Here is a 72089-nt window from a genome sequence, read left to right as displayed (position 1 = left end):
GTGTGTGGTGTGTGTGTGGTGTGTGTGTGTGTGTGTGTGTGTGTGTGTGTGTGTGTGTGTGTGTGTGTGGTGTGTGTGTGTGGTGTGTGTGTGTGTGGTGTGTGTGTGTGGTGTGTGTGTGTGGTGTGTGTGTGTGTGGTGTGTGTGTGTGGTGTGTGTGTGTGGTGTGTGTGTGTGGTGTGTGTGTGTGTGTGTGTGTGTGTGTGTGTGTGTGTGTGTGTGTGTGTGTGTGTGTGTGTGTGTGTGTGTGTGTGTGGTGGTGTGTGTGGTGGTGTGTGTGGTGGTGTGTGTGGTGGTGTGTGTGGTGGTGTGTGTGGTGGTGTGTGTGGTGGTGTGTGGTGGTGTGTGTGGTGGTGTGGTGGTGTGTGTGGTGGTGTGTGTGGTGGTGTGTGTGGTGGTGTGTGTGGTGGTGTGTGTGGTGGTGTGTGTGGTGGTGTGTGTGGTGGTGTGTGTGGTGGTGTGTGTGGTGGTGTGTGTGGTGGTGTGTGTGGTGGTGTGTGTGGTGGTGTGTGTGGTGTGTGTGGTGGTGTGTGTGGTGGTGTGGTGGTGTGTGGTGGTGTGTGTGGTGGTGTGTGTGGTGGTGTGTGTGGTGGTGTGTGTGTGTGGTGGTGTGTGTGGTGGTGTGTGTGGTGGTGTGTGTGTGTGGTGGTGTGTGGTGGTGTGTGTGGTGGTGTGTGTGGTGGTGTGTGTGGTGGTGTGTGTGGTGGTGTGTGTGGTGGTGTGTGTGGTGGTGTGTGTGGTGGTGTGTGTGGTGGTGTGTGTGGTGGTGTGTGTGGTGGTGTGTGTGGTGGTGTGTGGTGGTGTGTGTGGTGGTGTGTGTGGTGGTGTGTGTGGTGATGCGTGGTATATGTATATATGTGTATATGTATATACATACAAACCAGTGGGTTTGTATATGTATGAGTGTATGTGTATGTATTTATGGATATGTGTATGTATATGTATGGATATGTGTATGCATATGTATTTATGGATATGTGTATGTATATGTATGGATATGTGTATATATATGTATGTATGGATATGTGTATATATATGTATGTATGGATATGTGTATATATATGTATGGATATGTGTATGTATATATCGTGCCAAATAGGTAAATGTGGTCTATTAGAAAGAACTAATTTAAAATAATGTCCTTTCTAACATTTTCATTTATACATTTAACCCTTTGAGGGTTTTCGTCGTACTAGTACGTCTTACGCGTAGGGGTTTTTGACGTACTAGTACTCATAAATTCTAGCGACCTCAAATCTAGTGGGAGAAAGCTGGTAGGCCTTCATATGAAAGAATGGGTCTATGTGGTCAGTGTGCACAGTCTAAAAAAAATCCTGCAGCACACGGTGCATAATGAGAAAAAAAAAACTTTTTCCATTTTTTTTTAATAAATCAGCGACTTTGCAGTGTATTTTCGTATAGTATTTATTGTTGTATTCTAGTTTTCTTGGTCTCATTTTATAGAATGGAAGACATATTACTGAAATTGAGATGATTTTGACTGGTTTTACAATGAAAGGTGCCTTGAAATTGAGCTCAAAGTAGCAGATTATTATTATTATAATCAAAAAGAAGCGCTAAGCCACAAGGGCTATACAGCATCAAAGTAGCAGAAATGTTCGATTTTTACCAAACTTCAAAAGTAAACAAATCGTGCCAAGCGTGCAATACACGTCAACTGGTGAGTCTAATATTCTTTCACAAGTGCACCAATAATATTTATACCATTTTTTACACTAATGCAGTAGTCTGCATAACAGTAAATCTTATATTTTTTGTGAGAATAAAAATTCAAAGTGGAAAGCAAAAGAATATAAGAGGGGCCTTGAGACGTGACTAATGACTAGAGGAAATGTCATTTTAGTGCCAGGAATGTCTTTCTTGTTTATTCTGGACCCTATTCCGAAATTGGCATCTTTTGAAATTTGTGTGAAATTGGCAAAATTGCTAAATTCTGACCACTGTACTGGATAGTTGAATTTATAAATGGGTGGTTTCTTGCACCCATTCGATAGAAAAAATGGAGTTCTAGCGAAATATTCATGTTTTTTGTCGACTAGTACAGTGAAATTGGCCGAAAATGGGGCTCAAAGTGGGCAAAATCGCCGATCCGTAAACATCGCCGAGACCGCTAACTTTGCGAGAGCATAATTCCGTAAGTTTTCTATCAAATTTCAAACTTTTGGTGTCGTTATGATCGGGAAAAGATTCTCTATCTTTTCATAAGAGAAAATAATTTTTTTTTTTTTAAATTTGGCCGACCCTGAGAACGAGTTTCGGAGAGGGCCTGTCGACCCTCAAAGGGTTAAGGATATATTTTTTCATTTATGTTAATATAAAAATTAATGATTTTATACCAAAAGAGCCTTAGAAAACTTACCTAACCTTATAACAAGCTCAATTTAATTTAGCCTAATCCAACTACATAAATGTATTTTAGATAAGTTTATAATAGTTTAATAAAACAAACAAATATATTTTTTCTTTAGGTTCAGAATGATTTTTGCAAAATTACTGCATACACAAACTTTCACTTGCCTTATTCGACAAGAAGAGTGTTGCTATTTAAGCCAAAATCACAAGTTTTACCTATTTGGCACAATATTTTATATATACATGTATATCTTTTTTTTTAACTTAACAACATCTCACTCAAAGCAGGTTGATGTAGGGTTGCCAAGGTATAATTCTAGAGATGAGGAGGATGGACAAATGAACAGGATGGAGAGGGATATTTTGGCAGATTATTACATTAATAAGGGGAGTAATTAAGCAGTTGGAGTTATTCAGCACCTGGGGGAATTATTATAATTAAAAAAAGTTTTAAACATAAAATTGTCATACAGAGCAGCAGATAGTGCAGGATTATACTGTAGCAAGGGTGAAGTGGACAACAGATGGAGAGTTAGAAAGGGCTGTGAAGAGTGCTAGAAGAATATCATCAATGGTTCTGTAGTAAATTGGTTGAACTCAAAAAGTCAATGAGGGAGTCTGAGTCAAAGGTGGGTCCATCGGCTAGGAGGGAAGATAAAGTAAGGGCATTAGAGCGATGACGACATGGGAGGTAAATTCTGTGTGCTTGTTGACAGACTGGACAGTCCAACAGAATATGGCTAACCGAAACTGGAACCTGACAATTCTCACAGAGTGGAACAGGGTGCCTCTCCATGAGATACCCATGAGTAAGAAGCGTGTGCCTGAAGCAAAAATGGAAGAGTGCAGTCTCCCAACCTCAGCGCTGATGACAAAAAGATGGCCATAAACCTAAACTTGGTTTCATAGAATGTAATTTATGTATCATATCAGACCAACGTTTTTGGCCAATGGTTACGAAGGTGGTTAGAAAGTACAGCAAAATAGTCCATGAATGGAACATCTCTATATGAAAATGAGAGGACATGTACTGCTGACTATGAAGCAGTGTCTGCCTGTTCATTGCCCTGTACGTTAATATGACCAGGGACCCAAAAGTAAACAATATCTTTGCAAATTTTTTGTATAGCTTGCAAAGCCCTAAATGGTGACACAGGCATAGATGCAATATGGATAATTGCTACGAGAATTGCATACAATTCAGCTGTAAAAATGCTAGCCGAGTCTAATGAATGCCCTTGCACTACTCTGTCCAGAAACACTGCTGCAAACCCAGTGTACACTGCGCAGGCAAGACAATGAGACCTTAAGTGATTAAGAAAAAGAGAGCAAGAAGCAACTGTAGGTATTTGGGCTTTCATGCATGGCAGTGGGGAAGAACAGACACAAGCTGTCAGAACTTCCCAAGGGGGAAAGGAAAGGTTAGACGCTACATGAACATATAAAGGGGGCAAGTGAAGAGAAAACAAGAGCAAATGTAGACAAAGAAAAAAGGGATGGAGTAAACAGGCGGCAAACAAAGGACTTCTACTAATGTCCATAATTGTCCTATATATGGAAGGATTGCAAAGGTCATGAGAACAAACAAAATAGAGTAGGCAATGAGCATCATGGTGATTGCTCAAGGATGGAATATTCGCCTCTGCATGTGGGCTTTCAGCAGGTGAAGAGCAAAAAGCTCCTAGGCATAAACGTAATCCCTGGTGATGGATGGGATCAAGTTTAGAAAAAGATGTAGGAGAGGCCTCTGAATATATCTGGTCGCCATAACCTAGTTTTGATTAAATTAAGGCTGAAAGCAGTCGAAGGAGAGTTCAGCGATCAGCCCTCCATGAAAGATGAATTAGGAGGTTTTAAGGAAGTTCAGCCAGCCATGACAAGTTGCCTTCAAGGAGGTAATGTGAGGTTTCCAGGATGACCAATGGTAAAACGGCAGAAAAACCTAACAGTATCACATTCAGGGATATGTAAGCCATACAGATACAATAGATTATCAGAGATGATAGAACATCTAGTGAAAGTCATTTGGTGTGTTTTAGTAATAGAAAATTTAAACCCATGAGTAGTGGCCCAACTGGAAACACGGTTGACAACATTCTGGAAAGAAACTGCAATGAGGCAGCAGTCAGTGCCTGCACAAGCTATAGCAAAGTCATCAATATAGAGTGATGACCAAATATTAGATGGAAGAATAGTTGCCAGATCATTTATAACAAGAAGAAAAAGCATGGTGCTAAGGACAAACCTCTGGGGGACACCTTCAGCTTGGACAAAGTCTGGGGAAAGCATATTATTAACCAGAAAACAGAAATGTCACTCCTAGGTAGTAGGTTGGTAGACAGCAACTGCCCAGGGAGGTACTACTGTCCTGCCAACTGAGTGTAAAGCAAAAATCTGTAATTGATTTACATGATGGTAGGATTGCTGGTGTCTTTTTTCTGTCTCAAAAACATGCAAAATTTCAGACATGTCTTGCTACTTCTACTTACATTTCAGTCACACTACACATGCATGTTCAAGCATATATATACACACACACACCGCTCTAGGTTTTCTTCTCTTTTCCTACTAGTACAGTGGACCCCTGCCGTTCGGTGGCCGTGACTTTCGTGAAATCTGACTTTCGGTATGCTTTTTTGGCAAAATTTAGCTTTGCAGTTCATGATTGGACTTGTGATTTGGCGACCATCCGGTACGCGTCCACCCGTCAGTGCGCACACAAAGTCAGTCTCCCACACTATTCACACTCAGAGTGCTATTGTTTACCAGAGCATGACCATCACCCCACGAGCTCATACATTTCATAATAATCCAATGTTTTTTGTGCTTGCAACTGCTAAATAAGTCACCATGTGCCAGCTCTTTGGGCCAGTTGCCAGCCCTTTGGCAAAGAAAGTGAGGAACACGATCAAATTCAAGAAGGAAATCACTGAAAAATATGAGAGCAGAGTGCGTGTTACAGAACTTGCCTGGATGTATGGCAAACCCCATTCAACCATCATTTCGATCATGGCGAAGGGAAAGGAAATAAAGTGCGCTGTTCTTGCAGCACACTTCTGTCAGATATGCTGACAAAAAAGAGAGTGCAAACCCTTGAAGAAGTGGAATGGTTATTGTTGGTGTGGATTACCCAAAAACAGTTAGCAGGAGATAGTGTTATGCAGTCGATAATATGTGAAAATGCAAGGCAGTTACATGACGATCTCTTAAAGAAAATGCCTGCAACGAGCAGTGATGCTTGTGATTTTAAGACCAGCAAAGGTTGGTTTGAGAGATTTAAGAGGCATACACAGTGTGGTAAGGCATGGTGAGGCTGCCAGCTGACCAAAAAAGCGGCTGAGAAGTTTGTACAGGAGTTTAAGGAGCATGTAGACACTGAATAATTCAAACCCCAACAAGTGTTTAATTGTGACGAAACAGGCCTCTTTTGGAAGAAAATGCCAAAGAGGACCTACATCGAGCAGGAGGAAATGGCACTCCCAGGACACAAGCCTATGAAAGACAGGCTAACTCTCATGTTTTGTAGTAATGCTAGTGGGGATTGCAAAGTGAAGTCTTTACTGGTGTATCACTCTGAAAATCCCAGTGTGTTCAAGAAAAACAGTGTCGCCAAGAGTAATTTTTGTATGATGTGGAAGGCTAACACTAAGGTATGGGTCACAAGGGAAATTTTTGTTGTCTGGTTTAATGAAGTGTTTGACCCCAGTGTGAAGAAATACCTCCTGGAAAATAAATTGCAACTGAAGTGCCTCCTGGTAATGGACAATGCTCCTGCTCATCCTCCAGACTTGGAAGAGCAAATGGTGGGGGAGTTTAGTTTCATCACGGTGAAGTTCTTGCCCCCTAATACAACTCCTCTCCTCCAGCCCATGGACCAGCAGGTCATTTCAAACTTCAAAAAACTGTACACCAAAGCAGTGTTTCAAAAGTGCTTTGAAGTGACCTCAGACACTGAACTGACCCTAAGAGAGTTCTGGAACGATCACTTCAATATCCTCACCTGCATAAACCTTATAGGTAAGGCTTGGGAGGGAGTGACTTGCAGAACTTTGAATTCTGCTTGGAGAAAACTGTGGCCACAATGTGTACAAGAGAGGGATTTTGAAGGGTTTGGGGCTGACCCTAAGGAGCCTATGCCAGTTGTGGAAAGTATTGTGTCACTGGGGAATTCCGTGAGGTTGGATGCGAGTTTCGAGGATGTGGAAGAGTTGGTGGAGGACCATGATGAAGAGCTAACCACTGCAGAGCTGCAAGCACTTCATCTGCAACAGCAAGAGACCACAGCTCAGGAAATTGCTGCTGAGGAGGAGGAAGAGAGATGGAAAGAAGTGCTTTCTTCAAAGATTAAGGACATTTGTGCAAAGTGGGCTGAAGTGCAATTATTTATGAACTTCACCCTAACAAAGCTGTTGCAGGCTGTGTTGGCAACATGTACAACAACAGTGTTGTGTCCCACTTCAGACAAATCTTAAAGAAACACCAGAAACAGAGCTCTCTGGACAGACATTTTGTGCGACAGGGGTCCAGTGACTCGAAGTTGTTCCCAGTGTCATTAAAAAACAAAGAAGGGAAGTAACCCCCAGATAAGGACTTGGTACCTGAAGTCTTTATGGAAGGGGATTCCCCTTCCAAACAGTAGTGTACACCTTCCTCCTATCCCCTCCTCCCATCTTCCATCCACCCACAAGTCTTCAGTAAAGGTAAGTGTAATGCTATTATTTTTATATATGTATGTACCTAGGTAGTAGTTTGGTAGACAGCAACCGCCCAGGGAGGTACTACCGTCCAGCCAAGTGAGTGCAAAATGGAAACCTGTAATTGTTTTACATGATGGTAGGATTGCTGGTGTCTTTTTTTTCTGTCTCATAAACATGCAAGATTTCAGGTACATCTTGCTACTTCTACTTACACTTAGGTCACACTACACATACATGTACAAGCATATATATATATACACACACTCCTCTGGGTTTTCTTCTATTTTCTTTCTAGTTCTTGTTCTTGTTTATTTCCTCTTATCTCCATGGGGAAGTGGAACAGAATTCTTCCTCTGTAAGCTATGCGTGTTGTAAGAGGCGACTAAAATGCCGGAAGCAAGGGGCTAGTAACCCCTTCTGTATATATTACTAAATTTAAAACGAGAAACTTCTGTTTTTCTTTTTGGGCCACCCCACCTCAGTGGGATATGGCTGGTGCGTTGAAAGAAAGAGATGTATGTACAGTGGACCCCCGCTTTACGATCACCTCCCAATGCGACCAATTATGTAAGTGTATTTATGTAAGTGTGTTTGTACGTGTAGGTTTGGAGGTCTGAAATGGACTAATCTAATTCACAATATTCCTTATGGGAACAAATTCGTTCAGTACTGGCACCTGAACATACTTCTGGAATGAAATAATATCGTAAACCGGGGGGGGTCCACTGTACTTGATTTCTCGTCGTTTTCTGTATGTAAATCTTTATTTAATTTAAAAAAAATATTTTTTTGTGTATTTGGAACCGATTAATTTTATTTCCATTATTCCTTATGGGGAAAATGGTTTTGCCATTCGACAATTTCATCGTTCAGCAGACTCTCTGGAACGGATTAATCACGAAACTCGGGGGTTCACTGTATATTTGCTCTTGTTTATTTCCTCTTATCTCCATGGGGAAGTGGAACAGAATTCTTCCTCCGTAAGCCATGCGTGTCATAAGAGGCGACTAAAATGCCGGGAGCAAGGGGCTAGTAACCCCCTTCTCCTGTATACATTACTAAATTTATAATGAGAAACTTTTGGTATTCTTTTTGAGCCACCCTGCTTCGGTGGGATACGGCTGGCGTGTTGAAAGAAAGAAGAAACGTCTCTCAGATAAGTTCTAAAGAAAGAATAGTAGATTCCCTTGGAGGCATAAGGAGTGAACCTGGGCCAAAATGTTATATCTCCAAGTTGTGTCATATGCCTTCACAAGATAAAAAAAAAAGATGGCAATAAGTGAGTGGTTACTGGCAAAGGCATTACAAACATATTTATCTATAAGGAGTAAAGGCTCTTACAAAAGCCATATTGACGTGGAGAGACTATTGTCTCTCTAAATACATCAAACATTTATTCACCAGACATTCCATCACCTTGCAAACTGCACTGGTAAGAGCAATGGGATGATAGTGGGAGGCATCACATCCCAAGTACGAAAAGGAGTAACAATGGCAGATTTCCACAACTGGGGAAGAACTCGTTGTGACCAAATAAGAGTAAATAGTCATAAGAAAACAGCAAGGGCTGACGGATGTAAATGCTGGAGCACGACAGAAGCATAATCCCGTCAACAAGTGCATTTATCTTCACAGATGACACGGTGGGTAACCGCTCTCGCCTATTTAAAATCATGGAGTCACTCTGTGGTCCTATTGTAACAATATCTGCCCATGAAGCGCATTTCGAATGTACTGCACGAGCACAAGCAGAAGACCACAAAGGCACGCACTTCTGAGAGTGCCTGCACATGGTTTGGGATACAAAATGCAAAGCTGCTGTTAAAACTGAGGTCATCAATAGGTGTAACAGCTCATCAACAGAGGATGAAGAAGGGTCCTCACTAAAAGCAGTTTGATACAAGTACAGGTCCCAATTCGCTCAATCAAACTGCCAACGTGGGCTTCGAGGAGGTGGAGAATACGAATGGGAAGTAAGGAGTATTGGAAAATGATTGCTGTCATGTAAGTCTGGGAGTAGAGACCAGATAAAGTCTAGTGTGGTTGATGAATAGCAAACAGAGATCGATGCAAAAGAGAGATTGAGTACGAGGGTCAAAATGGGTGGAAGCATCTGTATTTAAAACATGGAGGGGAAAAGAACTGAGAAGCGCCTCTAACTGAATGCCGCGAGTCACATTGATACCCCTCAGAAGAAATGGTGAGCATTAAAACTGCCTAATAACATGAGTGGTGGTGGTAATGAAGAAACCAGAAATGCAATATCTGGGATAGATAATGCCCAAGGAGAGAGATACAAGGAACAGATTGGATACCACTTATTCAAGTGAATGCGGGATGCAGTGTAATGCAGCAGAGTATGAACAAAGATCTGATGGTATGGTATACTGACGCATACAAGAAGTGCACTTTCATTAAAGGTTCCATCAGGAAAAGGATCCGATAAATATAATAAAACAGCCCAAGACGGGATGGATAACAGCAAAGTGTAATTTGAGTTCTTGTAAACAGACACAAACAGGGTAAAACAGAGTGCAATACCTGAAGCTCACCCCAGTTTCCCCTGAGGCCTCAGATATTCCATTGTAAATAAGCCATGATTTGCGAAGAGAAGGATACAGGAAATATGAAATACAGTGGAAGCTCGGTCACTTTTTTCTTGAGTTCCGAACAGTACCTTGAGTTTTGCCCGCCGTACCAGACCTGTCAGCCTGCCCACGCCCACACAAAGCATCCCAAGCAAGTGTTGAGAGTCAGTCTGGCTTTGTTTCTCCTCGAGTGAACACTACCCTGCGCGCTCATCCAAATATTTCACAATAATCCATTGTTTTATGTGCTTGTTGATTGAGTGCGACTGCTACATAATTAATCATGGACCCAAAAAACCAGGTACCTAAAGTCTTTATGGAAGGGGATTCCCTTCCAAACAATAATAAGTCCTCCCTCTCTCCTTCAATAAAGGTATGTAAATGTGATTTTAAATGTTTACTGAAATGTTTATTTATCTATTTCATTAGCCACTTAAGTACTACAGTGGAACTTCTACTTATGAGTTTAATCCATTCCAAGACCTTGCTCGCATCTGGATTTGCTCGTTTGCAGAGTGAACTTTCCTCATTTAAATTAACTGAAATGGAACTAATTTGTTCCAGTGGAATTCCAGGCATGAGAAAATACTTAAATAATTTCCCTAATATCAACTCTATGGCTTATTTATCTATCACAATTCATGTAATATGACATAATAAACAATATAACACAGAAACATGATATAAGTATACTCTAGAATGAATAAAATACATGTCATTACGTATGTGGCTGGTGGTGGTGACAGCAGCCATTGTTGTTGTTGGGGTTTATAAGGCCACCACAGCACCTATTCCTGCTCCTGACTACATGTGTAGACAACCTAGGATAACCCAAAAAAGTCAGACAGAGTGGCTTATAATTGCTACACTTTGCCACTGGTGCTTCATGTTGTCTGCCACTACTACCTCATGATGTCTGCAACTGCTGCTTCATGATGTCTGCCACTGCTGCTTCATGTTGTCTGCCACTGCTGCTTCATGTTGTCTGCCACTGCTGCTTCATGTTGTCTGCCACTGCTGCTTCATGTTGTCTGCCACTGCTACCTCATGATGTCTGCTCTCACTTTTATTGAGGAGCTTTCCAATATGTAAAGGTTGAGGGGCAGTGCCAATCAGACAGGTATTGGACGGTGACGTCATTTGTTTACTCCTAAACATCGCCGAAGAATCTAACATTTCTGCTACTTTGAGCTCAATTTCAAGGTACTTTTTGTTGTGAAACCAATTTATTTATGTAGTATATCTTCCATTCTATCAAACAAGACCAAAAGGACGAGAATACAACCATAAAAACCATACAAAAATATACCGCTAAGGGAAGGCTATTGACTAAGTAAACTCTGTTATTTATGGTCTGATTTCTTTCATTTTTGGTGTATGCCAAGAAGCATCTTTCCATCATATATTGCCCAAGTTTCAATAAGATAGTCCAACAAACAACTGAGATTTAATTCCCTAGATTAAGAGCCAGAGCCTCTCACCAGCATCAAGGAACCTACCTCGAGGCCTGCTCACATCTGGAAATTTCGCTCGCATCTAGAAGCAAAAAAATCGACTGAGCGGCTGCTCGTATCTGGAAAAACTCGCACATGGATGCACTCGTAAGTAGAGGTTCCACTGTATATGTATTTATAATTGTTTTGTGTTTGTAAAACTATAGTTATTCTATAAAAAATGCAGTTTTTTTTATATATATTTCTAGGTGTCTGGAATTGATTAATTGTACATACTTACATATTTCTTATGGGAAATATTGCTTCGACTTTCGAACAATTTGAATTCTAACCGAGCTTCTGGAACGGATTACAGCCGAAACTCAAGGTTCCACTGTACTAGGTATTTACGGACTAGAAGGGTTAGTAAAGCCCACATGTGGAGGCAGTGGAAAATGAGTAAGCAGCTAAGGACTGGAACTCTGCGAAAAAGAGAGTTATACAGATGGAGTAGAAGAATGCAGAGTAGCGATGGAAGGTGGATCAGTGTCCATCAATGGTTTAGTCTCCAATATATTCAGAGATATTTTCAAGTGTTTCAGAGGACAAGAATGTTGTATGTGGGAAGACAGTGGAGGTAGAAGGGGAAGGGTAAGTAAAGATCAGGGTGGGAATGGAAGTTACTAGAGTGGGGGGGAACGAAAAGTTAGAGTTAACCTGGGAAGAAGCTTGGGAGGCGACAGGAGAGGAAGAAACCCGGGTGGGGACAGAAGAGGAAGAAACTTGGGAGGGAGCAGGAGAGGAAGGGACTGTACGAGGGGGAGGATGACCCTCCACACTCCTAACAGACAATAAGAAGTAAAGAACTAGGTACAGAGACTTGAATGGAAAGAGATTTACTCTTTGGGGATTTTTTTGAACTTTGAAGAAGTAGAGGGGCGAGGGGAAGGACCTGTTGTGCGAGGTCTTGTAGACATAGAAACTTGCAAGTGAGAAGATGAGGATTTGAGAACAGCATGAGGTGATGAGGTAGGGACCTCAGAGTCCAGGACTGCAAAAAGAGTTAGATACAGAGGTGACTGTGGAAGGTGTGCCCACACAGTAGACTGCAGGAGTTGGGACTCCAGAGGTTGAGGGTCTCTTATTAACTCAAGAATAAGAAATACGGGGAAGTCTCCCCTGGAGCCACAGATGAGAGACTGCCATGACGTGAAGCTTGTCTCTTTGGGACAATGAATTTCTCGTTCATTTAAGCAAACCTGGCAATGACGAGAATAAGATGGGTGAGCTTCATTACAATTAAGGCAAGAGAGAGGTAGACTACAATATGTACTGGTATGGTCATCAGCACCACAGACTGGGCACTCAGCCATGGACCTGCAATATTCCACTGGATGGCCAAAACGCCAGCAATTTCTACACTGTTGTGGTGTAGAGAAAACCTTTCAGACTCGTAAACAGTGTCTTGCAATATAAACGGAGGATGGAAGCTCACAGCAGTCAAAAGTTAAGCGAGCTACACTGTAGGGGAAGTGTGTCCGCCGGTAGGCAGGTAATACACGTGTGTCCACTTTGAGAACTGGCAGGTCTTGGAGCTAAAGTTGCTCCAGAATGTCATCACCATATGTATGGAAATTATGTTGAACAGTGGTATGAGGTAGAATGACAGTGCCGCTGCAAGAATTGAGAGAATGGTGTTTTTCAATTGTTACAGGAATAGCATCTATGGTGGTAAGGAGAGAAAGATCATGACCTTGACTTGCATTTTGTACCATGACAATGCTTGCACTGCACTGGAGCATGAAATGGAATGTGGTACAAGAATGGTATACAATACCGACAAGATGAAATTAAGACGTGTGGAACATCTGGGTATCTTTACTGTAGATGTTTTGCCATCCAGTGGCTTTATCAACACAAATTCCATTTCATTGTGAAATGGAATATTTCAACCAACAAGGCATAGGAGCGGCTGGTAGATAAGACACATAGGCAACATTTAGGCAACTTTATTCCGAAATGTTTCGCCTACACAGTAGGCTTCTTCAGTCGAGTACAGAAAGTAGGCAGGAGCAGTAGAGATGTGAAGACGATGTAATCAGTCCATCACCCTTGAAGTCGTAGATTTGAGGTTGTCAGTCCCTCAGCCTGGAGAAGTTCTGTTCCAAAGTCTGGAACTAACTGAAGATCAAGCGACAGTGTTGAGACTTAAATACTGTCGGAAGGAGAGGTGCAGAGTAGTAGTAGTGAGAATGTAGCCACTGGGAGGTCATGTCCCTCTCAGATCAAACAATTCTCACTTGAAAAAATTGTCCAAGGTGTTTTCTCTTCTGTACCAAGATGCCATTGTGTTGCAGTGTCTGACAGAGTGATTATCAAATTGTATACAATACCGACAGGTTGGTAGATAAGACACATAGGCAACATTTAGGCAACTTTATTCCGAAACGTTTCGCCTACACAGTAGGCTTCTTCAGTCGAGTACAGAAAGTAGGCAGGAGCAGTAGAGATGTGAAGACGATGTAATCAGTCCATCACCCTCAAGTCATAGGAGCGCCTTGCCAATACTATGATCAGAAAGATAGTCAGATGATGATGTCGGCTGCAGAGTGAAAAATTTAATCCATTGTGTACTATAAGTAGTATGTAAAGGGATCGATTGTTGTGTTGGTCTTTTCTGAACAGAGTGAGAGGCATTCGAAGCAATGTTATCAGAGGAAGGTCGTGGTCATTTAGATGCAGGACCAGAGGTGGTCCACTTTGAGGTGGGCAGGCAATCTGAAAACTGTTGCACTGAATGGGGAGAAGCCAGCAGCACAGTCAAAGACATGCAGAGGTCGGATGTATCCGAGTCAGGCCAAGCCTTGGTATCAGGAGCGTGCGACAGTGTGTCACTGCAGAAGATACAGGGGCATTAGAAAGGTCCAAAGGATGGCAGGAGTAGTTTCATGGATCTGGAACTCTATGGCTAAGTTTATTTCCTTTTTAAGAAAAAAAAAAGGGGGGGGGACATACAGAGGTAGCTCCCAGGGATAAAGGTCCCTAAGTTTCCCCCTTCCATGCCCAAGAGGACCTCAGCACAGCCAGTAGTTAAGATGCAGCATGGAACCCATGCCATACTCTATTCTTCATACCAGTAAACAGCAATCCCGGATGACAACCTCACATCTACTGAGCCACTTCAGTGGACAAAAGAGAGGGCGGTCGGTGACCCACCACAAAGCATACATCCTTCAGCCAACACCTCCAGAGATACACCAATCACCTGAAAGACACCTGAAGCCTTTCCCCAGTAGACTGATGAGGGCTCAGGATCTCCAGACAATCCATATTCCACAGCAAACTACACTGCCACCAAGGACCTCAACAGAATGGGATGGACTCCGGAGCCCTTTCCCAGGACTAGGAACTACAAAGCCTAAGTCAACAACCTCAAAGGCAGAAAACAAGAAAGGGAAAGGAGAGGGATGGGGACAAGAGGAGGAATGGGAAAGGAGGGATGGGGAGGAATGGGGGGTAATTAGGTTTGATCGGAGAAAGAAGACCAAAGGATCCAATTCCTCAGATCAAGAGCCTCTTCACTACTGCAAGGAGCCCCCACTTGAAGAGGAGCACCTGGGGGAAATGGAAAGCATTCGAACTTGATGCCAGGAATTTGAGCACAGGTCCAATTCCTTAGCTCAAGAGCACCTTACCAGAACCAAGGAAACTCCCTTGAGAGGATAGGTTGACAGAGAGGGGTGTATAAATTTGGGGTGGAAGGCAGGAGGAGAAGGAGTCATTTCAAGAATGGAGGGAGGAGGGCACAAGAGGCTTTGAGTTTTAGGAGCTTGAGTATCCAGCAGGCTTGTGTAAGCATGTTAGATAGGAGTGGAGATAGATAGGGGATTTTTTAATGGATGTGATGTTGGAGTGAGAGTAGCATAATTTATGAAGGAATTCAGGCAAACTGGTTAGCTAAACTCGAGTCCTGAAGGTGGGAAGGGCAGTGCCTGTATTCTGAAAAAGGGGTTGGGATGCTGCAGTTGGAGAAGTAATCTGGTTTTGATGTGAAGAAAGGGTGGGGATGTTGAAGTTTTAGGGGTAATCTGGTTTTGATGGAATACTTCTGGAAAAAACAATGAGTGAATGTTGATCAATATGTTCTGTTCTTTGGGCTACCCTGTCTTTGCCTTGCCTTGGCAAGAGAGAGCCATCGAGTTAAAAAAAAAATATAATATATATATATATATATATATATATATATATATATATATATATATATATATATATATATATATTATATATATATATATATATATATATATATATATTATATATATATATATATATATAGTTGACCCTTGAACAATACAGATTTGAACTGTGCGGATCCACCTATACGCTTATTTTTTCAATAAATATATATTGGAAATTTTTTTTTGAGATTTGTGGCAATTTGAAAAAACTTACAGATGAACCATCTAGCCTAGAAATATAGAAGAAAAAAAATTGTTATGTCATGAATGCATAAAATATATACATGTACATGAATGTATGAAATATACACAGATCTATTATAAAAAGTTAAAATTTATCAAAATTTATGCACACAAACACTTACAGATCATAAATGATGCCATTCACAGCCAAGAGAAATGTAAACAAAGATGCAATACTGCTGCTGCTTCATTGTCAATGCATAAATTGTTATATCTGAAAATAAATATGAATTTCTTTTTCACATTACTTTTTCATTTTTGTTAGTAATATGTATAACGTCTATAGTGTTTTCTATCATATAAGACAATATTGATGTAAGTACTGACAGATGAATCAACTTGTAAATAAATGATGTAAATTTACGGAAACAACAGATACAGTACAGTGCTGTAAATGTATTTTCTCTTCCTTATGATTTTCTTAATAACATTTTATTTTCTCTAGGTTACTTTATTGCAAGAATACAGTATATAATACATATAACATATAAAATGTGTGTTAATGGACTATGTTATCGGTAAGGCTTCCAGTCTACAGCAAGCTATTAGTTAAGTTTTTGGGGAGTCGAAAGCTATACGTAGATTTTAGACAGCAGAAAAGGGAAGGGGGGGGATGTCAGTGCCCCTAACCCCGTCTTGTTCAAGAGTCAACTCGTGTGTGTTTTATATATATGTATATATATATATATATGTGTGTATGTCTGTATGTATGTATATGTATATATGTATATATGTGTATATGTATATATATATACATATATATATATATATATATATATATATATATACACACACACACACACACACACACTGTATATATAATTTTCATTGATACTACAAGTTGTCAAGCTGGGTAAAAAAAAAAAAAAAAAAGCAGCTACTACAAAAGCCCTTCTAAAATAAAGTTTAAACAAAAGCCTACCTCAATTATAATTCCAGGAAAATGTATTACACTTGAGGTGTACCATAAACTAGTCTCTTAACACTACACATACCAGTAGAAACCAGCACATTAACCCTATCATATTATCATCTGTTTGACACTTCTGTATAATGATCACTATGTCAATTCTGTCATAAACCATTTACATACACAGTAATTCTGAGTAAGAAAATATTACAAAATATATGTCTTGCTATATCCATCCCCTTGAGAGCTGATAAACACTAAGTGAACATACCAACAGTGCTATCATGGATGAATAAAAACCCATTACAGATTATCTTACTCCATACGAAAATGTAGATTAAGAAGGAAAATAATTGCATGACAAAATTAAAATCACTGTAGCCAGGGCTGCTAATTGTAACACTAAATATCAGTGATACAGTGTGTCTGATAAAATTCTGGTATTAATTATTAAAATATCCAGTTCATCAAGTTCTTGCAAGCCATGATTATTATTCCATAACAAGGAATGTATTAATACTTTTACTTTGGGTGGAATGTAAATTGAGAAATTTGTTTATAAATAAAATAGATATTTACTTTCTTGTTTACTTGTCACTAGTAAGGTAACTCAAGTATTTTGCATGATTAATATCAAATCTTACATCATAATCTTGATACAAAACCTTAATAGAAATTTTTTGGTAGCCCTATTTTGTCTATATACCGAAGCATCATTTTGTTTTTGTTTTACTATAGAAATATAAATCTAACTAAATTTGAATTCACACAATAAAAAATAAATAAAGCACATGTACACATAAAACAAGAGCATCTATTCCTGGTCCTTGTCCCACATTAACAATAATGTTATCTAATGCCATCTTAAACTCTGAAAATAAAAATACTGAACCTATACAATACAGTATATGATAAACTACACTAACAATATAACAGAATACATTTAAATATTACTCATAAACTTTACACACAATTAACACTTACTCCAGCCACCCAACCATCCCCGTAGCACATCTTCCCTAACCACTGTGGACTGTGTGCTATTTATGGGAATTTGTACCTGTATTTGTGCAGGAATTATTTGACCTTCCAATTGCTCTACTGTTGCACATGGAGAACTTGTAACAGTGGACACAGCTACTGCAGATGTAACTGCGGTTGTAGAAGCATCAGGAGGGAGGACTGTGGAGGGTGGCGCTGTTATTATGGCATTGGCAGTAGGGACGGTGCTAATGATTTGACTAGTTTGGTCTAATAGATTTGGGGGGTCACAAAAACACCAAGTTTGCCACTGGTTGTAACTTCCTTCTATAAAGGTCAAAACATGAGCATGATGATTTTGGCAGTTATTAGCAGGTTTAGCAGGCTTTGGAGCCTGCCCAGGGCCTTGAGCAAGCATCAACTGTGGCATCTGAGTTATGGTTTGGGCAGCTCCTGTTATGACCTCCTCAGTGTTGATAGGTTGCTGAATGACTACATGTTGCAGGGTAATACTTTGTTGCTGTATTTCTTGCTGCCCTTCTTGTTGATGCTGTATCTGCTGATGTGGCTGAGTGATAACCACAGGATTTTGATAGTTAATGGTATATGTGATTTGTTCTGGAGGTCTCTTTTTTATCTGAACTGGTTGCTGTAGTTTTATGAATTTGTCCAGTGCTCCCTCTTCCTTAATTTCTGAATCAGCAAGTGGGCTTCCAACTAACCTTCTCACATCATCATGCATAGAAATAATGTGTCTTTTAAGATTTCGTTTCTCACAGAAAGTTGCATTACAAATCTCACAGGCATATGGTTTAATTCCAGTTTCTTTAAAAGACCCTGGCTTGTTTTCTGGCTTTTTTCTAAGAGGCCTCTCACCTGTATGTATCATCTTGTGACGAGTAAGAGAACTAAATTGCTGAAAGGAAGCTGGGCAGGACTCACAGCGGAATGGTTTTGGTGGTGCATGAATTCGTTTGTGGACTTTGAGATCACCAGGAGAAGAAAATCCAACCTGACAGACATCACATCTAAATGGAGTGTTGCCATTATGAGTCATTTGGTGCCACTTGAGATTATTTTTGCGACTGAATGCTGCATCACACTGATCACACTTGAAAGGCTTTATCCCTGTATGACTGATCTTGTGCCTTTTTAAATCAATTGCCTGGCCAAAAGAGGCTGGGCATAAGTCACATTGGTATGGTTTCTCACCTGTGTGAGTATATAAATGTCTTTGCATATTGCTCTTCACTACAAAGGTCATATCACAGAATGCACACTTATATGGTTTTTCACCAGTGTGGGACCGGCGGTGTCTTTTCAAACTACTATTTTGTGTAAACGAAGCATCGCACTGATCACACTGATACGGTTTAACCTGAGTATGGGTTCTAACATGAGTCTTCAAGTGTGAAATTTGCTTAAAATTACTGTTGCAAATATCACATGTGTAAGGTTTTTCACCAGTGTGTGTTCTCTTGTGAATATTAAGATGACCACTTTGTACAAATGCAGCACCACATTCCTGACACACATAAGGTTTCTCACCTTTGTGAACTCTCATGTGTATTCGATAACTAGCATAATGAGTAAATTTGCTTGTGCACATTTTACAAGACAAACTAGCTCGGTGGTGTTTCTTTCTATGTGACATAAGACGTTTCAGCATATCAAACACTTCTTCACAAAGATCACACTCATATTTCTGAAAAAAAAAATATATATATATATATATATGTATATATAAGTAATAATATAACAGAACAGTCCATTTGTCCTACAATACTACATTATCTTAAAATGTGATTCAATTATATTGTATTATCTAGATGTCCCTTGCTTTATGTGATAGATGCATCCCTAGCATAAAGCAAACCCAATATAATATGTAAATCAGTGTTTACCAAAAATATGAGCTAACCACACATGCACCATATGGTTACATAAAAAAAATAAATACGATTTAATTATCAAGCAAAAAAGAAAAGGAATCCTAAAATTCAATCATAATTCTGTTTGCTATAAATTTGGGAAAACCCACTTTTTTTTTTTTTTGTTTAATTTTACCAGCAAAGGTACGAGCATATAGTAAACCCATCAAAGGTATACCTGGTGAGGGTTTTTGGGGTCAAAGCCCATGTGGCCCAGTCTGAGACCAGGCCTCATGGTGGATCAGGGTCTGATCAACCAGGCTGTTACAGCTGGCCACACAAACTGACATTCGAACCATAGTCCAGCTGGTGAGGTACTATATACCTGTCTAGTGCCTTCTTGAAGACAGCCAGGGGCCTATTGGTAATCCCCCTTATGTATGCTGGGAGGCAGTTGAACAGTCCTGAGCCCCTGACACTTACTGAGTTGTCTCTCAGTGTATTCGTGGCTACCCTGCTTTTCATTGGAGGAATGTTCCATCTACTGCCAAGTCTTTTGCTTTCATAGGGAGCGATTTTCCTGTGCAAGTTTGGTACTAATACCTCTAGGATTTTGCAAGTGTATGTTATCATGCATCTTTCTCGCCTACAGACCGGGCCACGGGGGCAATGACCCCCGGAACTCTCTCTAGGTAAACTCCAGGTAAACATTCCAGGGAATACATATCAAGGGACTTCAACCGTTCCCAGTAATTTAGGCGCTTTATCGTACTTATGTGTACCGTGAAAGTTCTCTGTATACTCTCCAGGTCAGCAATTTTGCCTGCCTTGAAGGGGGCAGTTAGTGTACAGAAGTATTCCAGCCTAGAGAGAAAAGCGATTTGAAGAGAATCATCATAGGCTTGGCGTCTCTGGTTTTGAAGGTTCTCATTATCCATCCTATCATTTTTCTAGCAGATGCAGTAGATACACTGTTGAGGTTTTTGAAGTTGAGACCTTCTTACATTATCATTCCCAGGTTTTTCACATTACTTTTTTGCTCTATTGTATGGTTAGAATTTGTTGTATACCCTGACACAAGTTTTCCATATCTGAGTAATTAAAATTTCTCTTCATTGAAATTCATATTGTTTTGAGTGACCCATTTGAAGATTTGGCTGATGTCTGCTTGAAGGGTAAAGAGCTGTTGTATTAATAGATTTAGAAAAAGCACATGATAGGATGGATAGAGGAAGCCATTTGGCAGATGTTGCAAATGTGTGGAATAGGAGGTAGGTTACTATGCTAAGCAAGGCTTAGGTTACAGACGTAGGAGGAAGGGGCACTATTTCCCAGGAAAATATCTAATGACATCCATATTAATCTTCCCTCTTTTTTCTTTTCTCTGCCTCCTGTGTATAACTTCTCTTGCCCCTGCTCTGGGATGATGGAGATCTCTTCATAAAAATTCCATTAATTCTGTGTATGTGGAAGTCTATCCTGAGAGATGACTATGCTGGAAGAAAACCGTTGAAGCTCTCATAGTTGATGAACCCTTGCAGGAATGCTAGACGATATCCTCATCTTCCACTGAAGTCTTTTGGCTCAGGCTAACAGATTTTAATACCTTGTATGAGCCCTCTCATATTCCATCCTGCATAATGGAATATGACAAGAGAGACATAGCTAGCTGTTGTTGCCACTGTTTATTTACTGTTATAGAATAGGGTAGCAGCACATTGCTGACAAATCAAAGTTCGTTAAAAAAAAAAATTATTATTTAATTCTACTTGGAAAAATAGATGTTTTCAAATGTAAAAAAAGAAAATTTTATTTCTAGGTGTGCCAGTGTTCAGAGTTAATGCTATTACTTCTAGCTTAACACTTCTTCCTTGGTCAACATAACTGTGTATTTCACATAAATTCTGGATACCATTTGTGGGATAAATAATAAAAAAAAAAAAAGATACAAAGTTTGAACACTGAATACACAAACCTCTGTTTGATCCTCTGTGTGCACCCTTGAATGAGCTCGTAACTGACTGAGCCGGGAGAATGTCTCTGGGCAGTCAACACAAGTATAAATTCTGGTGAGACGCTGAATTTTCTCATACTTTTTTCTTGGTCTTTTGCTCTTTTTTCTTCTCAGTCCCCTTCTATTGTTTGAACCCTCACCTATGTTTTCATCATTACTATCTTTATCGCTTTCTTCAATATCCTTCTTTATGTCGGCCAGATCGTCATCATTTTCCAGTTCATTGATTGCTAAGCATTCTTGAATAAAATTCTCCTCTGCAACATTCTCAATCTTCATGGTGATCTCACCTGCAGACACAAGACCAGTCATACCATTTTCTCTGTGACAGTTTTGTATGTTGACTATAGAATAACAGCTGCTTGGAGAGGAGGGGCAATTTTCCATTTTTTGTGTGACTGACTGACCTGAAACAAAATTTTAAAAATATTTATGCTCAAATTTAAGTCTAATATTAAATATCTGATGTTTCTTGTGTATGCATAGCACAGTAAGAGAATTAATCGAATAAGACTGACTGAAAATAGATGGCAGAATTCTGTAATTCTTAAGTATAATGATAAATCTGCATTTCTATACACAAGGTTATGGTTAGAATAAGAGTTTTATGGTTGTACACAGTACTTAATTACCACATACTCGCTCTTGCCTAAAAAAAATACACTGCTAATCTGAGTAAAAAGTTCTTCTCCACTTTCCATGGAGAAGAATTATACTCTAATTATAATAAGTAATAATTATAATCACATTATAATCAAATTAATTATAATCACAAAGCAAGTAAAAGTATTCAAGCTATTTTTCATATTCTGCAATTCATACCCAAAATTTGTTCCATGTCATCAAATTTAAACAAGAGGAAATATCCCCACCATTTATGCTGAGAGATGGTGGGTTCTCAAGTCAGGCAAACACCCTATGGGCTGTCAAGTTTGAACAAAATAATTAACCGCTTTTTCTAGATGTATTAATTATTAAGGGGAACCATGATTTTAAATTCCAAATACAGTGGTACCTCGGGATATGAATTTTTTTCATTCCAGAAGGCTGTTTGAATGCCGATACCGAATGAATTTGTTCCCATAAGGAAAATACACTTACAAAAGCACTTACATAAATGCACTTACATAAATGTTCGAGTTTTGAGCTGTTCGTATCCTGAGGTACCACTGTATGCAGAAAACCAACAAATAATTGTTCTTATGTGAACTATTATTCTTCACATCTTGATAAAGTTAAACTTTCTGTATTCTCATCAATGTTTTTAAGAGCTTTGCATATCTGTAGCCCAGAGTTCATAGACGAGGAAATCTTGATTTATGAAATAGCTAATAATCTAAAATACCCAAAACACTGTATTGATAAATCCTTTAAAATTGCTAGAAATATGTTTTACAATACAAAATAGGACAAACAATCTTATTCAACCAAGAATATGTTGGTTCTCCCTTAACATGAAAACTTTCTTGATATACCTTCTCTACTTAAGAAATTAAAAATCAAAATAGTTTTTAAAAAATCTTTGATAGTGAAAAAAAAAAAATTGATTAAAAATTCCCCCCAAAATGCTGACGACTGTATTTACAAGATTCCTTGTAAAAAAATGTGATAAAGTTTACTATGGTCAAACTGGGAAAAGCCTTGAACTAAGATTGCAACATAAATACAGACTCTCCTCACTTAATGATGGAGCTCTGTTCCGGAAACCACGTCGTTAAATGAATTCGTCGCTAAGTGAGGAGCATAATATAATGGTAGTGAGTTTGTGTCAACCATCTTTGACACCATTGTTAACGAGGAGCTGATCAAAATATCGACTTGGATGACAGCCAATAAACTTATGCTTAACACTGACAAAACCTACTATATTATGTTTGGTAGCAGAGCAGGAGATGCACAAATTAACATTAAGATCGACAACACTCTAATTACCAGACATAATGAGGGCAAATTCCTAGGCCTATACCTTGACAACAACCTGAATTTCAGCACCCATATCCAACACATAACCAAAAAAGTATCCAAAACAGTTGGGATCCTCTCCAAGATACGATACTACGTGCCGCAAAATGCCCTTCTCACACTATACCACTCACTTGTTTATCCATACCTCACCTATGCTATTTGTGCTTGGGGATCAACTGCAGCAACACACCTAAAGCCAATAATAACCCAACAAAAAGCTGCAGTAAGAATAATCACTAAATCCCATCCCTGGCAACACACACCCCCACTCTTCATAGATCTAAACTTACTCCCTGTTCAGTACATCCACACTTACTACTGTGCAATCTACATCTACAGGACCTTAAACTCCAATATCAACCTTGACCTAAAACGCTTTCTTGATAGTTGTGACAGAACCCACAGGCATAACACCAGACACAAACATCTCTACGACATTCCCCATGTCCGACTAAACCTTTACAAAAATTCAATGTATGTCAAAGGCCCTAAAATCTGGAACACCCTACCTGAGAACTCTAGAACTGCAGACACATTCATCACCTTCAAAACTACCATTAGAAAACATCTTATCTCCCTGATAAACCCCATCAACTAACTACACGAATACCACCTGGTGGTTCACACTTACACTCACTCACCCAATTGACCATAAACAGAAATATTAATCTCAATCTTAAAATAATGAATCCTATGATACTCCAATACTGAAACTATGTACTGTGCCAAAACAAAAGCATTCACATTGCTAAACTCACAAACTAGTATTTAGTCACTTAGCCATAATACCAACTTACCTCATAATTTGTAATATTTTAAAATAAAGAATTAAACTAAGTCTGCCCGAAATGCCTAGCCATGCTAGGCGTTCTAGTGGTACACTCTGTAATCATTATTTAACTACATGTAAACCACACAACCAAATTCTGTAAATTCAACATTGTAATCTTTATAAAGAATAAACTTTGAATTTGAATTTGAATTGTTTTAATGTCACCTTTTCACCATTTATAACATTTCTGGTACATTTTTAAATATTTATACAGTAGTATACTGTATATTGAAATAAACAGAATAGAGGAAATCAGCTCTAATATACATTATTTAGGTATGAAAATACTGGTCAGAGAGCCTGCCGTAAGTACGAAATGTCGGTAAACAAGTACAGTGGACCCTCAACCAATGGCATTAATCTGTCCCAGAGAGCTTGCCGTTAGTCGAATTTGCCATTGGTCGAATTAATTTTCCCCATAAGAAATAATGGAAATAAAATTAATCCGTTCCTGACACCCCAAAGTCTGAAAAAAATAAAAAAAAATTTTTACATGAAATATACATTTCCTGACATGAAAACGAATGGGACATGCAAAATAACCAATAATTAAATACCACTTACCTTTATTGTGGAGATGTTGATGAGTGATGTGCCAGCAGCAGGGGAGGACAGGATTGTCTATTGCTTGGAAGGAGAATCCCCTTCCACAAAGACCTCCCTTCTTGGTTTTTTAATGCCACTAGGACCAGCTTCAGAGTCACTGGACCCCTGTCGCACAAAATAACTGTCCCGAGAGCTCTGTTTCTCACGTGCCCTTAGGATTTCCCTAAAATGGGACACAAGAGTGTCATTGTACATGTTGCCAATGCGGCTTGCAACTTCTGTGACAGGATAAAATTCATCGATAAATGCTTGCACCTTTGTAAACACATTTCCCTAATCCTTGACAAAGTCATCTTCCTCCGTCTTTCTTCATCCTGCTCTGAAGAACATTCCTGAGATGCGATCTGTTGCTGTTGCACCTGAAACTCTTGCAGGTCTGCAGTGGTTAGTTCTTCCTTGTCGTTCTGCACCAACTCTTCCACATCCTCGTCACAAACCTCCAACCCCAAGGACTTCCCCAATGACACAAGAGCTTCCACTACTGGCATAGCCTCCTGAGGGTTAGCCCCAAACCCTTCAAAACCCCTCTGTTCCACACATTCTGACCACAGTTTCCTCCAAGCAGAGTTCAAGGTCCTCTTAGTCACTCCCTCCCAAGCCTTACCTATAAGGTTTACACAATTGAGGATATTGAAGTAATCTTTCCAAAGCTCTCTTAGGGTCAACTGAGTGTCTGAGGTCACTTCAAAGTACTTTTGAAACACTGCTTTTGTGTAGAGTTTTTTGAAGTCTGAAATGACCTGCTGGTCCACGGGCTGGAGGAGAGGAGTTGTATTAGGAGGCAAAAACTTCACCTTAACGAAACCAAACTCCCCTGCAATTTCCTCTTGCAAGTCGTGAGGATGAGCAGGAGCATTGTCCATTACCAGGAGGCACCTGAGTGACAATTTCTTTTCCTGGAGGTAATTTTTCACAGTGGGGTCAAACACACCATAAAACCAGTCCAAGAAAAATTCCCTAGTGACCCATGCCTTACTGTTTGATCTCCACAGCACACACAAATTACCCTTGATGATATAGTTTTTCTTGAAAACACTGGGAGTATCAGAGTGATACACTAATAAAGGCTTCACTTTGCAATCACCACTAGCATTACTACACAACATTAATGTCAGCCTGTCTTTCGTAGGCTTATGTCCTGGGAGTGCCTTTTCCTCCTGAGTAATGTAGGTCCTGTTTGGCATTTTCTTCCAAAACAGGCCTGTTTCATCACAAGTAAACACTTGTTTAGGTTTTAAGTTTTTAGTCTCTATGTATTCCTTAAAGTCCTTCACATATTTTTCAGCCGCATTTTTGTCTGAACTGGCTGCCTCACCATGCCTTACCACACTATGTATGCCACTTCGAATCTTAAATCTCTCAAACCAGTCTTTGCTGACCTTAAATTCATCAGCAGCAGCACTATTTTGAGGCATTTTCTTAATGAGGTCATTATGCAACTTCCTTGCCTTTTCACAAATTATAGACTGAGAAACACTATCACCTGATAATTGTTTTTCATTTATCCATACCAATAACAGTCTCTCTACCTCTTCAATTATTTGCAGTCTCCATTTTGAAAACATACTTGAACCTTTCACAACAACAGCTTCCTTGATTGCCTGTCTGTTCACCAAGATAGTACTGATGGTTGAATGTGATTTGTTGTATTGCCTTTCCAATTCAGCCATATGGACTCCACTCTCATATTTTTCAATGATCTCCTCCTTCATTTCCATCGTAATTCTCACCCTTTTTAACACAGGCTTGGCACTAGAAGCTTTCTTGGGGCCCATGGTGGCTTATTTAGTAGTTGCAAGCACTAAAATCAGTGGAATAATCCAAAATATATGGGAGGCACACGTGGAAACCAACCGCAACAGCTTGTAAACAATGGCACACTGAGTCGTGGAGTGGCTGGGCCGCACGCTCAGGCCGTGCTCCAGGCACATGGACATGTTCCAGACGAACGTCGTTGGTAGTTTTTCGCCGTTGGTCAAGACTTTTTTTTACGGCAAAAAGTGCCATTAGACGAAATTGCAGTTACTTAATGCTGCCGTTAGTTGAGGGTCCACTGTACTTCACTAAGTGAGGAGAGGTTGTATAGCATTAGAGTTGGACAAGAATATACGTAATGCTCTGTTTATTCATGCGAGAGGTTTTAACCATCAAATTGATTTTCAAAAGGTCAAGAAAGCTGTATCAAGTAGATCCATGGTTGAGAGAGATATAATAGGATTATATGAATTAGATTCATTTATAATTACAGTAGACCGTCATATAGCACCAGTTTATTTGGCACGATTTGGGCCTAGCACGATTGAAGAATTGCGACACAATTTTATGTAACACGTCATAAGATGAATTTAACACGGTTCAGTTTGTGGGGAGGAAAAAAAAAACTTCCTTTTTCCTCAAGCGGCTCCCTTGTTGTGGATCAGCGGGGAAGACCTCCCGCTGTTCCCAACCACCCTACCATCCCAGTATTCGTACTTCATACGTGTCCAATCCAACTTCTATGCTACAAGCTTGTGATTGTGAATTGTTTTGACCTTTTAACTGCTATATCTTGTATCTGCCAAGCAATCATGACACCCAGTAGGCTTACCAGTGTTGCTCAAAGTGGCAAGAAAAAGTGTAAGCATTTAAGTCTTAGAATTAACGAAGGAAACAAAGATATTACACAAGATATCCTGTGGCCATCATGAAGTGTTATTTTGTACACATAAAAAAAGAGGTAAACAAGTTTGTGTGACTGGCTGACTTACTGCATGACTGAGTGACTTACTGAACGACTTGATCGACTTACTGAATGACTTGACTGACTTACTGAATGACTTGACTGACTTACTGAACGACTTGACTGACTTACTGAATGACTTGACTGACTTACTGAATGACTTGACTGACTTACTGAATAACCTGACTGACTTATTGAATAACCTGACTGACTTACTGAATGACTTGACTGACTTACTGAATGACTTGACTAGACTTACTGAATGACTTGACTGACTTACTGAATGACTTGACTGACTTACCAAATGACTTGACTGACTTACCAAATGATTTGACTGACTTACCAAATGATTTGACTGACTTACCAAATGATTTGACTGACTTACCAAATGATTTGACTGACTTACCAAATGATTTGACTGACTTACCAAATGATTTGACTGACTTACTGAATGACTTGACCAATTTACTGAACGACTTGATTGACTTACTGAACAACTTGATTGACTTACTGAACGACTTGATTGACTTACTGAACAACTTGATTGACTGAATGACAAAGTTAGACACTCCAGTACAACCATCAACTTCAGTACCAGAACCTCTACCATCCATCTCAGCCCAGTACGACCACAGCATAACTCTGCACTCTCTTCACAATCATCCACAAAACCAGTACCCATAATTGACGGTAAGAAATACTATTACATGTATTTCTGTTGCATTTGTAGTCTTAAGCAGTAAAAACAACATAATACATCACAACAATGAACTACAATTACATATTCATATTTATTTTTATAAGATGTGGAGGCCTAAAAAAAAGTTGTTTGGCATTTTTGGGACTCTCAGGAACATAAACCTATTTTTTCCCAAAAGTTCTTTAGTTCATCTAACATGGTTTTACCTAACACGGTGTTTTCAGGAGCGTAACTACAGTCTTAACCCCTTGACTGTCACAACCCCAAATCCTGAGGTGTCTCCTGGTGTCGCAAAATTCCCCCTCCCCCCCAAAAAATATTCTTATGAAATGATAGAGAATCTTTTCCTGATTGTAATGACACCAAAAGAACAAAATTTGATGGAAAACTGATGGAATTACGCTCTCGCAAAGTTAGCGACCTCAGTCATATTTACGAATCGGCGATTTCGCCCACTTTGAGCCCTATTTTCGGCTAATTCCATTGTTCCAGTCGACCAAACTCATAGCTATTTCTTCAGAACTCCATTTTTTCTATTCCTGGCTCTAAAAGAACATTTTCTTTGTTCATCAGTCACATCTCCAGGCCCCTCTGATATTACTCTTGCTTTCTATTTTGAATTTTTATTCAAGCAAAAAATAGAAGATTTACTGTTATGCAGATTACTGCAATATTGTAATAATTGTATAAATAATGTCAACCCATTCATGACTGCATATTAGAATGGCTACTTGGACATTTATTGGAAAATGACATTTGTTTACTTTTGAACATCGGCAAAAATCAAATATTTCCCCAACTTTAAGGTTTATTTCAAGGTTCTTTTCATAGTACAGTGGACCCCCGGTATTCGATGGCATCGATATTCAATAAATCCGGTATTCAATGCATTATATCGCAAAAATTTTGCCTCGGTATCCGATTGAAAACCCGGTATTTGATACGATTCGTACGAGACGTGTCCACATGTGGCCTGAACTGCCCCGTGTGCACCAGTGTTTACAAGCCAGCCAGTGTGCGTGCATCTAAGGATACATTCGGTACATTCCATATCATCCATATTATCACTGTTTTTGGTGCTTCTTTCTGCAAAATAAGTCACCATGGGCCCCAAGAAAGCTTCTAGTGCCATCCCTTCGAGAAAAAAGGCGCTAATGACTATTGAAATGAAGAAAGAGCTAATTGCAAAGTACGAAAGTGGAGTGCGTGTGTCGGAGCTGGTCAGGTTGTATAATAAACCCAATCAACCATCTCTACTATAGTGACTAGAAAAACGGCAATCAAGGAAGCTGTTCTTGCAAAAGGTGCAACTGTGATTACAAAACAGCGACCGCAAGTGTTAGAAAATGTAGAGAGACTGTTACTGGTGTGGATAAATGAAAAACAGACAGCAGGAGATAGCATCTCTCAAGCGATCATTAGTGAAAAGGCTAGGCAGTTGCATGACGATTTGGTAAAGAAATTGCCTGCAACTAGTGCTGATGTGAGTAAATTTAAGGCCAGCAAAGGTTGGTTTGAAAGATTTAAGAATCGTAGTGGCATACATAGTGTGATTAGGCATGGTGAGGCTGCCAGTTATGTTGTGCGACAGAAGTCCAGTGACTCTCAAGCTGGTGTTAGTCGACTGGTGTGGGTTGAATCCTGGGAGACAAGATTAAGGACCCCAATGGAAATAAGTTAGACAGTCTTCGATGACACTGACTTTTTTGGGTTATCCTGGGTGGCAAATCCTCTGGGGTTAATTGTTTCTTGGTATTCTCAATAAGCCACACCAACAACGGTGCTACAGCAGCAGCAGCAGCAGCTGACAGTGCTACAGCAGCAGCAGACGATGCTACAGCAGCAGCAGACAGTACTACAGCAGCAGCAGCAGCAGCTGACGGGGGTACAGCAGCAGCAGCAGCTGACAGTGCTACAGCAGCAGCAGACGATGCTACAGCAGCAGCAGACGGTACTACAGCAGCAGTAGCAGCTGACGGTGGTACAGCAGCAGCAGCAGCTGACAGTGCTACAGCAGCAGCAGACGATGCTACAGCAGCAGCAGACGATGCTACAGCAGCAGCAGACGGTACTACAGCAGCAGCAGACGGTACTACAGCAGCTGCAGCAGCAGCTGATGGTGGTACAACAGCAGCAGCAGCTGACAGTGCTACAGCAGCAGCAGACGATGCTACAGCAGCAGCAGACGGTACTACAGCAGCAGCAGCAGCTGACGGTGGTACAGCAGCAGCAGCAGCTGACGGTGCTACAGCAGCAGCAGCAGCTGACGGTGCTACAGCAGCAGCAGCAGCTGACGGTGGTACAGCAGCAGCAGCAGCTGTACCACCAATAGTAGCAATGGTTGATTGGGGTTTATTATACAACCTGGCCAGCTCGGAGACACGCACTCCACTTTCATACTTATCAATGATCTTTTTCTTCATCTCTATAGTAATTCTCACCCTTATTGCTGTAGGGTTGGCACTAGAAGCTTTCTTGGGACCCATGGTCACTTATTTTGCAGATAAAATCACCAGAAACACTGTAATAATACGAAATGTTCCGATTGTATGCTTGGATGTTACCGCGGAGGCTGGCTGGTAAACAATGCCACCAGCGGAACATGTGAGGCTGGCTAAGGGCGCACATTAGACGCGTCTCGGACGAACAGCGTTGAGCGGGTTTTTTAGCGGTATGCGAGGCAAAATCTTGGCGATAAAATGTAGCGGTATGCGGATTTAACGTTATGCAAGGCCAACGGTATGCAGGGGTCCACTGTATATACAGTGGACCCCCGCATAACGATTTTAATCCGTGCAAGAGGGGTAATTGTTATGCGAAATAATCGGTATGTGAATGAATTTTCCCCATAAGAAATAATGGAAATAAAATTAATCCGTGCAAGACACCCAAAAGTATGAAAAAAAAAATTTTTTACCACATGAAATATACATTTTCCCACACACAAAGAGAAGGATACATGCACAATAGTAGAGTAGTACATGCACAGTATATATTGTGCATGTACTAGTCTACTAAATGAAGAATAAATGACACTTACCTTTATTGAAGATGCAGCAATGACTGATGAGACACTGTGTCCTGGGAGTGCCTTTTCCTCCTGAGTACTGTAGGTCCTGTTTGGCATTTTCTTCCAGAACAGGCCTTATCACACTGTGTATGCCACTACGATTCTTAAATCTCTTAAACCAACCTTTGCTGGCTTTAAATTCACCAATATGAGCACTAGTTCCAGGCATTTTTCCCTGTTCACCTGGGTGTTAGTCGACTTGTGTGGGTTGCATCCTGGGAGACAAGATTAAGGACCCCAATGGAAATAAGTTAGACAGTCTTTGATGACACTGACTTTTTTGGGTTATCCTGGGTGGCAAATCCTCTGGGGTTAATTGTTTCTTGGTATTCTCAATAAGCCACACCAACAACGGTGCTACAGCAGCAGCAGCAGCTGACAGTGGTACAGCAGCAACAGACGATGCTACAGCAGCAGCAGACGATGCTACAGCAGCAACAGACGATGTTACAGCAGCAGCAGACGATGCTACAGCAGCAGCAGCAGCTGACGGTGGTACAGCAGCAACAGACGATGCTACAGCAGCAGCAGACGATGCTACAGCAGCAACAGACGATGTTACAGCAGCAGCAGACGATGCTACAGCAGCAGCAGCAGCTGACGGTGGTACAGCAGCAACAGACGATGCTACAGCAGCAGCAGACGATGCTACAGCAGCAACAGACGATGTTACAGCAGCAGCAGACGATGCTACAGCAGCAGCAGCAGCTGACGGTGGTACAGCAGCAACAGACGATGCTACAGCAGCAGCAGACGATGCTACAGCAGCAACAGACGATGTTACAGCAGCAGCAGACGATGCTACAGCAGCAGCAGCAGCTGACGGTGGTACAGCAGCAACAGACGATGCTACAGCAGCAACAGACGATGTTACAGCAGCAGCAGACGATGCTACAGCAGCAGCTGACAGTGGTACAGCAGCAACAGACGACGCTACAGCAGCAACAGACGATGTTACAGCAGCAGCAGACGATGCTACAGCAGCAGCAGCAGCTGACAGTGCAGCAGCAGCAGCAGCTGACAGTGCAGCAGCAGCAGCAGCTGTACCACCAATAGTAGCGATGGTTGATTGGGGTTTATTATACAACCTGGCCAGCTCGGAGACACGCACTCCACTTTCATACTTATCAATGATCTTTTTCTTCATCTCTATTGTAATTCTCACCCTTATTGCTGTAGGGTTGGCACTAGAAGCTTTCTTGGGGCCATGGTCACTGGCTGGTAAACAATGCCACCGGCGGAACATGTGAGCGTGGCTCAGGCCGCACATTGGACGCGTCTCGGACGAAAATCGGTGAGCGGGTTTTTAAGCGGTATGTGAGGCAAAATTTTGGCGATTAAAGCAAGCGGTATGCGGATTAATCGCTATGTGATGCCATCAGTATGCGGGGGTCCACTGTATATATATGACCAAAACAGTCAAAGGGTTAAATAACGGTCTACTGTAATTAAATTTGGGAAGACTAACCCTTCAAGGGTCCAAGAATTTAAAAAAAAAAAAAAATTGATATTTTTTCTTGTGAAATGGTAGAGAATCTTTTTCTGAATGTAATAAGACAATACGTACAAAATTTGATGGAAAACTGACGAAATTACACTATCATGAATTTTACTGTCAGCCATATTTACGCACTGCCGATTTTTGCCCACTTTGACTCCTATTTTACTCCAATTACGATATTTCAGTCAACCAAATTCTTAGCTGTTTCACTAGTATTACTTCTATTTTATTGACTGAGCACAAGAAACTGCCCAATCAACTATTTTAACTACCCAGTAAAGTGATCAAAAATTGGTATTTGGCCAATTTCACACAGTTCAAAATATTCCAATTTCAAAATAGGGTCCAGAATAAACAATGCAGGCATTCCTGGCACTAAAATAACATTTCCTCTGTTTATTAGTTACATTTCCAGACTTTCCAGATGAATTCCATTTTTATTTTTTATTTACATACATAAAGAATTTTTATTCACACCATAAAAAATAGAAGATTAACTGTTATGAAATATTGTAATACGTAATTGTATAAATAATATCAGCGCATTCATGAACGTTATTATTATAATCAAAGTCCTAAGCTGACAAGGAACGTGCAGTGCTGTGGGGCAGATAATAGTGCTGGGACTATAAACAGCTAGGTGGAGAGGGGATCAGAGGTGAAGGGAGACAAGGGCTGGAAGGGACGCTAGGGGCTGTGTGTCAAAGTTTGAATGGTACAGCAGTTGCTGACAAAAAGTCAAAAAGTGATCGTAAGTCAAAGGCAGGGCTGTCTGCAAAAAGGGAAGATAAGGTAAGAGTGGTAGAGCGGCAGCATCGGTGGCGGTAAATCCTGCAAGCTCACTGGTAAACCAGACAATCCACAAGAAAGTGAAGAACCAAAATAGGGACCCGACAAACCTTACAGAGGAACAGGGTGTCGTTCCATGAGATGCCCATGGGCAAGGTGAATATAGCCGACGCGGAGACAGGAGAGCGCAGTCTCCCAAGTACAGCAATGGTGGCAAGAAGATGACAACAAACCTAAAAGCAGTGTAATAGAGTCCAATTTGTTATGGTGCATGTCCAACCACTTTTGTTACCAACCGCTGCAAAGACGGACAGAGATGACTGTAAAATAATCCCTGAATGGAATACAGTGGACCCTCGACCAACGATAGTACTGTAATCCGTTCCAAAGAGCTTGTCCTTAGCCGAATTTATCGTTAGCCGAATTAATTTTCCCCATAAGAAATAATGGAAATCCAATTAATCCGTTCCATACACCCAAAAGTATGAAAAAAAAAATTTCACATGAAATATACATTTTCCTACTGAAGACTTACTCAGCCCTGTAACAACTTCAGACAGTATTACCAAGGCTGGCTCCTCCTCAGGAAAATTAGTGAATAGAAAAAGAAATAATAACAGACAAACAAACACTTTATTATATAGAAAATATAAAACACTTAAATATGAAATATTAATCCTACATTAAAGAAAATGAAAAATGAAAATTATAAATGATAACTGAATTCAACACTAATATATATAGGGGTGTCTGGTGTTGGTGACACTGAGTGTTGTTGAAATCGTAGCAGTTGCTGATGATGGGGGGGGGGTCTCAGGTGTTGGTTACAACCCACCGGTTCATTCTTCACAGTATAGCCTTGAGTATTATATCCCGATGACAGGAAAGCAGGTTCTTTACCACTGCAATGATGAGGGGTTACGTCCTGCAATTTCATACAGGTGCACAGGTAATTAAATCCAAAAAGGGGAAGTCTCAGGATGTTAGTCCATCTCCATCCGTTCTTCTCGTTGATTGACAGGTGACCCTCTCTGTCATCCAAGCTGAAAAGATAGACAGGTTACCCACTGCTTAAATAATCACTCTCCATGATAAGTACAATACCTAAAAGATGTGGTGATTATTACAACAGTCAACCTAGAGCAAGACTGAAAGGACTAAGTTTATTATTGGTCAAAAGTGAAGCTTTCCACCAATAAATCCACTAGTATACAAGGCAGGAATGTACTTACAGTAGTGCTGGGAGCTGAGAGTCTAGTGATTACTGTTTGGACCAGAGCCCCACACGTCACCTTTCGGGGGGGGGGGGGTGAAGAAGGAGGGGAAGGGATAGCGGGAGTAAAACTTACCCTACCTTAACAAGCAGCCGGCAGTCAAACTATCACTTTCGGGGTGGGGAAAAAAAGGCGGGAATAGCGGGAGCTTGACTTACCCTACCTTAACAAGTAGCCAGCAATGAAACTATCACTTTCGGGGAGGGGAAAAAAGGCGGGAATAGCGGGAGCTTGACTTACCCTACCTTAACAAGTAGCCGGCAATGAAACTATTGTTTCTATATACTCCCTCTCTACTCCTATCTATTGAACTTTTCCCTCACACACAATAAATACAGTGGAACCCCGGTATTCGATGGCATCGGTATCTGATAAATCCAGTACTCGATGCATTTTAACACAAAAATTTTGCCTCAGTATCCGATCGAAAACCCGGTATTCGATGCGATTCGTACGAGACGTGTCCACGTGTGGCCTGAACTGCCCCGTGTGTGCCAGTGTTTACAAGCCAGGCAGTGTGCGCGCATCTAAGGATACATTCGGTACATTCCATATTATCACTGTTTTTGGTGCTTGTTTCTGCAAAATAAGTCACCATGAGCCCCAAGAAAGCTTCTAGTACCAACCCTTCGAGAAAAAAGGTTTTAATGACTATTGAAATGAATAAAGAGATAATTGCAAAGTACGAAAGTGGAGTACGTGTGTCGGAGCTGGCCAGGTTGTATAGTAAACCCCAATCAACCATCTCTACTATAGTGACCAGGAAAACGGCAATCAAGGAAGCTGTTCTTGCAAAAGGTGCAACTGTGATTATGAAACAGTGACCGCAAGTGTTAGAAGATGTTGAGAGACTGTTATTGGTGTGGATAAATGAAAAACAGATAGCAGGGGATAGCATCTCTCAAGTGACCATTTGTGAAAAGGCTAGGCAGTTGCATGACGATTTGGTAAAGAAACTGCCTGCAACTAGTGCTGATGTGAGTGAATTTAAGGCCAGCAAAGGTTGGTTTGAAAGATTTAAGAATCGTAGTAGCATACATAGTGTGATTAGGCATGGTGAGGCTGCCAGTTCGGACCAAAAACGCAGCTGAAAAATATGTGAAGGAATTCAAGGAAATGTGTGCAAAGTGGCTTGAAGTGCAAACCTTTTTTGATGAAAATCACCCTGACACAGCTACTGCAAGCCGTGTTGGCAACCTGTACAATGACAATGTTGTGAACCACTTTAGGAAAGTCATAAAGGTACGAGAGGTACAGGCCTCTATGGACAGATATGTTGTGCGACAGAAGTCCAGTGACTCTCAAGCTGGTCCTAGCGGCATTAAAAGAAGAAGGGAAGTAACCCCACCAATATTCAAAACACTAAACCTACTCACCATACAAAACATCCATACTTATTACTGCACCTATTACATACATAGAACACTTAACTCTGATATTAACCTTCCCCTCAAACATCTCCTTGCCAACCTCAACAGAACACATGACCATAACACAAAGCACAGATCACTCTTTGATGTTCCTCGTGTCCATCTCACGCTATGCAAAAACTCAATGCACATAAAAGGCCCTAAAATCTGGAATTCATTACCTGTAAATATAAAAGAAACACTACCTGTTTATAAATTCAAGTCTCTTCTCAAAGATCACTTACTCACCCAAAACCAATTAAATACTGAATAACTGAACCTTATACAATGTATATCTTAAATGTTTCTCATAATTATATCACATAAACGTTAAAACTAAGACCCAATCTAACTTTGTTATTTTTTAAATACACTACCTAACAGAATACTCCATTCTACTGAATGTACAGCAATGCATGCAACCATATGACCTGTCTTTGTAATACTCATTTGTGCTTTATTGTTATCTGTTTACAATAATGTTTTATCACTGATTACATCATTGCTTAGTTAATCTTAAGTTAATTTTAAGCCTGCCCGTAATGCTATGCATACAAGTGGCTTTGGCATACTGCTCTTACCTGTATTTTTTTTGTACCTCTGTATGTTCAAATTATTAAATAAATAAATAAATAAATAAATAAATAAAAGGACTTGCTACCTCAAATTAGGTTGAGGGACTGATTACCTCATCTTCTGTACATAGTTCTCCTGTCTTCAAGTTATGTCCTGGAATTTGTATTGAAAAAGCCACTGGATGGCGAAACGTCTACAATAAAGATACTCAGATGTTGCACATGTGTCTCAATTTCATCTTGTTGGTATTGTATACCATTCTTGTACAACCTGTCAGACACTGCAACATCATGGAATCTTGATTCTGAGGACATGCACATAATCTTCAAGACTGCGACAACTACTACTACAACTAACCCATCTCTTTGGGTAGGACCTACTTCCACTGGGGAATCCCACCTACCAGTGACTATGCCCTCGTCTGCTACCCGTCCCATTTCCACCTGACGTTACTATATAAGCGTCAGGCGCCTTGCTTCTGCTTCAGAATCTCCACGACTATGGTGCTCTTCGCACCTACTGCTAGGTTGAGGGACTGATTACCTCATCTTCTGTACATAGTTCTCCTGTCTTCAAGTTATGTCCTGGAATTTGTATTGAAAAAGCCACTGGATGGCGAAACGTCTACAATAAAGATACCCAGATGTTGCACGTGTCTCAATTTCATCTTGCTACCTCAAGTCCTAATGGAAGGGGATTCCCCTTCTAAACAGTAACAACTTCGACGCTCTCCCCTCCTCCCATCCCATCAATCATCACCAGATCTTCATTAAAAGTAAGTGTCAATTATTCTATTATTATTCTATTGTTATTGTTATTTTAATTATTCTATTGCATTAAACTTAATATTTCATGTGGTAATTTTTTTTTTTTTTCATACTTTTGGGTGACTTGCACGGATTAATTTAATTTCCATTATTTCTTATGGGGAAAATTGATTCACTTTTCGATATTTTCGGTATTCAATGAGCTCTCAGGAACGGATTAATATCGAATACCGGGGGTCCACTGTACTATATTAAACTGCATCTGCCACTTCTCCGACCACTGCATCAGTCTATTCAAATCATCCTGGAGTGCTCTAATGTCCTCAATAGAATGAATTGGATGGCTTATTTTGGTGTCATCAGCAAATCTGCTGATGTCGCTATTTATTCCCTCATCTGTCATTTATGTAGATTGTGAACAACAAGGGGCTCAACACTGACCCCTGTGGAACACCGCTCGTGACATGCCCCCATTCTGATTTCTCCCCATTTATGCAAACTCTTTGCTGGCTATTTGACAACCATGCCTCTACCCAGGAAAAAATTTCTCCTCCTATTCCATGTGCCTTAAGTTTCCTCAAAAGCCTCTGATGTGGAACTCTATCGAAAGCTTTACTGAAGTCCATATACACAACATCATATTCATTACCATGATCTACCTCCTTAAATACCTTAGTGAAACAAGTTGGTAAATTCTTAAGACAGGAACACCCCTTAGTACAACCGTGTTGAGATTCATTTATCAATTTATGTCTATCAAGGTTGCTACGAATTGCCACGGCAATTATTGATTCCGTAAATTTTCCCACTATGGAGGTAAGGCTTATTGGTCTATAGTAGTTCGAAGCTAAGGACCTGTCACCTGCCTTGTATTACATTTGCCATTTTCCACTTATCAGGCACTATGCCAGTTTGTAGTGATATGTTGAAAAGATTAGCCCAAGGTTTGCTAAGTTCCTCTTTACATTCCTTTAAAACCCTTGCAAACAAATCAACGGGGCCTGGGGATTTGTTAGGTTTTAATTTCTTTATTTGTCAGAGGACCATACCACTAGTTACCGCAATCATGCATAGTTTATTATCGTCCTGTTCTACATAATTTATTATTTCTGGAATTTCGCCAGTAGTATCTTCCTGAGTAAAAACCGAGAGGAAGTAAGAATTGAAAATTTTACACATATCCTTATCGCTGTCAGTGATCTGACCTGAGCTACTCTTAAGTAGGCCAATCTTGTCTCTAATCTTACTTCTGTATACCTGAAAGAACCCTTCTGGGTTAGTCTTCAAATTCCTTGCGACCTTAGCCTCATAATCCCTTTTTGATTTACTTATTCCTTTTTTTACTTATCTCTTTAATTGAATAGTACACTGATTTCTTAACTGTCCATCCCCTCTTTTGATACACCTATATATGCCTCTCTTGACCAATGAGATGTTTTAATCTATTGTTCATCCATTTGGGATCACTTTTGTTAGATCTAATCTCCCTACTCTGAGCAAAAGTTGACTAAGCAGCTAGAACTATGCTCTGAAAAACGTCATATTGGCAACCAACACCAGCTACCTGACCCATAGTCTGATCATCCCAATTTAGCCCACCCAAGTAATTTTTCAGTCCCATGAAATTGGCCAAGTGGAAGCCTGGGACAGAGACTTAATTGCGGTTTACTTGGTAATTCCATAATATATTAAAAGTAAGTGATTTGTTATCACTTTCCCTAAGCTCATCATTAACCTCAAGATTATTAACCCTTCCAGGGTCGCCAAGCCCTTTCCGAGACTTGATCTCAGGGTTGCCCAAATTTAAAAAAAAAAAAAAAAAAATCTTGTGAAAAGATAGAGAATCTTTTCCCGATCATAATGACACCAAAGGTATGAAATTTGATGGAAACTTACGGAATTATGCTCTCGCGAAGTTAGCGGTCTCGACGATGTGTACGCATCGGCAATTTTGCCCACTTTGAGCCCTATTTTCGGCCAATTCCAGGTGTACTAGTCGACAAAAATCATAACTATTTTGCTAGAACTCCATTTTTTCTATCGAATGAGTACAAGAAACCACCCATTTACCGATTTCAACTACCCAATAAAGTGGTCAGAATTTAGCAATTTTGCCAATTTCACACAAATTTCAAAAGATGCTAATTTCCAAATAGGGTCCAGAATAAACAAGAAAGACATTACTGGCACTAAAATAACAAGTTCTCTGTTCGTTAGTCACATCCCCAGGCCCCTCTTATATTTTTTTGGCTTTCCACTTTGAATTTTTATTCTTACAAAAAATAGAAGATTTGCTGTTATGCAGACTACTGCATTAGTGTAGAAATGGTATAAATAATATCAGCACACTTGTGAAAGAATATTAGACTCACCAGTTGACGTGTATTGGACGCTTGGTATTTGTTTACTTTTGAACTTTGGTAAAAATCGAACATTTCTGCTACTTTGAGCTCAATTTCAAGGTACTTTTCATTATAAAACCAGTCAAAATCATCTCAATTTCTGTAATATGCCTTCCATTCTATAAAATGAGACCAGGAAAATTAGAATACAACCATAAATACCATACGAAAATACAGTGCAAAGTCGCTGTTTTAATCCAAAAACACGGTCAAAGTTTTTTTTTTCTCATTACGCATTGTGTACTACAGGATCTTTTTTATACTGCATACACTGACCACATAGACCCATTCTTTCATATGTAGGCCTAACAGCTCTCACTAGATTTGAGGGCGTTAGAATTTAAGCGTACTAGTACGTCAAAAACCCTGGGGCGTAAGCCGTACTAGTATGGCCGAAACCCTGAAAGAGTTACTTAGTGAATCTTTGTTGGCAAGGACCAAGTCAAGCAGATTGTTTCTTCTAGTTGGTTCTGTCACAAACTGTTTTAGAAAGCAATCCTGAACTGTACCAAGAAAGTCACTAGACTCAAGATTTCCTGCCAAATTGTTCCAATCAATTCATCTAAAGTTAAAATCTCCCATTAACACAACATTTTCATATCTAGACGCCTTATGAATTTCGTCCCATAGCAGCTTTCTGCACTCCCTATCAAGGTTTGGGGGCCTATAATTCACACCAAAAATTAATTTTTCATGCCCCTCGAGAAACTGTAGCCAAACAGATTCTGTGTCCGATGTTTCTAATCTTATATCATGTCTAACACAACAATTTAAATTATCTCGGGCATACATCGCCACTCCACCACCCTTCCTGTTGACCCTATCAGTGTGGAATAGTTTATAACCCTGTATGCTACATTCAGAAGGCATTTCTCTATCCTTCAAGTTAAACAGGTCTCTGTTATAACAATAATATCTATATTACCTGCACTTGCAAGTAATCTTAACACATCTATCTTATTTCTTAGACTCCTACTATTTGTACAGTAAACCTTAAGGGAGCTAGTCACTCGTTGCCCTCCACTATCTCTCTCTGTTTGTTGATCAATTGCTTTGCCTTTACTTAGGAACTTTATTCTGAATATTGTCTTTTAAACATATCCCTGAGATATCCTGGTAATATCTGTTGTTTCCAACAATAATACTGCAGCCTGATTGTTTCCCACAAACACCCATACTCTATAAATAACAAAAAAAGGCACAATACCGTGACTGGAACAATACACAAAAAACCCGCACATAGAAGAGAGAAGCTTATGACGACATTTCAGTCCGACTTGGACCATTTACAAAGTCACACTATAATCTATCAGTTTAAAGTCTTAGACAAGTCATCTGTGGCCCAATGAAACTTTGTTATTTTTAATTACATTGCCTAACAGAATTCTCCATTCTACTGAATGCACAGCAACACAGTAAAAGACCATACGACCTGTCTTTGAAATACTCATTTGTGCTTAACTGTTAACTGTTTACAACAATGTTTACCACTGAATATATCATTGCTTAGTTAATCTTAAGTTAATTTTAAGCCTGACCATAATGCTCTGCATACAAGGGGCTTTGGCATGTTACACTTAACCACTGTAATTCCTTTTACTTCTATGAATCATGTTCAAATTAATAAATAAATAAATAAATAAATAAATTATCCCCTCAATTGAATTGGCTAATGTAACCACTCCAGCCCCAGAGAGATGAACCCCATCCCTTGCATACATATCATGTTTGCCGTAGAATTTGTCCCGGTTATCAATGAATGGGACTGGAAGTTCCTTGCAGTACCTATCTAACCAGCAATTTATACTAATTGCCCTAGACATCCACTCAATGTCATATTACTAGTACTTTACTCCATCCTTCTTCCTGTACATATCCTACTTCATAGCCCATGAATGCAGATACTGAATGATTTAAATTTACTTTCTTATTACAAAGATAAGCAATATTCTTAACCCTTTCAGGGTCCGTCCCGTAGATCTACGGCTTTACGTTCAGGGTCCAAACCGTAGATCTACGCCATGAGCTCAGCTCACTCTGATAAACTGTGAGTGGTACATTTGGGCCTAGATATGAGAGAATACATCTATGTGGTATGTGTGCACCACATAAAACAGATCCTGCAGCACACTGTGTATAATGAGAGAAAAAAAATTAAATCATGATTTTTCGATTAAAACAGCAACTTTGCAGTGTTTTTTCGTATGTTTTTTATAGTTGTATTTGCGATATCTTGGTCTCATTTGATAGAATGGAAGACATATTACAGAAATAGAGATGACTTTGATTGGTTTTAGCACTGGAAATGGCTTGAAACTGAGCTCAAAGTAGCAGAAATGTTAAATTTTTGCCGATGTTCAAGAGTAAACAAACGACCTCACACGTCTAATACACATCAGCTGGTGGGTCTAATATACATTCACAAATATGGTGATATTTATACAATTATTACAGTATTGCATAACAGTAAATCTTCTATTTTTTGGTGTGAATAAAAATTCATTATGTGAATAAAAAATCAAAATGGAATTTATTTGTAAAGCCTCAAAACATAACTAATGAACAGAGGAAATGTTAGTTTAGTGCCAGGAATGCCTACATTGTTCATTCTGGACCCTATTTTGAAATTGGAATATTTTGAACTTTGTGTTAAATTGGCCAAATTAACAATTTCTGATCACTTTATTTTGTAGTTGAAACAGTTGACTTGGCGATTTCTTGTGCTCAATCGATAGAATAGAAGTAATACTAGTGAAATAGCTAAGAATTTGGTTGATTGGAATAATGTAATTGGCCTAAAATGGGAGTCAAAGTCGGCAAAATCGCCGATTCGTAAATATCGCTGACACATCAAAATTCGCGAGAGCATAATTTCGTCAATTTTCCACCAAATTTCGTACTTTTTGTTTTATTACCTTCACAAAAAGATTCTCTACGATTTCATAAGAAAAAATAACAAATTTTTTTTTTGAAAATTCTTGGACACTGGTGCGTGACTCCAGATTTGGGCCTTGGACCCTGAAAGGGTTAAAACCATAATAACCATTTTTATTACACAGAAAAATCAAGCATAAACTATTCTCAGCAATAACAAGAATATATCAATATTTAATTACAGTGATGCATCCCTGAGTAAACACTATGATGACTTTATAGCATTTCTAGAATCTTTAAATGCTAAAGGCTTTTAATTTTCTTAAGGAAACCTAGCTCAATTTGCAGGTTCGAATCCTGCTGTGGACTGAGAGAGAATGTTTGTAAATAATTTCGTCAAGGGTGATCTTTGCTGAATGAAAATGTGTTTTCTTCAAACCGCTTGTTCACTCTAGGCTAGAATACTGCTGTACACTAACTGCCCCTTCAAGACAGGCAAAATTGCTGACCTGGAGAGTATACAAAGAGCTTTCACTGCACACAATTATGATAAGGCACTTAACCCTTAAACTGTCCAAACGTAGATCTACGTCCACATGTGGGGGGCTCCGAACGTAGATCTACGTTTTTTTACATGCTTTCAAATAGGGAAAATCAAATGAGCATAGATCTATGTTTGGGCAGCTTAACCCTTTCAGGGTCCAGAGGTCCTCTCGGAGACTTCTTCTCAGGGTCCCCCAAATTTCAAAAAAAAAAAATGATTTTTTCTCATGAAAAGACAGAGAATCTTGTCCCGATCATAATGACACCAAAAGTATGAAATTTGATGGAAAACGTATGGAATTATGCTCTAGCGAAGTTAGTGATCTCGACAATGTTTATGCATGGCGATTTTGCCCACTTTCAGCCCTATTTTCGGCCAATTCCAATGTACCTGGAGTATTACCTGGAGAGAGTTCCGGGGGTCAACGCCCCCGCGGCCCGGTCTGTGACCAGGCCTCCTGGTGGATCAGAGCCTGATCAACCAGGCTGTTGCTGCTGGCTGCATGCAAACCAACGTACGAGCCACAGCCCGGCTGGTCAGGAACCGACTTTAGGTGCTTATCCAGTGCCAGCTTGAAGACTGCCAGGGGTCTGTTGGTAATCCCCCTTATGTATGCTGGGAGGCAGTTGAACAGTCTCAGGCCCCTGACACTTATTGTATGGTCTCTTAACATGCTAGTGACACCCCTGCTTTTCATTGGGGGGATGTTGCATCGTCTGCCAAGTCTTTTGCTTTCGTAGTGAGTGATTTTCGTGTGCAAGTTCGGTACTAGTCCCTCTAGGATTTTCCAGGTGTATATAATCATGTATCTCTCCCACCTGCGTTCCAGGGAATACAGGTTCAGGAACCTCAAGCACTCCCAGTAATTGAGGCGTTTTATCTCCGTTATGCGCGCCGTGAAGGTTCTCTGTACATTTTCTAGGTCAGCAATTTCACCTGCCTTGAAAGGTGCTGTTAGTGTGCAGCAATATTCCAGCCTAGATAGAACAAGTGACCTGAAGAGTGTCATCATGGGCTTGGCCTCCCTAGTTTTGAAGGTTCTCATTATCCATCCTGTCATTTTTCTAGCAGATGCGATTGATACAATGTTATGGTCCTTGAAGGTGAGATCCTCCGACATGATCACTCCCAGGTCTTTGACGTTGGTGTTTCGCTCTATTTTGTGGCCAGAATTTGTTTTGTACTCTGATGAAGATTTAATTTCCTCGTGTTTACCATATCTGAGTAATTGAAATTTCTCATCGTTGAACTTCATATTGTTTTCTGCAGCCCACTGAAAGATTCGGTTGATGTCCGCCTGGAGCCTTGCAGTGTCTGCAATGGAAGACACTGTCATGCAGATTCGGGTGTCATCTGCAAAGGAAGACACGGTGCTGTGGCTGACATCCTTGTCTATGTCGGATATGAGTATGAGGAACAAGATGGGAGCGAGTACTGTGCCTTGTGGAACAGAGCTTTTCACAGTAGCTGCCTCGGACTTTACTCTGTTGACGACTACTCTCTGTGTTCTGTTAGTGAGGAAATTATAGATCCATCGACCGACTTTTCCTGTTATCCCTTTAGCACGCATTTTGTGCGCTATTACGCCATGGTCACACTTGTCGAAGGCTTTCGCAAAGTCTGTATATATTACATCTGCATTCTTTTTATCTTCTAGTGCATTTAGGACCTTGTCGTAGTGATCCAATAGTTGAGACAGACAGGAGCAACCTGTTCTAAACCCATGTTGCCCTGGGTTGTGTAACTGATGGGTTTCTAGATGGGTGGTGATCTTGCTTCTTAGGACCCTTTCAAAGATTTTTATGATATGGGATGTTAGTGCTATCGGTCTGTAGTTCTTTGCTGTTGCTTTACTGCCCCCTTTGTGGAGTGGGGCTATGTCTGTTGTTTTCAGTAACTGTGGGACGACCCCCGTGTCCATGCTCCCTCTCCATAGGATGGAAAAGGCTCGTGATAGGGGCTTCTTGCAGTTCTTGATGAACACGGAGTTCCATGAGTCTGGCCCTGGGGCAGAGTGCATGGGCATGTCATTTATCGCCTGTTCGAAGTCATTTGGCGTCAGGATAACATCGGATAGGCTTGTGTTAACCAAATTTTGTGGCTCTCTCATAAAAAATTTGTTTTCATCTTCGACTCTCAGTCTGGTTAGCGGCTTGCTAAAAACTGAGTCATATTGGGACTTGAGTAGCTCACTCATTTCCTTGCTGTCATCTGTGTAGGGCCCATCTTGTTTAAGTAGGGGCCCAATACTGGATGCTGTTCTCGACTTTGATTTGGCATAGGAGAAGAAATACTTTGGGTTTCTTTCGATTTCATTTATGGCTTTTAGTTCTTCCCGCGATTCCTGACTCCTATAAGATTCCTTAAGCTTGAGTTCGATGCTTGCTATTTTTCTGACCAGTGACTCCCTACGCATTTCAGATATATTGACCTCTTTTAGCCGCTCTGTTATTCTTTTCCGTCGCCTGTAAAGGGAGCGCCTGTCTCTTTCTATTTTACATCTACTCCTCCTTTTTCTTAGAGCAGTGGTTCCCAAACTGGGGGTAAATTACCCCCTGGGGGTAATTTAACCATTTTTGGGGGGTAATGGAGGGGTGACAGAAAAAAAGTTATGAATTCTGAAAATCAAGAAAACAATGCGGTACCCGGTATGAGGATTATTTTTAACTTTGTCTTAGTATATAAAGTTGTAAAGTAAACCTATTATAAGTAAGTAATAAAGTTAAACCAAATAACAATAAACATCAAAAACTAATATACAGTATTAGAAAAGAAGAAATATATAGCTAAGTGTGTGGAAACCCAAAAGTATTTTGACAAGTATGCTTCAGGACAAAAGTCACTCAGTAGCCCAGATCGACCTGTCCAGTACGCCTCACTCACTTCCTGAGGCTGCCTCTATTTCACACTGTCAGTTTATCTGTGAGCATCAGCCGAGGTAGACATAAGCTGGTATGTATGTGTACTGCCCTGTGCAGTATATAGTTAGTATTTACCCACAGTTACTGTGAATTTGTAGCTATTATTAATTTTATATATAATGTATGTGTGGTTCTTACGTCTTCAATGGTTTTGCTAGGATTAGCAGAGTATGCGAGGCTGTATACGTTCACGTTTAGCCATGTATATCAATAATAACAACATTTTATGAAAGGGGTAACATGCTTTATGTGGCATGTTAAATTGGGTAACAAGCTGAAAACGTTTGGGAACCACTGTCTTAGAGGAATAAGCCTTGTGCATACATCGAGTGCCACCAAGTTAATCTGTTCTAGGCATACGTTGGGTTCTGTGTTGCTTAGTATATCTTCCCAGCTTATATCGGTTAGGACTTGGTTTACTTGGTCCCACTTTATGTTCTTGTTATTGAAGTTGAATTTGGTGAATGCTCCCTTGTGACTAGTCTCATTATGTCGGTCTGGGGCTCCACGCATACATGTCTGAACCTCAATTATGTTGTGATATGAGTATATTGTTTTTGATATGGTGACATTTCTTATCAGATCATCATTGTTAGTGAAGATGAGGTCTAGTGTATTCTCCAGTCTAGTAGGCTCTATTATTTTCTGGTTTAAATTGAATTTTGTGCAGAGATTTAAAAGCTCGTGCGAATGTGAGTTTTCATCAGAGCTGCCTCCTGGTGTTATTACTGCAACAATATTATTTGCTATATTCCTCCATTTTAGGTGCCTTAAGTTGAAATCCCCCAGGAGCAAGATGTTGGGTGCAGGAGCTGGAAGATTTTCCAAACAGTGGTCAATTTTTAACAGCTGTTCCTGGAATTGCTGGGATGTTGCATCCGGAGGCTTGTAGACTACCACAATGACTAGGTTTTGGTTCTCGACCTTTACTGCTAAAACTTCCACTACATCATTTGAGGCATTTAGCAGTTCTGTGCAAACAAGTGACTGCAATGTACAGTCAATGTACTAGTCAACAAAAATCATAACTATTTCGCTAGAACTCCATTTTTTCTATCGAATGAGTACAAGAAACCACCAATTTACCGATTTCAACTATCCAATACAGTGGTCAGAATTTAGCAATTTTGCCAATTTCACACAAATTTCAAAAGATGCCAATTTCCAAATAGGGTCCAGAATAAACAAGAAAGACATTCCTGGCACTAAAATAACATTTCCTCTGTTCATTAGTCACGTCCCCAGGCCACTCGTACATTTTTTTTTCCTTTCCACTTTGAATTTTTATTCTCACAAAAAAAATAAGATTTACTGTTATGCAGACTACTGCATTAGTGTAGAAATGGTGTAAATAATATTGGCGCACTTGTGAAAGAATACTAGACTCACCAGTTGATGTGTATTGGATGCTTAGCATGATTTGTTTACTTTTGAACTTTGGTAAAAATCGAACATTTCTGCTACTTTGAGCTCAATTTCAAGGTACTTTTCATTGTAAAACCAGTCAAAATCATCTCAATTTCTGTAATATGTCTTCCATTCTATACAATGAGACAAGGAAAACTAGAATACAACAATAAATACCATACAAAAATATAGTGCAAAGTCTCTGTTTTAATCCAAAAACACGGTCAGTTTTTTTTTTCTCATTACGCACTGTGTGCTGCAGGATTTTTTTATACTGCGCACATTGACCACATAGACCCATTCTTTCATATGTAGGCCTACCAGCTTTCTCTCACTAGATTTGAAGGCGCTAGAATTTATGCGCACTAGTACGTCATGGACACTGGTGCGTAAGCCATACTAGTATGCCCGAAACCCTGAAAGGGTTAAGGGTTAAATTACTGGAAACAGTTGAAGTACCTTGATTTGTATTCCCTGGAATGCAGGTGAGAGAGATACATGATAATATACAATTGGAAAATTCTAGAGGGATTAGTACCAGACTTCCACACAAAAATCACTCCCTATGAAAGCAAAAGACTCGGCAGGAGATGCAACATTACCCCAATGAAAAGCAGGGGTGCCACGATTACACAGAGACAACTTAATAAATGTCAGGGGCCCAAGACTGTTCAACTGCCTCCCAGCATACATAAGGGGGCTTACCACTAGACCCCTGACTGTCTTCAAGAAGGTGCTGGACAGGCACCTAAAGTCAGTATCTGACCAGCTGGGCTGTCATTCGTACATCAGTTTGCGTGTGGCCAGCAGTAACAGCCTGGTTGATCAGACCCTGATCCACTACAAGGCCTGGTCTCAAACCAAGCCGCAGGGGCACTAACTCCCGAAACCCTTTCCAGGTATACTTCAGGTAAACATAACAAAAGACATCTTTGCTCTACCTGCATACACAGCCATTCACATCCACAGGCCTGATTAATTAAATGTGGGAAGGTACTGCATTCTACTATTTTAATTAATTAATATGAAGTAACTCTACATATGCCAGGAATGAACTCTAGGTATTCCTGGAGTATACCTGGTGAGGGTTTCAGGGGCCAACGCCCCCGCGGCCCGGGCTGTGACCAGCCGTGTACTCCAGGTGAATATTTTTTTGCCAATTTTATAACCAAAAATTAAAGAACTACAACTACAGTTGGAGCAGTCTACAAGTTATCTCTTACTAATATTGCCATGATGCACTGAGTGCCACCAGATACTGAGTGTCCCTGGTGCAATCCTCAGCATGGATGGAAACATTAGGCATGTTTCCTTACACCTGCTGTCCCTGTTCACCTAGCAGTAAGTAGGTACCTGGCTGTTATTTGACTGGTGTGGGTCACATTCTGGAGGACAACAATCCCCAATGGCTCACTGACTCTCTTGGGTTATCTTAGGTGGCTAACCCTCCGAGTTAAAAATTTGAACAAATCTTATTTTATCTTACTTTCTGGAGACTTCAATATAACCCTTATCCAAGCTGAAGACCCTGAAGTAGCTAGTTTCCTTAACAATATGTACAACTGCCTACTAATATTAGATAAAATTAAGCCTACAAGAATCTGATATAAATGCATCTTCACTTGACCATATATGAACCAATATAATAGTTCCTCTCAAAGTGAAGACAATTACAGACAATACTACTGATCATTACCCTACCTTCCTTGTAACCGTGTAAATTACCACTTGAAACTGGTAACATCTCATTCTGTCTCCATGATGAGACATCAGTAAATAACTTCATTACAACAGTAAGTGACATTGACCGGCACAGAAGGTTTACCAACAATTGGGAAATTGACAAATGGGTCAGCATTTATCTACAAAAAAATACAAAGTCTACAAGAGAGTCTTATTAAAACGAAGCAGATCACAGCCAAGAGACTAAGTAGCCCGTGACTAACAAACAGCATCCTCAGGCCCCCCCCCCCCCCAAAAAAAAAAGACTAAAAACTATAGTAAGTCTATTTAGGTTCAGGTATACATAAGTACAATTATCATAGTGTAAATTACCTAGGATAACCCAGAAAAGTCAAAGTGACTTATTTCCATAAGGAAATCTAAGCAATTATATTATGCCAGCACATTTAATGAAATAAAAGGGGATATGAAATGACCTAAAAAAACTGACCAAAACCAATGATGCTGTTCTAGCCAAACCCAATGAACCTTACATCAAGAGTTGCAGAAGAGTGGAACAAACTCACAGGTATAATAACTGAGGTAAGAACTTTTAGTAGTTTTAAATATAGGCTGGATGGGTTCATGAATGGGTCAGAGTTGGACATACCTAGCATGGACCAGCAGGACTGCCACAATGTTCATTATATTGACAAAACCTTCTACATTATATTTATGAACATAACAGGTGTTGCCCAGCTGAACATAACAATTGACAACACTCTTATTGCTAAATGTAATGAGGGTAAATTCCTGGGACTGCACCTTGACAGCAATCTGAAATTCAACACCTGTATCCAACAAATAACAAAAAAGTATCCAGAACAGTTGGGATCCTCTCTAAGATATGTTACTATGTACCACAATCAGCCCTACTCACACTATTCAGTCATCTATCCCTACCTGGGGATCAACAGCAGCAACTCACCTAAAGCCAATAATAACCCAATAGAAAGCTGCAGCAAGAATTATCTCACAATCCAGTGCTAGACAGCCCCCCATCCTCTTCAAACACCTAAACCTACTCACTGTACAGAACATTCACACCTACTGTGCAACCTACATTTACAGAACCATAAATTCTAATATTAATCCTGAACTAAAACACTTTCTTGATAGTTGCAACAGGACCCATAGACACAATACCAGACACAAAAATCTCTATAACATACCTCGTGTCCTGCTAAACCTCTACAAAAATTGAAGTACAGTGGAACTCTGGATTTCGTATGGTCCACATATTGTACAATTCGGATTTAGAACACTTTTTTAGGTGAAATTTTGGTCCGGATTTAGTACCTCCATCCGGAAATCATACGTATCAGATGCATCTGCTCATATGTTTGTGACTCAGTCTGCCTTTGTTACTCATTGAGTAAACATTACTCCGTGCATTCATCCGAAACATTTCGTAATAATCCATTGTTTTTTGTGCTTGTGACTGCTAAATAAGCCACCATGGGGCCAAAGAAAGTCCAGAGTGCCAGCCCTTTGATAAAGAAGGCAAGAAACATGACAGCATTCTTCAGTGATTCAGTGATTCTACAATATGTATGATACTGTAATAAAGTTGGTAGAATTACCGACAATATGTAAAGTAAAAGGACACAAGTGCAACTAATGTGACATTTTATTGTGGCAACATTTCGCTCTCCAGGAGCTTTATCAAGCTGTTACAAACAATACATGGACACAGAGGGTATATATAGGCTCAGAGTGCGGTGCAATACTAGTGGTAGTAGTAGTAGTAGAAGTAATACAATATGTAGAACAATTAACTTGCACATGAGTAAACGATATAAAAGCTATTACTTGGGAAACATAAAAATTGGTTAGACAAATATTTCTATTGGAGGCTGGATAAAGAAGGCCTGTTTCAAAGTTCATTCTCTGTAATGTGCTGTGTAGTATTAACAGGAGAGACTATGTGATGGCAGGATTTACTGTTTTTAGGAGGATTCTTGCTAAGACTTCAGAGATGGTGAAGCTGCCTTTGTTTTAATTGTATTGGAAACAGCTATTAGTGAAGATTCAAGGCACTTGCGTCTGCAGAAATTAGTTTCTTTGATCACTAGTTGGTTTTCAAAACTATTCATCACACACATGAGCTTTAATAAAAACAGTGTATCATGCCAAGACAAATCCAATCCCATTACTTAATTTACCATTTGTAACATTCTTATATGTTTATACTACCTCACTATTATAAATCTAATTATGTATCTAATAATGTATGTTATTAGATACATCAATATTTACCTGGAGTTTACCTGGAGAGAGTTCCGGGGGTCAACGCCCCGGTGGCCCTGTCTGTGACCAGGCCTCCTGGTGGATCAGAGCCTGATCAACCAGTGTCATGCCCACACTCTGGCTTACTGACTGGCTTAATTGCAAAATCCGGGTCAACCCCTCAGAGATTGAAGCAATTAGCACACGAACTCAGCCAGGAAGCTTGAAACTGGTTACAGGTAACTGGTACTACTGAGACCAGGCTGTTACTGCTGGCTGCACGCAAACCAACGTACGAGCCACAGCCCGGCTGGTCAGGTACCGACTTTAGGTGCTTGTCCAGTGCCAGCTTGAAGACAGCCAGGGGTCTATTGGTAATCCCCCTTATGTATGCTGGGAGGCAGTTGAACAGTCTCGGGCCCCTGACACTTATTGTATTGTCTCTTAACGTGCTAATGACACCCCTGCTTTTCATTGGGGGATGTTGCATCGTCTGCTGAGTCTTTTGCTTTCGTTGTGAGTGATTTTTGTGTGCAAGTTCGGTACTAGTCCCTCTAGGATTTTTTTTTTTTTTTTTTTTTTTTTATCACACTGGCCAATTCCCACCAAGGCAGGGTGGCCCGAAAAAGAAAAACTTTCACCATCATTCACTCCATCACTGTCTTGCCAGAAGGGTGCTTTACACTACAGTTTTTAAACTGCAACATTAACACCCCTCCTTCAGAGTGCAGACACTGTACTTCCCATCTCCAGGACTCAAGTCCGGCCTGCCGGTTTCCCTGAACCCCTTTATAAATGTTACTTTGCTCACACTCCAACAGCACGTCAAGTATTAAAAACCATTTGTCTCCATTCACTCCTATCAAACACGCTCACGCATGCCTGCTGGAAGTCCAAGCGCCTCGCACACAAAACCTCCTTTACCCCCTCTCTCCAACCTTTCCTAGGCCGACCCCTACCCCGCCTTCCTTCCACTACAGACTGATACACTCTTGAAGTCATTCTGTTTCGCTCCATTCTCTCTACATGTCCGAACCACCTCAACAACCCTTCCTCAGCCCTCTGGACAACAGTTTTGGTAATCCCGCAGCTCCTCCTAACTTCCAAACTACGAATTCTCTGCATTATATTCACACCACACATTGCCCTCAGACATGACATCTCCACTGCCTCCAGCCTCCTCCTCGCTGCAACATTCATCACCCATGCTTCACACCCATATAAGAGCGTTGGTAAAACTATACTCTCATACATTCCCCTCTTTGCCTCCAAGGACAAAGTTCTTTGTCTCCACAGACTCCTAAGTGGAGACAAAGAACTTAGTCCTTGGAGGCAAAGAGGGAAATGTATGAGAGTATAGTTTTACTAACGCTCTTATATGGGATTTTCTAGGTGTATATAATTATGTATCTCTCCCGCCTGCGTTCCAGGGAATACAGGTTCAGGAACTTCAAGCGCTCCCAGTAATTGAGGTGTTTTATCTCTGTTTTGCGCACCATGAAGGTTCTCTGTACATTTTCTAGGTCAGCAATTTCACCTGCCTTGAAAGGTGCTGTTAGTGTGCAGCAATATTCCAGCCTAGATAGAACAAGTGACCTGAAGAGTGTCATCATGGGCTTGGCATCCCTAGTTTTGAAGGTTCTCATTATCCATCCTGTCATTTTTCTAGCAGATGCGATTGATACAATGTTATGGTCCTTTAAGGCGAGATCCTCTGACATGATCACTCCCAGGTCTTTGACGTTGGTTTTCCGCTCTATTTTGTGGCCGGAATTTGTTTTGTACTCTGATGAAGATTTAATTTCCTCGTGTTTACCATATCGGAGTAATTGAAATTTCTCATCGTTGAACTTCATATTGTTTTCTGCAATCAAATGAAAGATTTGGTTGATGTCCGCCTGGAGCCTTGCAGTGTCTGCAATGGAAGACACTGTCATGCAGATTCGGGTGTCATCTGCAAAGGAAGACACGGTGCTGTGGCTGACATCCTTGTCTATGTCGGATATGAGGATGCGGAACAAGATGGGAGCGAGTACTGTGCCTTGTGGAACAGAGCTTTTCACCGTAGCTGCCTCGGACTTTACTCTGTTGACGACTACTCTCTGTGTTCTGTAAAAATTCTGTAAAAATTAGTATTAGTTTGCCTGAAATACCTAGGAATGCTAGTGGCCTTCTCTGTAATTAATATTTTATAATGTATTTTATAATATGTAAACCACACATTATTTTACAAGGAAATAAACATTGTTATTTTCATATTTTTTTATTACAATGATCATAAGTTTTCTTCTTTCTCCCCTTGTATATTTACCTCGTCAAGTACCAACATAAAATAAGCTATACAATATTTCAATGGCTTTCCTTTTCGAGATATAAAAAATAAATCACAAACTTAACTGAGGTGAACTTTAACATCTTTCGTGAATCAGGAACCAAAACTACTCAGGATTGCCAGCGATATACAACACAATTTCTAATAAAAAAACCATACGTGAATACAGTAATAACGATCGTTCAACTAGCCACCAACGTAGCAAAAACCCCAGCAATTAAACCCTTGTTCAGTTTTTAGTTGCTGGCAGACACCCGCCCACATCTCGTCCCTCCTCCTGGCGCATTACTGACGCGCTTTCTCAAGAGAATCTCAAGGAATTGGAATAAAAGGCAGGTAATGCATGCATGTTGAGAGAGAGGAATTAGTGTCATACCTGTGTGGTGTTGTGGTGTAGTGTAGTGTGGTGGTGATGGTGGTGCAGACGACCTCACCTCCACCATCACCATGTAAACAAAATGCCACAACCAACTCAACACAAAACCCAAACTTTGTTCCAAAAAACGTACAAAAATAATCACTGTTATATCACTCTCATCTTTTTTGCATTTCACAACTGCTTATATTATATCCATGAATGCGTAAGTATTTAAGTTGTTTTTCAAGAGGAAGTTTTCATGGTTATTTGTGTTTTAATTTGACTAAATTTGGCTTGTCTGATGTATGATAATACATATAATTGTAACAATGATTTTTTTTTTTAATTTTAATTATATGAAATATTTTTAGTGCGTGAGATATTGCATATACTCTGTATTCTATATTAATGGTTGTACTTTTAAACTTAGACTTATAACTGTGTTGGTAGAGTGAGTGAAGCATCGTACATCACTCACACGGATGCTACGCTGCCAGATGAACGTTGTTTCTCGATCAATATGAGGAAAGCGCCAAGTTTAACTTACAATTAACATTTCATTCATTGAGAACGCTAAATTCGTAGGGGTCATACAGTTCCTAGCAGCAATCAAATATGATAAATGTAGTGACATATGTGTTAAATATGCTAAGAACTCTTACAACCACAAACGTATGAAAAGCAATATATTCTTATTCTCATTACGTGTAATTATAATTCAGCTTTCAATAATTGACTCTTTGTAAAGTACAAGGACACAAGTGCAACTACTGTGACATTATGTGGCAACGTTTCGCTCTCCAGGAACTTTGTCAAGCCGTTACAAACAATACATGGAGTGAGGTGTAATACTAGTGGTAGTAGCAGTGATGCAAGTTGTAGTAACAGTTTACCTGGAGTTTACCTGGAGAGAGTTCCGGGGGTCAACGCCCCCGCGGCCCGGTCTATGACCAGGCCTCCTGGTGGATCAGAGCCTAATCAACCAGGCTGTTGCTGCTGGCTGCACGCAAACCAACGTACGAGCCACAGCCCGGCTGGTCAGGAACTGACTTTAGGTGCTTGTCCAGTGCCAGCTTGAAGACTGCCAGGGGTCTGTTGGTAATCCCCCTTATGTGTGCTGGGAGGCAGTTGAACAGTCTCGGACCCCTGACACTTATTGTATTATCTTTTAACGTGCTAGTGACACCCCTGCTTTTCATTGGGGTGATGTTGCATCGTCTGCCAAGTCTTTTGCTTTCGTAGTGGGTGATTTTCGTGTGCAAGTTCGGTACTAGTCCCTCTAGGATTTTCCATGTGTATATAATCATGTATCTCTCCGCCTGCGTTCCAGGGAATACAGGTTCAGGAACTTCAAGCGCTTCCAGTAATTGAGGTGTTTTATCTCCGTTATGCGCGCCGTGAAAGTTCTCTGTACATTTTCTAGGTCAGCAGTTTCACCTGCCTTGAAAGGTGCTGTTAGTGTGCAGCAATATTCCAGCCTAGATAGAACAAGTGACCTGAAGAGTGTCATCATTGGCTTGGCATCCCTAGTTTTGAAGGTTCTCATTATCCATCCTGTCATTTTTCTAGCAGCTGCGATTGATACAATGTTATTGTCCTTGAAGGTGAGATTCTCCGACATGATCACTCCCAGGTCTTTGACGTTGGTGTTTCGCTCTATTTTGTGGCCAGAATTAGTTTGTACTCTGATGAAGTTTTAATTTCCTCGTGTTTACCATATCTGAGTAATTGAAATTTCTCATCGTTGAACTTCATATTGTTTTCTGCAGCCCACTGAAAGATTTGGTTGATGTCTGCCTGGAGCCTTGCAGTGTCTGCAATGGAAGACACTGTCATGCAGATTCGGGTGTCATCTGCAAAGGAAGACACGGTGCTGTGGCTGACATCCTTGTCTATGTCAGATATGAGGATGAGAAACAAGATGAGAGCGAGTACTGTGCCTTGTGGAACAGAGCTTTTCACAGTAACTGCCTCGGATTTTACTCTGTTGACTACTACTCTTTGTGTTCTGTTTGTGAGGAAATTATAGATCCATCTACCAACTTTTCCTGTTATTCCTTTAGCACGCATTTTGTGCGTACAGAGTCAAGCTCAGTGTCATAGTTTTAGCGCCATTAGGATTGCAAACAATTCAGTTTGCAATGTAGACACCCAGTTGTTAATTCTTACGCCTAACGATAGCAACGAAGTTCCCATCATTCTTAACTAGGGAGGTGGGAACAAGAGCAGATGAAGCCCTGCCAGAAGACTCCTGCTTAGTAAGTAAGTAAGTTTATTCAGGTATACACAAATACAGTTACATAGAATTATCATACATAGCAGCATATGTGTAGAGAACCTAGGATAACCCAAAAAAGTCAGACAGAGTGACTTATTTCCATTGGAGTCCTTTAGATCCATCAGTGTATGTAACTGGTGACAACTTATTACCACCAGCTAGGCCAGAAATTTCTTCTTGAGCAGTTGCTTTAACAAGTGACTTAAGGAAGGGATTACTAGCAATGAGCTTCTTGGGAGGGACTTGCAGGTATATGATATTAAATGAACACATCTTCCATGGAGGAGTGAAATGCTCTTATTATCTACAGTGATATAGTTCATGCAGGTTATAAAACTTAATGCAAATGCACGTTTTCACAATCCATTTAGATGTGTGTGTATTTACTTCTAGATACTTAGTAAGATTCATTGTGACAGTGTCTGGTTCATTTCTTAACATTCTAATACCGAGTACAGTGTTAATCTCAACAATCCTATCACTGATACTAGAAATACCAAGCTCCTTCCTCATATTAAGAACCTTTGTAGATCTGGGACACCCGAGAATAATTCTGAGAGCTTCATTTTGCATTAACTCCAAGGGCCGGAGAGAACTTTCTCTAGCTAATATCAACATGGGAGCAGCATAATCAATTAAGGACCTAACATAGGCTACATCATTCTCACGATTCTCACATTAGCACCATAGTTGGGGTTGTAGCCAGCAACAGCTTTGAGAGCATTTAGCCTATCTTTGCATTTCTTATTTACTTGTGGTATAGTGGGTTTGTTAAAGGGTACATCTACGCCAAGATATCTGTAAGTTTTAACGTAGCTAATATTTTCATCCTGCAAATGGATGGGTAGGATGTCGTTTGTTTGTTAATATCTTTGTTTTAGAGGAAGACATTATGAGGCCTAGTCGATTACAAATTGCTTGAACTTCATTAAGAATGGTGCTCATCTTCTTATGCCCTGTTGTATGGATCATAATGTCATCAGCATATCTTATAGCTATATGTTTAGGTGAGGCAGGTAGAGCATTTAGGAGAACATTAATCAGAATATTAAATAGCATGGGACTGAAAATTCCTCCCTGCGGTGTACCTAAAGACATTTCTTGAGACTCACTTCTAAAGCCTTGGTAGAGGGTAGAGGATACTTTATTTCACAGGTATCCTATTATCCAGCAGAGTAAGCTACCACCAATATTCATTTTGGCTAGTTCATGTAGTATAACGGTTCTGTTCGCAATATCAAATGCAGATTTTAGATCAAGAAAAGTGGTAAAACTAGTAGAGGTGTGTGCAGTGAGAAAGGTGGAAATGCAGTTCTGCAGACTTTTACCTTTCATGAACCCATAGAGGTAGGGGGAAAGTTGGTGTCTGATTCTGTAGTACAGTCTGTTAAGTATCATTCTTTCAAAAGTTTTACATAGACAACTAGTTAAGGAGATCGGTCTATATGTATCAGGCTGTTGGGGATTAGGGATAGGCACAATGAGACTATTGGTCCAGGAAGTAGGAAGAACGCCCTCAATGTAACTGAGATTATACAGTGCCAACGAAGGGTTATCAGGCACTTGCCTTAAAGTTCTGAGAATATCATAGGTTATACCATCCTCTCCAGGAGCAGTTGATCGACCTTTAGTTAATGCATTATCTAATTCATACTCGGTGAAGAAGCAATCACTCTCATCAATATTTTGGATCATAAAATTAATCAGTTTCAACATTTCTTCCTATATTTATACATCTTTCTATATACATCTTTCTCTTCCTCAGGCAAATTTTTCCAAGCTCTAGCCAGATTTACGAAACGATTAGCCTGGAGTTTACTTGGAGAGAGTTCCGGGGGTCAACGCCCCCGCGGCCCGGTCTGTGACCAGGCCTCCTGGTGGATCAGAGCCTGATCAACCAGGCTGTTGCTGCTGGCTGCACGCAAACCAACGTACGAGCCACAGCCCGGCTGGTCAGGAACCGACTTTAGGTGCTTGTCCAGTGCCAGCTTGAAGACTGCCAGGGGTCTGTTGGTAATCCCCCTTATGTATGCTGGGAGGCAGTTGAACAGTCTCAGGCCCCTGACACTTATTGTATGGTCTCTTAACGTGCTAGTGACACCCCTGCTTTTCATTGGGGGGATGTTGCATCGTCTGCCAAGTCTTTTGCTTTCGTAGTGAGTGATTTTCGTGTGCAAGTTCGGTACTAGTCCCTCTAGGATTTTCCAGGTGTATATAATCATGTATCTCTCCTGCCTGCATTCCAGGGAATACAGGTTTAGGAACCTCAAGCGCTCCCAATAATTGAGGTGTTTTATCTCCGTTATGCGCGCCGTGAAAGTTCTCTGTACATTTTCTAGGTCGGCAATTTCACCTGCCTTGAAAGGTGCTGTTAGTGTGCAGCAATATTCCAGCCTAGATAGAACAAGTGACCTGAAGAGTGTCATCATGGGCTTGGCATCCCTAGTTTTGAAGGTTCTCATTATCCATCCTGTCATTTTTCTAGCAGATGCGATTGATACAATGTTATGGTCCTTGAAGGTGAGATCCTCCGACATGATCATTCCCAGGTCTTTGACGTTGGTGTTTCGCTCTATTTTGTGGCCAGAATTTGTTTTGTACTCTGATGAAGATTTAATTTCCTCTTGTTTACCATATCTGAGTAATTGAAATTTCTCATCGTTGAACTTCATATTGTTTTCTGCAGCCCACTGAAAGATTTGGTTGATGTCCGCTTCAGAAGCACTCTCTAAATAATATGAGATGAAAAGTTTTCATGCCTGAATGTTTTGGACCAGTCATTTATGAGGTCATTTGCTTTTTCGAGACGAAAGGGATGAGCAACATTGCCAGTCTTTTTCCTGGTTATTTTATTTATACCTTTCCAAGCCAAACTTAAAGGGGTGGACCTATTTAATCCACTAACAAACTGTTCCCATTCCTGTTGCCTAAGTTCTTCCTTTCTATTCCTTGCATTTGTTAGTGCAGCTTGGAGCGTTCTGAGCAGGTCTGGGGTTCTGCATTCACGGTATGCTTTTACCAATCCTCCTATCTGCATGTGTTAATTTTGGGTGTGATTTATAGGCCCCCAAACCTTGATAGGGAGTGCAGAAAGCTGCTGTGGGACGAAATTCATAAGTCGTCTAGATATGAAAATGTTGTGTTAATGGGAGATTTTAACTTTAGACGAATTGATTGGAACAATTTTACAGGAAATCTTGTTGAGTCTAGTGACTTTCTTGGCACAGTTCAGGATTGCTTTCTAAAACAGTTTGTGACAGAACCAACTAGAAGAAACAATCTGCTTGACTTGGTTCTTGCCAACAAAGATTCACTAATTAACCCTTTCAGGGTTTCGGCCGTACTAGTACGGCTTACGCCCCAGGGTTTTTGATGTACTAGTATGCCTAAATTCTAGCACCCTCAAATCTAGTGAGAGAAAGCTGGTAGGCCTACATATGAAAGAATGGGTCTATGTGGTCAGTGTGCACATTATAAAAAAAAATCCTGCAGCACTAGAAGACAAAAAGAATGCAGATGTAATATATACAGACTTTGCAAAAGCCTTCGACAAGTGTGACCATGGCGTAATAGCGCACAAAATGCGTGCTAAAGGAATAACAGGAAAAGTTGGTCGATGGATCCATAATTTCCTCACTAACAGAACACAGAGAGTAGTCGTCAACAGAGTAAAGTCCGAGGCAGCTACGGTGAAAAGCTCTGTTCCACAAGGCACAGTACTAGCTCCCATCTTGTTCCTCATCCTCATATCCGACATAGACAAGGATGTCAGCCACAGCACCATGTCTTCCTTTGCAGATGACACCCGAATCTGCATGACAGTGTCTTCCATTGCAGACACTGCAAGGCTCCAGGCGGACATCAACCAAATCTTTCAGTGGGCTGCAGAAAACAATATGAAGTTCAACGATGAGAAATTTCAATTACTCAGATATGGTAAACATGAGGAAATTAAATCTTCATCAGAGTACAAAACAAATTCTGGCCACAAAATAGAGCGAAACACCAACGTCAAAGACCTGGGAGTGATTATGTCGGAGGATCTCACCTTCAAGGACCATAACATTGTATCAATCGCATCTGCTAGAAAAATGACAGGATGGATAATGAGAACCTTCAAAACTAGGGAGGCCAAGCCCATGATGACACTCTTCAGGTCACTTGTTCTATCTAGGCTGGAATATTGCTGCACTCTAACAGCACCTTTCAAGGCAGGTGAAATTGCCGACCTAGAAAATGTACAGAGAACTTTCACGGCGCGCATAACGGAGATAAAACACCTCAATTACTGGGAGCGCTTGAGGTTTCTAAACCTGTATTCCCTGGAACGCAGGAGGGAGAGATACATGATTATATACACCTGGAAAATCCTAGAGGGACTAGTACCGAACTTGCACACGAAAATCACTCACTACGAAAGCAAAAGACTTGGCAGACGATGCACCATCCCCCCAATGAAAAGCAGGGGTGTCACTAGCACGTTAAGAGACCATACAATAAGTGTCAGGGGCCCGAGACTGTTCAACTGCCTCCCAGCACACATAAGGGGGATTACCAACAGACCCCTGGCAGTCTTCAAGCTGGCACTGGACAAGCACCTAAAGTCAGTTCCTGATCAGCCGGGCTGTGGCTCGTACGTTGGTTTGCGTGCAGCCAGCAGCAACAGCCTGGTTGATCAGGCGCTGATCCACCAGGAGGCCTGGTCACAGACCGGGCCGCGGGGGCATTGACCCCCGAAACTCTCTCCAGGTATCTCCAGGTAAACAGTGCGTAATGAGAAAAAAAAAACTTTGACCGTGCTTTTGGATTAAAACAGCGACTTTGCACTGTATTTTCGTATGGTATTATGGTTGTATTCTAGTTTTCCTGGTCTCATTTTATAGAATGGAAGACATATTACAGAAATAGAGATGATTTTGACTGGTTTTACAATGAAAAGTACCTTGAAATTGAGCTCAAAGTAGCAAAAATGTTCGATTTTCACCAAAGTTCAAAAGTAAACAAATCATGCCAAGCGTCCAATACACGTCAACTGGTGAGTCTAATGTAGTGTTAGATTGTTCAGCAGAAGTAGAAAAAGTTTTGGAGTGAGATTAACAAGTTAAGGAAGCCTAGAGAACAAATGGATTTGTCAGTTAAAAATAGGAGAGGAGAGTTATTAAATGGAGAGTTGGAGGTATTGGGAAGATGGAGGGAATATTTTGAGGAATTGTTAAATGTTGATGAAGATAGGGAAGCTGTGATTTCGTGTATAGTGCAAGGAGGAATAACATCTTGTAGGAGTAAGGAAGAGCCAGTTGTGAGTGTGGGGGAAGTTCGTGAGGCAGTAGGTAAAATGAAAGGGGGTAAGGCAGCCGGGATTGATGGGATAAAGATAGAAATGTTAAAAGCAGGTGGGGATATAGTTTTGGAGTGGTTGGTGCAATTATTTAATAAATGTATGGAAGAGGGTAAGGTACCTAGGGATTGGCAGAGAGCATGCATAGTTCCTTTGTATAAAGGCAAAGGGGACAAAAGAGAGTGCAAAAATTATAGGGGGATAAGTCTGTTGAGTATACCTGGTAAAGTGTATGGTAGAGTTATTATTGAAAGAATTAAGAGTAAGACGGAGAATAGGATAGCAGATGAACAAGGAGGCTTTAGGAAAGGTAGGGGGTGTGTGGACCAGGTGTTTACAGTGAAACATATAAGTGAACAGTTTTTAGATAAGGCTAAAGAGGTCTTTGTGGCATTTATGGATTTGGAAAAGGCGTATGACAGGGTGGATAGGGGGGCAATGTGGCAGATGTTGCAGGTGTATGGTGTAGGAGGTAGGTTACTGAAAGCAGTGAGGCTCAAGTTAGAGTATGTAGGAAAGAGGGAAATTATTTCCCAGTAAAAGTAGGCCTTAGACAAGGATGTGTGATGTCACCGTGGTTGTTTAATATATTTATAGACGGGGTTGTAAGAGAAGTAAATGCGAGGGTCTTGGCAAGAGGTGTGGAGTTAAAAGATAAAGAATCACACATAAAGTGGGAGTTGTCACAGTTGTTCTATGCTGATGACGCTGTGCTCTTGTGAGATTCTGAAGAGAAGTTGCAGAGATTGGTGGATGAATTTGGTAGGGTATGCAAAAGAAGAAAATTAAAAGTGAATACAGGAAAGAGTAAGGTTATGAGGATAACAAAAAGATTAGGTGATGAAAGATTGGATATCAGATTGGAGGGAGAGAGTATGGAGGAGGTGAATGTATTCAGATATTTGGGAGTGGACGTGTCAGCGGATTGGTCTATGAAAGATGAGGTGAATCATAGAATTGATAAGGGGAAAAGGGTGAGTGGTGCACTTAGGAGTCTGTGGAAACAAAGAACTTTATCCTTGGAGACAAAGAGGGGAATGTATGAGAGTATAGTTTTACCAACGCTCTTATATGGGTGTGAAGCATGGGTGATGAATGTTGCAGCGAGGAGAAGGCTGGAGGCAGTGGAGATGTCATGTCTGAGGGCAATGTGTGGTGTGAATATAATGCAGAGAATTCGTAGTTTGGAAGTTAGGAGGAGGTGCGGGATTACCAAAACTGTTGTCCAGAGGGCTGAGGAAGGGTTGTTGAGGTGGTTTGGACATGTAGAGAGAATGGAGCGAAACAGAGTGACTTCAAGAGTGTATCAGTCTGTAGTGGAAGGAAGGCGGGGTAGGAGTCGGCCTAGGAAAGGTTGGAGGGAGGGGGTAAAGGAGGTTTTGTGTGAGAGGGGCTTGGACTTCCAGCAGGCATGTGTGAGCGTGTTTGATAGGAGTGAATGGAGACAGATGGTTTTTAATACTTGACGTGCTGTTGGAGTGTGAGCAAAGTAACATTTATGAAGGGGTTCAGGGAAACCGGCAGGCCGGACTTGAGTCCTGGAGATGGGAAGTACAGTGCCTGCACTCTGAAGGAGGGGTGTTAATGTTGCAGTTTAAAAACTGTAGTGTAAAGCACCCTTCTGGCAAGACAGTGATGGAGTGAATGATGGTGAAAGTTTTTCTTTTTCGGGCCACCCTGCCTTGGTGGGAATCGGCCAGTGTGTTAATAAAAAAAATAATAATTTCTACACAAATGCAGTAGTCTGCATAACAGTAAATCTTCTATTTTTTGTAAGAATAAAAATTCAAAGTGGAAAGCCAAAGAAATATAAGAGGGGCCTGGGGATGTGACTAACGAACAGAGGACTTGTTATTTAAGTGTCCGTAATGTCTTTCTTGTTTATTCTGGACCCTATTCGGAAATTGGCATCCTTTGAAATTTGTGTGAAATTTGCAAAATTGCTAAATTCTGACCATTTTATTGGATAGTTGAAATCAGTAAATGGGTGGTTTCTTGTACTCATTCGATAGAAAAAATGGAGTCTAGGAAAATAGTTATGATTTTTGTCGACTAGTACATTGGAATTGGCCGAAAATAGGGCTCAAAGTGGGCAAAATCGCCGATGCGTAAACATCGTCGAGACCTCTAACTTCGCGAGAGCATAATTCCGTAAGTTTTCCGCAATTATTGTTCGTGTGTTTTCAGGACCCTGTTTATAGGGCGGTTCGGCAGTGCGTGTCGGAGGGTCTGGAGAGTAATGAAAGTGATGTGTGGCCTTGTATCATGGGTTATGTAAATGACACGACTGTCTTGGTGGGGGGGGGGGTGAGGACTTGCGGCGGGTGTGAAGGATTGTGGATGTATTCGGGGAGGCAACCGGGATGAAACTTAATGCCACAAAGACCAACTTCTGGATATAGGGGATTGGAAACATGAGGTGGGGGGGGAGCTGGGGGTGGGTGGAGTGTGGTGGATCAACTTAAGATATGTGGGGTTGTGTATGTAAGAGATTCGAGGGTGGCACGTGAGGTTAATTCGGTGAGAGTTGTGGGTGGTGTGTTGAAAAGACTTGGAGGATTGCGGCTTGCACATCTCACGCTGCACCAAAGGGTGATTGTGACTAATGTACTTTTGTATAATAAGTTATGGCATGTGGTGGTTATATACCCATTGGTGCAACGTGAGGTCAAAAGATTGTTGCGTGGGGTTTTTCGGTTTCTTTGGGGATCGGGATGTGAATGATTAAGTAGAGGGGTGATTACACTACCGCTTGGCCAGGGAGGGCTGGGGCTCATGCCACTGGAAAGAAGGATGTTGAGTGTCTACCTAAAAATGAGTTTTCTTCGGGAGGGTGGGATGAGGGGTGGTGGGATCGGGAGAGTGCATGCATATATGCAACGATGGTGGGTGGGCAGGGATTTACAGGTAGGCGAGGCCATGTTGAGAATTTTGATGACGACGAGGGATTCGGCTCGGCTCGTATCAAGTTGCGGGTACTCAAGAGAGTGGGGGGTGGGCCAGTAGTGGCTGCAGTAGAGGGGGCATACCCGATGTATGTATGGAGCGACATATGGACACGTCTCAAGAAGTTACCTAAAAGGTCGGGCGTACGCAAGGTGATGTTTCATTTTTTACATAGAATTTGCCGTCTGGGGTTGTTTTATTCAATCGGAAGCTCAGAAAAGGTGGGGAGTGTCGTGCGTGTGGAGGTATGGAAATCACATTCCATGCGGTTTACTTTTGTGAATGTCTTGGCGTTGTGAGGGAATGGTTCGTTAGGGTAATTCGATTAGTAGGAGGGGGTGGGTTACAGGTATTGCGGGTGTTAAGCTTAGATATAGGCGGGGTGGGAGTGCAAGGAACGTAGTGGCGTATTTGGTAACTGATTTCGTGTTCACATCATGGGCAATGAGGGATGTGGGTGTGGGCGAAAGGATGAAGGTGTTACCAACGGGGTGGCCCGGTGGCCTGGTGGCTAAAACTCCCGCTTCACACACGGAGGGCCCGGGTTCGATTCCCGGCGGGTGGAAACATTTCGACACGTTTCCTTACACCTATTGTCCTGTTCACCTAGCAGCAAATAGGTACCTGGGTGTTAGTCGACTGGTGTGGGTCGCATCCTGGGGGACAAGATTGAGGACCCCAATGGAAATAAGTTAGACAGTCCTCGATGACGCACTGACTTTCTTGGGTTATCCTGGGTGGCTAACCCTCCGGGGTTAAAAATCCGAACGAAATCTTATCTCTTATCTTATCTGACTAAGTGCCTCAATAGGGAAGTTTATGGTGGGGGAGGGGAGAATGAATTTTCGGAGGGTTATCGGGAATTTAGGCTGCGGGATCTATGGAATTCGTAAAGTCAAGGGTAGAAATGGGCTAGTCTCCCGAGTGGGGGGGGGGGGGGGTAGGAGTGCGAGCATTAGTATACGAGTATTATGAGGTCCATTAAATTGTGTGATATTCACAGCAGCGTGAGTGAGGGGTGACCGACGTTATTCTTGTATGAATCTTATTTTTAGCAGTGTTTGTCACTGCTGTGTCAGGTTTATGTGTGAAAATTGGAATTGCTAACCCTGTGACACATTATAAGCGTGTATTTTTGCAAATTTATACACTTTGGGCTAGACGCCTCTGACCCGGAACTCTCTCCAGGTAAACTCCAGAGTTGGTGTCACCCAGGGCAGCATCTCTGGTGTCACCCCCATGAAATTCAAGGGTGGGGGGATGGCGGGGGGTAAATCTTCATCAGAGTACAAAACAAATTCTGGCCACAAAATAGAGCGAAACACCAACGTCAAAGACCTGGGAGTGATCATGTCGGAGGATCTCACCTTCAAGGGCCATAACATTGTATCAATCGCATCTGCTAGAAAAATGACAGGATGGATAATGAGAACCTTCAAAACTAGGGATGCCAAGCCCATGATGACACTCTTCAGGTCACTTGTTCTATCTAGGCTGGAATATTGCTGCACACTAACAGCACCTTTCAAGGCAGGTGAAATTGCTGACCTAGAAAATGTACAGAGAACCTTCACGGCGCGCATAAAGGAGATAAAACACCTCAATTACTGGAAGTGCTTGAGGGTCCTAAACCTGTATTCCCTGGAACGCAGGAGGGAGAGATACATGATTATATACACCTGGAAAATCCTAGAGGGACTAGTACCGAACTTGCACACGAAAATCACTCACTACGAAAGCAAAAGACTTGGCAGACGATGCAACATCCCCCCAATGAAAAGCAGGGGTGTCACTAGCACGTTAAGAGACCATACAATAAGTGTCAGGGGCCCGAGACTGTTCAACTGCCTCCCAGCATACATAAGGGGGATTACCAACAGACCCCTGGCAGTCTTCAAGCTGGCACTGGACAAGCACCTAAAGTCGGTTCCTGACCAGCCGGGCTGTGGCTCGTACGTTGGTTTGCGTGCAGCCAGCAGCAACAGCCTGGTTGATCAGGCTCTGATCCACCAGGAGGCCTGGTCACAGACCGGGCCGCGGGGGCGTTGACCCCCGGAACTCTCTCCAGGTAAACTCCAGGTAAACTACATGACCAGTGACTAATGTTTAACAATGAGAACGTTTAAGGGCCATAAACTGAACAGGAGAATACTTCTCAACTTTATTAATGATAAAATAAAAAGTCGTAGTAATATTGAGGAAACATAAACTCAAATACAAGTTTGAGTACAGCCAACAGATCCTACATTTATTCATCTTCAACAATGTCAAAAAAAAGAAAGAAAAAAAAAAAAGAAAAAAAAAATTGAAAACTGAAGAAAAACATTGGAGTGTCAGAGAAACACTAGTTCCTATTTAAACTTGAGTACAGGTAACATCTCAGTGAATCTGATCTTACATTTCCTTCAATCCTGCAAAATCATCTATCACATCATCAAAATCAATGATTTTCCCTATATAGGCTTATTTGTACTCTGTAATACACAAATAACCCGCACATAAAAGAGAGAAGCTTACGACGACGTTTCGGTCCGACTTGGACCATTGACAAAGTGACTTTGTCAATGGTCCAAGTCGGACCGAAACGTCGTCGTAAGCTTCTCTCTTTTATGTGCGGGTTATTTGTGTATCGTTCCAGTCACGGTATTGTGCCTTTTTGTTATTTACTTTGTAATCATATAATAGGCTATATAGAAACGAAGGATTCTTCTCTTATGTTGGTGCAGCACTGTTTTGGGCATTAGTGTCACCTTCTTTATTTCAATTCAATTCAAAGTTTATTCTCTATAAGGATTACAATGCTGAATTTACAGAATTTGGTTATTGTGTGGTTTACATGCAGTAAAGTGCTAATTACAGAGTGTACCACTAGAACACCTAGCATGGCTAGGTGTTTCGGGCAGACTTAGATAAATTCTTAAATTTAAAATATTACAAATTATGAGGTAAGTTGGTATTATGGCTAAGTGACTAAATACTAGTTTGTGAGTTTAGCAATGTGAATGCTTTTCTTTTGGCACAATACATAGTTTCAGTATAGGAGTATCACAGGCTGACAGGATGGATAATGAGAACCTTCAAAACTAGGGAGGCCAAGCCCATGATGACACTCTTCAGGTCACTTGTTCTATCTAGGCTGGAATATTGCTGCACACTAACAGCACCTTTCAAGGCAGGTGAAATTGCTGACCTAGAAAATGTACAGAGAACCTTCACGGCGCGCATAACGGAGATAAAACACCTCAATTACTGGGAGCGCTTGAGGTTCCTAAACCTGTATTCCCTGGAACGCAGGCGGGAGAGATACATGATTATATACACCTGGAAAATCCTAGAGGGACTAGTACCGAACTTGCACACAAAAATCACTCACTACGAAAGCAAAAGACTTGGCAGACGATGCAACATCCCCCCAATGAAAACCATTCCAAACTTCCATTCCTCCATTTCCCCCCAAACTACTTCTTAAATCACAACCAAAACTTCGCCTTGAAGCCAAACCTGAGGCCTTAAGCCGTATTGATAACTTAGTCACACAGCACACACTCTCGCAAATTATTTACGTTGATGGTTCTGTTCACCAATCCACTGGTGCAGCTGGTAGTGCTGCTGTTGTCGTACAGAGTGATGGCTCTCTTAAAGAAATTGGAGCACGCATCAATAATTGGGCCTCTACCCTTCAGACAGAACTGTTTGCCATACTCCTTGCACTGAAATGCATCTATGTATCAAAGATTGACAGTTTAATTGTAACTGATTCTCTGTCATCCATAAATGCTCTCAACTCATTAAGCATAAATTGTGGCATGCTTGTGTCAGAAGCCAGACACAGGTATGGTAGGATTGTGGACAGTGGAGTCAGAGTGCACATGCTGTGGATTCCATCTCACATTGGTCTTCAGATGCATGATAGAACTGATAAATTGGCTAAGCTGTATGCTTTCAAAGAGGGAGTAGATTACAATCTTGGCTTGTCAGGTAGTAGTTTGAGAACAATAATACGAAAAGAACTTCAGCTGAATTTTATGGACTTAAGGCTCAGGGAGATTGACACCAGTGAGTCCATCTATCATCATTCTATCATGCAGGAGGAGCCACATGTCTATGGTGCATCCAACAAAATAAGCAGACTCTTGGATGTCACTACCGCCCGGCTCCGGCTGGGTTACAAGTATCTTTGGCAGGTTAAATCACCACCACCAGATGTAGACCAAACGAAATGTAAACTTTGCCAGATGGGCTTTGTCACACCTTGCGTCATCATGTACTGGAGTGCGATAAAATTAATGAATTTAGAAACAACTCACTCAGAAGTGTTCAAGAAATGGCTAAGTATTTTATCCACAGTGGTATATTACAGACCATTCTGGAGAAATACCCTGACTTTGCTAGCTGTAAATAAAGCATTACCACATATGTGCATGTGTGTGTGTGTACTCACCTATTTGTGGTTGCAGGGGTCGAGTCCTAGCTCCTGGCCCCGCCTGTGTGTGTGTGTGTGTGTGTGTGTGTGTGTGTGTGTGTGTGTGTGTGTGTGTGTGTGTGTTTGTGTGTATGTGTATGAGTGTGTGAGTGTGTGTGTGTGTGTGTGTGTGTGTGTGTGTGTGTGTGTGTGTGTGTGTGAGTATGAGTGTGTGTGTGTGTATGAGTGTGTGTGTGTGTGTGTATGAGTGTGTGTGCGTGTGTGTGTATGAGTTTGTGTATGTGTGTGTGTGTGTGTGTGTATTCACCTATTTGTATTCACCTATTTGTGGTTGCAGGGGTCGAGTCACAGCTCCTGGCCCCGCCTCTTCGCTGATTGCTACTAGGTCCTCTCTCTCCCTGCCCCATGAGCTCTATCATACCTCGCCTTAAAACTATTTATTTATTTATTTATTTATTTATTTATTTAAAAATTTGTGCACACATACAGAGGTACAAAAAATACAGAAAAGAGCAGTATGCCAAAGCCACTTATACTATGCATAGCATTACGGGCTGGCTTAAAATTAACTTAAGATGAACTAAGCAATGATGACATCGGTGATAAAACTTTAATGTAAACAGATTACTATAAAGCACAAGTGAGTATTACAAAGACAGGTCATATGGTTGTATGCATTGTTGTACATTCAGTAGAATGGAGTATTCTGTTAGGTAGTGTATTTAAAAAATAATAAAGTTAGATTGGGTTTTAGGTTTAACATTTATGTGATATAATTGTGAGAAACATTTAAGATATACAATTTATAAGGTTCAGTTATTCAGTATTTATTTGGTTTTGGGTGAGTAAGTGATCTTTGAGAAGAGACTTGAATTTATAAACAGGTAGTGTTTCTTTTATATTTACAGGTAATGAGTTCCAGATTTTAGGGCCTTTTATGTGCATTGAGTTTTTGCATAGTGTGAGATGGACACGAGGAACATCAAAGAGTGATCTGTGCCTTGTGTTATGGTCATGTGTTCTGTTGAGGTTGGCAAGGAGATGTTTGAGGGGAGGGTTAATATCAGAGTTAAGTGTTCTATGTATGTAATAGGTGCAGTAATAAGTATGAATGTTTTGTATGGTGAATAGGTTTAGTGTATTGAATATTGGTGGAGTGTGCTGCCTATAGTGAGAATTTGTTATCATTCTAACTGCAGCCTTTTGTTGGGTAATTAGTGGTCTGAGATGGTTACTTGTTGTTGAGCCCCATGCACAAATTCCATAGGTGAGATAGGGGTAAATAAGAGAGTGATATAGGGCCAGGAGGGCTGACTGTGGAGCATAGTACCGTATCTTCGATAGTATGCCTACAGTCTTGGAAATTTTCTTAGAAATTTGTTGTATATGTGTATGAAATTTGAGTCTATTATCAAGGTGGATTCCTAAGAATTTTCCCTCTGTTAGCTTTGTGATAGGTGATCCGTTTATCATTATGTTAAGAGGGACATCTGTAGCTCTGTTACCAAACTGAATGAAGTAGGTTTTGTCAATGTTTAGTGTAAGTTTGTTAGTCCTCATCCAGGTAGATATTTTCTGTAATTCTGTATTTACAGTATTTTCTAGCGTGACTGGGCTTGGGTGGGAGAAGACGTATGTAGTGTCATCTGCAAATAGTGTGGGTTTGAGTAATTGCGAAGCATTTGGTAGGTCATTTATGTATAGGAGAAAGAGAAGAGGGCCAAGGACACTTCCCTGTGGGACACCAACTGTAATTGGTTGTGCAGAAGAGTTTGCCCCATTTGCATACACATATTGGCTTCTGTTGCTGAGGTATGACTTGAGGTAGTTGAGGGAGTGCCCTCTTATACCATAGTGTGACAATTTTACGTGGAGCAAGTCATGGTTAACTGTATCAAAAGCTTTACGTAAGTCAATGAAGATCCCCAGTGGGACTTCTTTTTTCTATATTGCAGTGTATATATGTTCTAGCATGTGTATAATAGCATCATTAGTATTTTTATTTGGCCTGAATCCAAATTGGCAGGGGTTGAGTATGTTTTGGGAGATAAGGTAGGAGTAGATTCGTTTATGAATTAATTTTTCGAAGATTTTTGAGAGAGGGTGTAAGTTGGATATTGGCCTATAGTTATTCAACTCTGTTTGGTCTCCTCCTTTGTGGATCGGGGTGACCCTTGCTATTTTGAGTACTGTGGGGAAGGTGGAGGATTCAATGGATTTGTTAAAGAGTGTTGCAATGATTGGTGATAGCACTTGTGACACTTTTTTTGTATATAAAGGGTGGTAAGGTATTTAAATCTCCTGCCTTGTTTTTTAGCGTGTTGATAATAAGGGAGACTTCGTATGGGTTAGTCGGAGCTAGGAACAGTGTGTTCGGGTAGTTGCCAGTGAGGTAGTCATTTGGTGGGGTATCTGAGCTTGGGATTTTATTGGCAAGGTTTTGTCCTATAGTGGAGAAGAAGTCATTGAGTCTGTTTGCTGTTTCTGTTGGTGGGAGTTGGGGTTCATCTGATTTTGCTAATTTTATTTCGCTATTTCGTGATATCTTTTTTGTTCCTAGAATTTCTGATAGGGTTTTCCAGGTCTTTTTTATATCACCTCGTAAGTTGGATAATCTGTTCTCATAATACAATTTTTTTGCCCTTCTTATCAGGCTGGTTAGGATTGACGAGTAACGTTTTGTTTGGTCTCTGGTTATGTGACCCATTCTGTACTGTTTTTCATATTGGTGTTTTGTATTTATGGATTTGAGAATGCTG

General features: G+C 40.7%; 1 protein-coding gene across 2 annotated transcripts; it reads right to left on the bottom strand.

Moving 5' to 3' along the window:
* Window positions 1-15439: 15439 nt before the first annotated feature.
* On the bottom strand, window positions 15440-54444 carry LOC128692658 (zinc finger protein ZFP2). 2 transcript variants are annotated; one of them, XM_070080004.1, is made up of 4 exons: window positions 54364-54444; window positions 21310-21755; window positions 17543-19168; window positions 15440-15786 (listed from the first exon to the last, which is right to left on the bottom strand). In XM_070080004.1, the coding sequence occupies exons 1-4, from the start codon at window positions 54434-54436 to the stop codon at window positions 15781-15783; spliced, it is 2151 nt and encodes a 716-aa protein (XP_069936105.1). In that variant the 5' UTR covers window positions 54437-54444; the 3' UTR covers window positions 15440-15780. The 2 variants fall into 2 exon arrangements, with proteins under 2 accessions (XP_069936105.1, XP_053637896.1); XM_053781921.2 differs by lacking the exon at window positions 15440-15786 and having other exon boundaries at window positions 16428-19168.
* Window positions 54445-72089: the final 17645 nt, after the last annotated feature.

This window comes from Cherax quadricarinatus, chromosome 6 (assembly GCF_038502225.1).
Source record: "Cherax quadricarinatus isolate ZL_2023a chromosome 6, ASM3850222v1, whole genome shotgun sequence".
Classification (NCBI taxonomy): domain Eukaryota; kingdom Metazoa; phylum Arthropoda; class Malacostraca; order Decapoda; family Parastacidae; genus Cherax; species Cherax quadricarinatus.
This window is presented reverse-complemented; position numbering and strand designations above follow the sequence as displayed.

Coding starts and splice junctions, on each gene's coding strand:
- LOC128692658 (XM_053781921.2), bottom strand. CDS start 54,436: ATGGTGATGGTGGAGGTGAGGTCGTCTGCACCACCATCACCACCACAC. Junction 21,756..54,363: donor TACACCACAACACCACACAG/GTATGACACTAA, acceptor ATTTTGTTTCAG/GTCAGTCAGTCACACAAAAA. Junction 19,169..21,309: donor ACACAGAGGATCAAACAGAG/GTTTGTGTATTC, acceptor TTTTTTTTTCAG/AAATATGAGTGTGATCTTTG.